Below are 72,089 nucleotides of genomic sequence, written 5' to 3'. Positions count from 1 at the left end.
CTTGGCTTTTTAGGTTGGTCAGCAAGGAAAAGAAAGCAGAACTAAAAAGATCTAGAGACTTCTGGGTGGCCTGTGTATTCCCAGAGGTCAGGGCAATCTGAGAATGAGCCCAAAAGGGTCCCAACAATGAGACAGACATGGAGAAGGAAATTCCCTCATTGTCTCCATTCCAGAGGAAGTCCCCCATCACCCCAAAACAGAGGACTGGAAGGAGAGGGAATTGGCCAGCTCTTTAGAAGAGCCACAGCATTCATGGTAAATATCTTTTGGTTGATTAAATTTTTCAGTGCAAACTGGATCTCACAGGGTTTGCGAACAGGGTGTGTGTGTTTGGTAGAAAGAGGAAAAGTGGACAATGGGGGCAGTAGGTTTAATCTAACTGACATTCCCTTTATAATTCATTCTAAATGGAATTAGATATTCATCAAAATCTATTGGACATTTGTGCCCTTCATGATTAGGCCTTTGCTCTAAAATGTAAGTATTACACTGGAGAAAAACGAGGGAATTGGGTTCCCCTTAGTCCAGATTGGGTAGGATTCCTTCTTGGTCGTTAGGATATGTGTTAACTTCTTATTTTTCTCTAGAACATTAACCTATTTCCCAAGTCTCCTAACAAACTTCCTAAACTCAGGATGGAAGAAAGGACTGAAAGAAGTAAAAAGAGGAAATATCACTTATTTACTTCTCTGAAAGTACTCTCTCCCCTCTGTCAGTTTCTCCTGTGGGTATAGAGCCATCTCTGTAGCTACCTGGCCTCTGCCACACCTCAGACCAGGTGCTTCATAAAGAATAACACACCTAGGGACAGCTCAGTTGGTTAAGTGACTGACCCTTGAATTCGGCTCAGGTCATGATCTCATAGCATGTGGGTTGGAGCTCCACATTGGGCTCTGCACTGACAGCATGGAGACTGCTTGGGATTCATTCTCTCTCTCTCTCTCTCTCTCTCTCTCTCTCTCTCTCTCTCTCTCCCACTCCTGCTCTTTCTCTCTCTCTCCTAAAAAAAATAAAAAAATCAAAAATAAAAAAAAAATGAATAACACACCTAATGGAATCAGGGAAGAAGAGTATATATCAGCTTTATTTCTCAAATGAGAATTTAGCAAGATTCACAGACTTGGCCTCTACTAGTTACCTAACAACTGCCCTCCGGTCAAGAACAATCCTACATTGTTGGGCTATGAGACTATTTTCTTTCATAAAATGCAGCAAGAGCCATGTTGGTTCCTCATTTCTTGATATTTCCCCATCTCATCCACTCCCAACAAAGTAAACTTAATCCTGTTACACCTTCTGAAAGTAGGTTTTCAAAAAAGAATTGGGTTACTATTGATTGCCAGCAGAAGAAATTCTCATTGCACACAATGAGTCTGTAAGCTGCTTCTTAATGTCCCTGCTCTGGGTGACATCCTCAGTACCTATGTTCTTTCAAGAGATGGCCACACACTGTAATATAGTGGTTGAGGTTTTTATCTTTTCCTATTAGGCAGGAATTATTTCAACACACTCTCCTTTGAAAGAAACCATGACAAGCTAAATGACAATCTGTCCTATACTGTTGTGAACCCCCAGTCACAATGACTAGAGTTTCTTTAAGCACAGACCTCCCTATAGATTAGCACATATATCTTAAGTGCCAATGTTAAAGTTAATGCAAAGGTTCAGAGGTGCAAAATAATTTAAATGTGCCCAAGTAGTAGCAATAACATCTCTAAAATCTCGGCAGTGAATTATGGATATATGGAATATTAAAAATGCAAAGCTAACTCAATTTGCATTTGCAATGCCCCCTAGCTGCTACTGGGGAGGAGGAAATTGCTTTCTGCTGAATTCAAGGGCACACTACTTAGTGCTGTATTTAAGTCAAGGAGGAAAATCACTCATTTTTATTCTACCACTTAACGTGTGCTTATGTAATCTGTCTGGCACTGGAGTCAGTTGTCTGATATTATTTTCAATCACAGAAAGAGAATATATAATTCAATCATTACACCTTTATTTTCACTTGCTTGGCGATCTCTCGAAGCCTTATTACCACCAGTAAATGCCAGACTGTCATCAATCAGTGCTCAGCACTGGGACTGTCTCTGACAAACAGCATTAGCCAAGGTATTATTATTTTTATTTTTGAGAAGGGGTATGAGTTGAGGGCAAGGTTACATTTGCCCGATCAGATGGGAGAGAATGCATTCCAGACTCTCCTCCACCTCCACCCCATCATTTGCCATCCACTCCTAGGCCATCTCTCTCCCAAGCATGTAAATTCTCGAAGGTTGGGTAGACATGTAAATTAGTAGGTAATACACTGCAAAGCAGGAATCTGCTTTCAACTTCATGTCTTCTCCCACCCTGTTCTTCCTCCTTTCCAACTAGTCCTCACCCAACTGCTCCTTTTCATTTTCCCTGCACACGCAGCTTCATCTGGTCCATTCACCTCTGGGATACCACAGGGTAGACACAGTGGGCATTCCCAACACTGCACATTGGGCCACAATGATGCTGCTGCCAGTCACCACCCTTCTGGCAAAGGGACTCACATAGAGCAGCTCTCCAGGAAGAAGGGGCAGCAGTTGACGCTTCTTAAGATGGAAATCCAGTTAGAAAAAGTGTGTGAAGGGCTGGGGTCTGTTAAAGGGGGGATCATATTCCTCTGATTTACAAATAATATGGGAGTCCCTGGTCATACTGAAAATGAGAGACCATTTGGTGAACAAGGTTGGCCATGAATCCCAGTCTAGAGAACACTACTCAATATTGGTCTGTTTCTCACTGATCTCTGTGATTGTGTTTGCCAGTCACATTGGACATAAGTTGCTTTTTTCCCCTTTTCTCCTTGTTTCCTTGTATTTACCACCTCATCAGGAGTCATTGCTTTCTTTTTTCACTTACCCTGGGTAGATGGGACATGATTGATTGTAGTGGATCTTAGACCCCACTTTACAAGTACTGTGTAGGCTGCATACCCAGGAATTCTGACTCATTAGGTGTGGGAGGAGGGTCTAAGGATCTGCATTTTTAATAAGAACCTCTCTCACACCAAGTGGTTCTGTGGGTAGTTCCAGACTATTCTTTAAATGGCTTTTTGAAAGCCACAGAAAAGAGGAAAATACTGCTGTGTGGTCTAGTGTGAATGGTCTCCTTCTCCTATCCCTGTCCTTCTCTCTCTCTCTCTCTCTCTCTCTCTCTCTCTCTCTCTCCCTCTCTCTCTCTCTCTCTCTCTCACACACACACACACACACACACACACACACATGATTTGGTCCATCTGACAAAAGGTCAGGCTGTATCTTTGTTTCTGCCTTATAAAATCAAGAATCTTTTTGGCAGACTGACATAATAGGCTATAAACATTACCTTTACTTCCACGAAGAGGCAGAAATAACTCCCCAACATCAGTGATGAGGCATAGGGATCCCCAGAGGTTGGCACATGAGAAACTGAATTACAGGTCAAGACTAGCTTCCTAAAACCAATTCTCCTATTTTTCTAACAAATAAAGCATCTTTAGATTTGGTGGTTTGGGAATTGGTAGCTCTATATAGAGCACTCAGAAAGATGAATAATTGTAATTCAGGGGGTTATTCAAAAGCCACATTATTTCCTTATATATTTATAATGTATGTGAGTTGAAACTAGGTGAGACAGACTAATTAAGAGTATCTTAGACAACAGAAAGCTCATTTGGTCCTTGGAATTGTAAGCTTGGTCTCTGGTCAGATGATATTTTAAAAATCAGAATTCAGGCTATTGTTTTTAAAAAATACATCAGATAGAAATGAGAGCAGACAAATGAGAGATTTATAATCCCCATGGTACACAGTTCATAAATTGGCTGCCCTTTTATCTCTGCAGCAGGAGAAATGGGGAAATTCTGAAAACCCCAGAAGAAATAGACAGGATGTCTAAGTTAAGAATGCAAGGGGAAAAGGACTCCCTATTAAAACAAAATACTGCCCCCTTTGCCCTGCACATATCATAACTTAGCTGTTTTATTCCATTCTAGCTGGGTTTTGCTAGGTGATTTATTAGTTAGTCTGGATTTAGCACTGGAAGGAAGGACAACTGGAAAGTGGCTCCCCACAGTGTTATTTCACAAATTTTACTTTCCTCTTGAAATTCACACATTGTGATTCCCACTGTTATCACCATCTTGTCCCAGATATAAGCAGCTTCCAATTACAATTATGTGAACCAAGTATGGCCCAAAACTCCTTGTCGATGACTTTAGCACAATTGATACCAAATAAAAGCTGACCCTCCCTTACTACAAATTTATGAAATAATAAGGGACTGCATTAGTCCTAAACTACAGACCCCTTTGAGCATGCCCTCTCAGTTCCTTCTTCTAGGTCAAATGTGCCTGTTCCAAAGCTAGTAGCCAGACACAATGAGCAATCTAATTCTTCAGATGAGAAACTGTCCTCTCTTTACAAGAAGGACTTTGTCCCCATGGGTCTAACAACTACCAATACTATAACAATACAACATCATGACATTCATACCACAGGAATTATATACATACAGTAACAGGACAGTCATTCCATCTCAAAGGAAAAGAAAGGTTTAGATTTGTGATAGATGTTGGGATGATAAATCAGAATATTGCTAAAGATAGGGCAGCATAATATGGAAGCTGGCCCAAGGGGAAACTGTTACAACATAGATAACACTGGGTTAAAGCTACAGAAAAATGAAAAGGGAGAAATCAAACTGTTTAAACATTAAACATTTGTTTAAATATTAAAGTAAAGTTAGCCTGACAGCAAAATCGATATTAAATCAGGCCTGGAAACTGTTTTACGACCTCAAACCCTGGGCTTCTTAACTGCCAGTGTCATAAATGATGTCACTTTTCAGTGTGATCGTGGCTGCTAGCAGGCAGGTCAGAAATGCCAGCTTTAATTTTAAAATGTTCATTTGTGATGTAATTTAGAGTTTACTCCCAGGGACAAATGTCACTCTCTGGGCATGAGCCCCTCAAAGTGCTGTTGTGAGCAAAATGCATTCCCTCTTGATTCCAGTCCACCCTTAACAGCATGGTTTCCATAGGGGCCTGGGAGTTCTCCTGGGTTTGAACAACATATTTGAGAACAGTAATACACAGGTTGAGATTGTTTTCCCAGTCAGTGAAGGAAGAGATTTTGAGGAAATGCTTCTGGGGTGAAAGGAAAGGAAGCTGTAGAAAGCTGTGCCTGCTGCAGAACTTTCCATGAGTAGGTTGGGATTTGAGGCAAGCCACATGGACAGAATGGGGAGTCAGCAGAGGGACAGCCTCCAGCTACCAAGTGCACAAGGTCACTTGCTAGCCGTGTGGCAAAGGATTTCCTTTACTCCCAACCTCAGCCGCTGTATTCTCAGTCCCACTGAAAACCATCCTCCCTCTCCCCAAATACTACCCCCAACCCCTAACCAGTCTGTCACAAAACCAGAAATATCTATGTTATTAACTTCTTCAGTTTGAAACACTGAAAGACCTGCTCAAATGCAAACATGTTCCGGGAAGAGACACACAAGGCTTTCCTAAGTGTGCCTCATAGAAGCTGCTGGCTTCCCTTGAGACAGGATTAGCTTGCATTGAGGGTAGCTGTTTCCAGTAAATGAGGGTGCATTTGGTTTACATTCTTCAGATATGGATTTGGAAAGAACATAGCATGGATTATTCACTTACAGTAGTCTAGCTACACCTTAGAGATTTGTAGTTTAAGGAAGCAGTCACCATTAAGGTCTTGACAGAACAAAACAAGGGAAAACTAGAGCGTGGAATATGGGACTATGGGAGTGTGGGAGTGTGTGTGTGTGTGTGTGTGTGTGTGTGTGTGTGTGTAGGAGTGGTGACAATGAGAGACTGTATCATTTTGCTAGAGCTTCCTAACAAAGTGCCACACACTAGGTGGCTTAAACAACAGGAATTTATTGTGCCACAGTTCTGAAGGCTGTAAGTCCAAGATCAAGGGCCATGCTCCCTTGGAAGTCTCTAGGGAAGAATCTGTTCCAGGCCTCTCTCCTCATTTCTGGGAGTTCTTTGGTTTACAGCAGCATAACTCAGATCTTCACATGGTGTCTCCCTGTGTCTTTGTCCAAATCTCCCCTTTTTATAAAGATACTAGTTGGGGCACCTGGGTGGCTCCTCAGTTGAGCGGCCAACTCCTAATTTTGGCTCAGGTCATGATTCCAGGGTCATGGGATTGAGCCCCGCATGGGGAACCTCACTGAGTGTGGAGCCTGCTTGAGATTTTTTTTTGTCTCTCTCTCCCTCTGCCCCTTGTCTGCTCATGGTCACTCTCTCTCTCTCTCTCTCTCTCTCTCTCTCTCTCTCAAAAAAAAAAAAAAAAAAAAAGGACACTAGTTATATTGGACTAGGGGCCCACCCTACTCCAGTATGATTTCATCTTAACTATTGCATCTGCAAAAATTCTGTCAAAAAATGGTAACCTTTTGAGGCAGTGGGGGTAGGACTTCACCATATAAATTTTGGAGGGTTATAATTCAATTCATAATAGAAAAAACAGAGGTAGGAATCAAGGAGGATCCAGATAATGAAAATCACTGAGATGGGCCCCAAGCAAGATGGGAATAAAAGGGACCCAGTAAACAGAGGGATCAAAGACAAGAACTCACTCAGCAAAGAGCACTGCTTGGAACTGAATTCAGTCTGGCCATTGCCAGCTGGTCCTGAGATACCTGTGAACACAGGTTCTTCTAATCAAATGGTGAAATGGAATGGTGTTCATTGTTCTCTTCTTAAAATCAAAGGACCATAAGAAAGAAAACACTGAGGGGCGCCTGGGTGGCTCAGTCGGTTAAGTGTCCAACTTAAGCTCAGGTCATGATCTCATGGTTCACGGGTTCCAGCCCCACGTCAGGCTCTGTGCAGACAGCTCAGAGCGTGGAGCCTGCTTCAGATTCTGTGTCTCCCTCTCTCTCTGCCCCTCCACTCACACTCTGTGTCTCTCTCAAAAATAAATAATAAACGTTAAAAATTTTTTATAAAAAAATAGAAAGAATGCAAACTAAAGCAGTTCTTATCCACCGCAGTTGCAACCATGGAAGTCAAAAGTTTATACAGTCACAGAGGTATTCCAGGTTTCTACAAAGGCTCAGAGTTGCTACATTATAATTTTTTAAATCACAAAAGTCACTTCTGTCCTAAAATTCTAGAACTAAAATTTTATTTTGCAATTTTTATCCATGTGATTTTCTACACAGTTTAGAATAAGATTCTCCTTCTTCTCCCCATAGATTTCCCTACACCTTTGAGTCTCTATAAACATATGGACATGATCTTTCCTGTAAAAGATGTGTCCCTATTAATGTTGGTTGTAATAAACTCCTCTGTTTTCTGTCTGCCCTAGTTCAGTCAAATTTGTGTTCACAAAGGGAAGTAGACAAGGAAATTATCCAAAAAAGACACAATTTCTAATTAGAACAACATAAACAAAATATAGCCTTGGTTTTGCAGGTGGAAAGCAATGTCTTCATCATGATCTATCTATCCATTCCCCTAGAGAGAATGTGCTGTTTTAATTTTCTCATCTATAATATGAAGGCCTGATGTTTTGCTTTAGGGTGGGGTCGGGAAAGTGTTGCACAGGGATTATGGGAAGGGATAGCCTCCAAAAACCTACTTAAAAAATTAAAGTTTGGAGTTTTAAAAATATATATATTCCCTGACAACTTCTAATACAACAAGGAAAGGCTGTTATATAAACAAAGGGTGATTTTGCATTCAAGTTTACAAAAGTACAAATGCTTGTAGCCAGTCCTAAGAATAGACAAGGATGGTAATCTTTTATGTCCCATCACAAGCAAAATCATCCAGGTGAATCCTATAAAGGATTTAGTATCTACTCTGTGGCAATGTTTCCTTTAAGTGGCTTAACCACTTTGGGCAACACTTAATAGATTCTATTTTTATTTGCATGGGAGTTGAAGCAAATAAGAAAATTTACTTAATCCAGAGTTGTAATGTATCAGGCTGTGCCTTTGAGGAGGTACACAGTGTTCTTTCAGCTTCCCAATCCAGGTATATATTATACCTTATTATATATATAATGTATATATAATATAAGGTATATATATAACATATATATACCTTATTATTTCACCTGGCTTTAGGATAATAACACTAACCCCAGTTTATTAGTTGGGTTACTTTAGGTTGTGAGTAACTGAAAACCCCAAACTTGTTCACAGAACAAAGAAGGTGCTACTGACATGTCCAGAGACATAGAGTGGCTTCAGATATGAATTCCTACTGAATTTAAAGCACTCCAGGGGAACCTGAGCACCCTTAGGACAGAAGCCGCACCCCAGAGAGTGTGATCATGGGGGCGTTTACAGATGGCAACTGTTGTCCAGACAATCGCCAAAGTTCCTCCTTTTCCCTTTTAGCTGGAACAGCAGAGGATTTTCTTAAAATAGCAACTGGTCCCAGTGAACCAACACAGAGCAAGTGCAGCCAGTTTCTGTTGCCTCACCAAACCTTGTTGAATCATTGTATCATTCAAGAACACTTATTTGCAGCAACATAGGTTTCCAGTTTTCAAACACCAAAGAATTTGACATAAGGAAGTAGTACCCAGCATGATAATAATGAATTGTTTAAACTACATTGCACTTAAGGTTGCCCTTGGACCGGTCAAAGGATTTCACCCAATCCTCATTCATTCAGATGAGCCTTGAGTGCTTCACAAGGTCCAAGATCATTGCTGTGCCCCATCTTGACTGCCCAGCACAACGAACTGAACACAGCCCTGCTGACAACAGTGAATAATCAGATTCATCTCAGCTGTGGCAGGGATAATTCAATGTCCACCTGAGGAGCCACAATGGCCTCTTCTGTTATTCCATCTATGAGGATTCTAGTTTCCAGTTTTACACATCAAAGGTCTTAGGTGGTTGGGAATGGAGGCAGAGTAGAGAAGGTTGCCAGGGAAGAAGATAGAACCCACACCAGGTAGCTCTCCTCTGGAAGGGCACTGAAGAAAAGGGCTGATGCCCTAAGAAGTCTGGCCTCTCAATCTCCTTAATCGCCTAAGAAGACAAGACAGGGAACATTCTTCCTCCTTTCGGCTGAGGGTTGGAGCCTGAAACTTTGCTGGACAGAGAGTCTATCTCCCCCCAGGCCACCTTATGGCTCAGGTCCCCGCCCCTAGGCGAACCCACAGAATTCTGAGTGGCTATGAAAGTCCCTTTTGCCCAGAAGCACCAGGTTTGCAGTGTACCGTCATTAAAGTGTGCTCCTGCAGCCAGACTGTCAGTTTCAAAAGAAAACTCCTTTTAATTTTAACTAGAGCCCTGGGCATCAGAAACAGTAGAGAAAGGGGATTCATTTATGAGTTTCTATGGCAGATTATGGGTTTTATTTGCTCCTTTACACCACTTTTCAGTCTGTCATTTTGGTAAGGTTAACCCCGGTGTAAAATGTTCCCGTAATTATGCTCGGAAACACTCCCAGCCTGCTGCATGCCAATAAATGCCTGGAATAACTGTCAGGCTAAATGAATCCCATTTGGACAAAATGATTATTGAAAGTTATTTTAGTTCCCTATTAAGCAGTTGCGGAACAGAGCTGTAATCAAAATGTTTATTTCAATTAGAATTATTACGCTCAATAAAAAGCTCAAGTAGAAAGTAAACTACACTTTATCAAATAAAGTAAAGGCCACAGCTAGTTAAACTTCTTGTTTCACACGGCCTCTATCTTAGAGTCTGACAAGAGGCACGATTCTCAGTCCTTTCCATAGTATATTAACAGCTTTTATAGCCCAGCTTCCATCTAGCTGATCCAGAGTCTCTTGCTCTGTGTGGACAAACCCCCCAATTCTTTCTTGATGGTTACCATGGCCAGCAGTGGGCATCAGCCCCTCTGTTTCCATAGCTACAGAGCAGGGGTGCCCCACCTCATGCTGAATGGCTGAGAAAAGGCCATGGGGGTTACAAAGTCAGAGGCAGTACTTATTCATCACCCAGCCCCCGCAAGACTAAATATACACGAGCATTCTCGTTACTATAGCAGCTATTTCTTTTCCTGGGGATGGATCCCAAAAGAAAGCCAGGAGAAAATGTTTTTTGCTAATTAGGCCAACGTAGTCATCCTCATCAGAAAACAGCTTTTGGGGTTCATTTTAATTTTTTTGGAGAGGGTGCTAAGAAAAAGAGCCTATTCCTATCCACCCTTCTATGATCTGCATCTTGAGATGAAACCTTGGGTACCCACAAGCAAATTACTCCCCCCAGCCCCCCCACCAAACACAACAGTTTAGTCCTAACCCTCTATGCCTGAAAGTATTGTTGGTTTTATAAATTATAATGCCTAGGTCACACCCAAAACCAATGAAGTCCAAACCTTTGGAGTGGGGTCCAGTATCAGGGTCATTCCCATGTGCAATTAATGGTGCAAACTCTACCATGAGTCAGAGGTTCTCAAAGTGTGGTCCCTGAACCAGCAGCATCAGCAGTACCTGGAAACTTGTTAGAAATGCAGATTCTCAGGGCCCATCCCATAAGTACTTAATCAGAACCTGGCATGGGGCTAGACATTCTGTGCTCAAGGTTGAGAACTGGAGCTAGGAGGATCTTCTTTAAAAAGAAAAATAGGGGCGCCTGGGTGGCTCAGTCGGTTGGGCGGCCGACTTCGGCTCAGGTCATGATCTCGCGGTCCGTGAGTTCGAGCCCCGCGTCGGGCTCTGTGCTGACAGCTCAGAGCCTGGAGCCTGTTTCGGATTCTGTGTCTCCCTCTCTCTGACCCTCCCCCATTCATGCTCTGTCTCTCTCTATCTCAAAAATAAAAAAAAAAGTTAAAAAAAAATAAATAAAAAGAAAAATACAGCAAAGATGTTTATTGTTAACTCACATGCTTAGAGGAGCCAGAATCAACCCCTGACTGAACAGGAGCCAGCACTAAGCCCTGGTTGAACAGTGTTCCCTGATTGCCTGAATGTTAAGACAAAAGATGTAAGAGAAGAGGTGCTAAAAGTAGCTCTTAACTCCGACCTAGGCAAGGGAAAGGGCCTCTAAGACCCATCATCATAGAAGCCAGGGCTGGCTGAATGTCGAAATGATGAATTAATCTATAATCAGAATGTTAAAGGAAGCTAAAATGGACCAAAAAATAATTAGGCAGAACTGGCTCAAAAGCAATACCTCAAGTCAGGCAGACATTTTCTTTCCCTCTTCTCTCTTCCTACATCAGCTCTCCTGACTCGCCTCATATCTGGCTTCCCAAGGTCCCCATGACTCCCAGAGACCCCTCTGAATAGACAAAGGAATTAATTCATGCTAGGATCTAAATGGCTGTTATTGCACAGTATCATCTTTTGTTATTACATTTCCTTGCATTATTTGGATTTTGAACAAAGTTCCTAAGACATCTCTGCTTAACTTGGAGACTCATCCCATACTCTTTGCATGCCAGCTCCTGGTTTAAGCCTTTTACATATATTAACTCATTCAACACCCATAACAATACTATGAAATAGGCACTAGTTTGCACCATTTCACAGGTGAGGAAATTGAGGCACAGAGATGTTGAGTAGTCCTCCCCAGGTTGTGGCTTTGCACCCAGGCTGTTTGGCTCTGAAGGATGTGTTCTTAACCAAGGCTAAATGTCCTCTCAGAACAAGTGGGCTTTCCAACATGGAGCTCCCGGGCTGAGAAGATTTAGGGAAGGGGCTCTCAGAGAGCTATTCACTCCATATCTTATAGTGCCAATTCCATCTCCATATTGGGCCGGGGGGGTCATGAATTTTCTACGTTGGTGTATTATTCCCTCTTCGAAAATGTGTAGTGTCAACCTTGTCTTTATAAACTTGTCCTGATCCTGCCATTCCCCTGAGTATTTGACTATTCCAGACAAAAATCCAGTTGAACTAATTATTTTGTGAGGATTTGCTTTTCTTAAAAAAAAAAAAAATTATGATCCAAGTCTAGTGCTTCCAAGACATATTTCTTCAAACTTCAAGCATCTCAGAAGGAACAGGTTGTGTCAGGTTCTCTGAGAGGTCCAACATTAGGACCAAACTCCAACTTTTGAACAGAGCTACCTTCACCCAGGTGGGGAGGGATCGGAACAAGGTTTAAATTTTTTGTTTTTGTTCTACATGTTTTTCCCTGAAGTCTTTGTCAGAGCCTTTTTCTACATGCAATAAAGTCTTGAATTTGATGGAGGCATCCCCTTCTGGCTTATGGCAAGTCTGTCAAAAATAGATTACACATCTCAATTTCATCCATGTCTAAAGACCATGGAATAAAGTGGCTCAGCATTAACCCATAGAGTGCTTACTAAGTATTGCATATCAGAATCTTCCTGGCAAAAGTCTTCTCGAGCTGGCTGGGGAAAGGTTGGGGTGGCAGCTCTGAATAATCTTCCATTTTTATCCCTTGACACTTTAATTAAGATAATTTAACAGCCTGTTAAGCACAATATGCAGAATTTGCCACTAGGAGCCAATGAGGAAAGTGTCTTGGGGAACTGGGAGATATGTGTGAGGTTGGAGATCCAGGCAGCATACAGTTGGATGGAGTTGTGGTTATTACTCAGCCCAATGACTGTGACTTTCCCAAGGTCACCCAGTTAATTAGTGGACTCCCTGGATCCCACACTGCATGAGAAGTTGTGGGATATTAAATGGAACTACCCAGGCATAATTGATTGTGAGTACTTTTCTTGAAAAAGCTCAGTGTCTGGCCTTCTCAGAAATTCACAATCAGCTTATGCAAAGCCTTGGGGTGGGGGAAAGGCTGAAGCAAATACCAATGATATGACTCAAGATCCTGTGGTTTTTCAGAGGGTTAGATGGGTTGCCAAATGGAGTCTGAGATCTCCTCATCTTGTCTCCTAGTGCTGCTGTGTGGCCCATGCAGCAACTGCCTACATCATGGGTACATGGACACATGTTGGGAGTCCCCATGCCTCTGTTAGGCAGTTAAGAAAAGTGCCTCCTACTCAGGCTTGTGCAATCAGAAATAACATCCGTGCCATTAATCATGTTCATCAAGAAGCACTTTCAGGCCTGACATGCAAAAGTTCTATTATTTGGCTACACTTTTTTCCAAGACCCTAAAGAATTTATTTTTTAATTCCACCTTTTGAAAATAAGAGTCTTCAGTCTGATAGGTAATATGCATTCCACCTTAAAAGTGGATGGCATTTACCCTGTTCTCCAGAAATTATATCCATTAGTATTTCCACATATGCTTGGCATTTATCAGGATTTGTTCTGATTCTTTATTACCAGCTTGATTGGCTAGATGCATACACCTATAAAAATCATGAAACATGATGGATTTCAAATCCACTTGTAATAGACTGAACTTCATAGTACAAACTCTTAGATTCTGAGTACCACTAGCACCTCCTTTCATATTTAGGAGTCAAGAAAAAAGTAAGGGGGCAGATTTAGGGTGAGAGACTAAGTTAGGTAAAGGCCAGGAGCAAGGTGAGCCGGGGGAGGCTGGTAAAGGGAAGTAGGCTGGGGAAGCGAGGGTCATGAGTTCTGACTTATTTTAGGGGAAAATGATCCACTATTCAAAAAACATTGTGACTCTATAATAATTGGGGGGAAAATAAAAGCTGAGAAGGAAGAAATGCATGTGCGTGCAAAGGCATGGAGTTGCAAAAGGGCCTATGAGTCACTGAGAAGCTCAATTAGATGAGGTTGATGGTTAGAGGTGGATGGTGGGACGAAGCAATCAGGATGTGATGGAAAAGGGACAAAGTCAGTTGAGATTGGATTGTGAGAATCCTCCCCATCCTCCTTTCACCTTCTCCCCCTGCAGCTTTCCTTGACTGCATGGGTTCAGAAACACATCTTCCTGTGAAACTTTCAGCCTGTATTATCCAAACCTTAAAGTTGAAAGAGACAAAAGAGGTCACTGATCCTTAATCATGTGACAGACTTCATTCTAGTACTTAACTCTTCATTTTGTTTATGTTTCTCCAGGTCTGTATTTCGACTATTTAAGAACATTACCAACAATTTTAGGAGTGGAATTTTTTTTTGAATATTTACTTTTGAGAGAGAGAGAGACAGAGCGTGAGCAGGGGAGGGGAATGGGCAGAGACCGAGAGGGAGACACAGAATCCGAAGCAGGCTCCAGGCTGTCAGAACAGAGCCCAATGAGGGGCTCGAACCCATAAACCATGAGATCATGACCTGAGCCAAAGTCAGCTGCTTAACCAACTGAACCACCCAGGAACCCCAGGAGAAGAACTTTTTTAGATAGTTGTAACTACAGTAGGAATATACACAGTAACTTAATTAATAACCACAGTTGTTAAGGGATTTCTACATGCCAAGAGCTTCCTATGTATTATATCTAAAACTTAAAACAATCCTATGAGGCACACATTATTATTTCCATTTTAAAAATGGGCAAGAGAGGTTAAATAAGTTGCCCAAGGTCACAGAGCTCTAAATGGAGGAACCAGGATTTGAAACCAGGTTGTCTTATTGTAGAGTTTATTTTTTTAATGCTTATTTATTTATTTGGAGAAAGAGAGAGAACATGTGCATGAGCAGGGGAGGGGCAGACAGAGAGGAAGAGAGCTTCCTAAGCAGGTACTGTGCTGTCAGCACAGATCCCAATGTGGTGCTCGATCTCACGAACTGTGAGACCATAACCTGAGCCAAAATCAATAGTCAGATGCTTAACTGACTGAGCCACCCAAGCTCCCCTAAGGTTTTTAAACAGCAATACTCTACCTGCTTCCCTAACAGGTGCTTAAGAAGTTTTTGCTGAATGAATGGGATAAGTGGATGCCAGATAAATTGCTTTTTAAAAAAATCCAAAGCCTGTTCATTGAAATACTATTAATGCATTACTTAATTATTCACCAACTAAGAAGTTTTCTTTACCAATTCACTGATAGGCTCTATATTCACAGAAGCATAAAGGTCCTATGAGTATTTCTCATCAGAGATCTATGAAGATAAAACTCTGTTTCATGGTCTTGTTAAGTACCAACTCTGTCAATGGCACTGAGTTCTTTCCTCTAATATATAGGAAACCTTTCTGAATGTTTTCCACTCCCAGGGAGTTAGGCAACTTGATATCACTCTACAGATCAGCAGCATCTCAATCATAAAAACAAGAAATGAATCCTTACAAGATCAAGAGAGGACGAGTTTGGCCATGCTACAGAGCTGACAGTTGATGGTAATAAAGAATCAATCAGTTCTCCAATTCAGAGACAGCCTGGGTGGGACCTTCATCTCTGACCACTACCCTGAAACCACTAGGAGCCAGGAAACTGGGGGAAGGATCCAGGTAAGATTTCCCTTAGAACCCTGCAGTGATGGCTGGGGGGAGCCTCTTGAACTGAACGAATGCCCACTGCTATTTCACAGCCAAATGCAGGCGCTTGGGGATTTAAATCTATCAGTACTCATCCTTGGCTGGGAAACAAGATGAACAAAAAATTAAGGTGCTGACAGTTCTGTTTTTAGAGAAGTGTCAAAGCAAAATAGAAATCATGGAAAGAATCAAAAGAATGCAAGCAATGTGGCATTCCTACATCACTTAGACCTGTGAGGAGACGTGGAGGCTTCTCTCCTGAGGAAGGAAAAGCCCTCGCTCCTAACAACATTCTGCCCAGACAAGATGCCTGCCCATACAATCCCTTTTCTGCAGAGCAGCTGTGCAGAAAAAGCACCGTCTTTTCCCATGATCCTCATGTGTTTTGACTGATGCTTGTGGGATAGTTTAAGCTCAGTAAAGCTTTCAAGGGTTGGCCAAACAAGTCTCGGACAGAAATGTCAGGCTTCAATAAACCATCAGGTCCAATGTCTCAATTTCAAATCAATGTTTAGACTGGAAGGAGAGCAGAGGAATACAGCTAACCCTTAGTTTGTACTTATATATACTCATGTTTGATCACCATGAAAATGTCCCGCTACTGCCAGATCACCAATCAATATAGGTTGCACCAGACGCATGGGGAAGATACAACTGCAAAGCTATGAGACTAAAAGACAGTAGTAGTCAGGACATAGTTAATGGTAGGAATGAAAAACGTTGCCCTTCAAGATTGCCATGGGAACTGGCCACTTATGCTAATACTACCATTCATCAAAACATAAGGATAGTTTCTGAAGCACACAAGAAGGTGTTTAATGCAATGCTGGAAAATTCAAAAACTACCCCGTCACTAACTAGCTGTGTGACCTGAAAAATTTTACTTAAGTTCCCTGATCTTCCATGTCTTCACTGGTAAAATATGGATACTCATTCCTCTGATGTCTGAGTGAAATATGTTTGTATGCAAAAACGTTAATATCTTTGATATCTAGAAAGTTCTCAGTAAATGGTGCCTATAACAATTATCGTCATCATTAACAATGACAGTAATGAATCTAGATCAGCCGTTGTTAAAGCTATGGAATCTTGAGCCTCTCTGATTCTCATCTCATTTAAGTATCAGGTATGTATTACTTCATAGGGTCATTAGTGAGATAAATGCAAATGAAAAGCATCTAATGTAGTACCAGGTACACACTATGTGCTCAATAGATACAGCTTCTTTTTAGTGACACTACATAGCATTTTTGAAGTTATTTAATCTGCAAATGGGAGAAAAGCCAGAATAAAGTATCAAATTCTAGTTTCACCGAGAAACTACTTACCTCTCTGTTTAAAACCCTATTATAGCCTATTTAAAACATAAAATAAAAATTAAATCCTGGTATAGATTAAATTTATAATTGGAAACACCACAGGTATTAAACACGTATTCTTACGGATTATATTTACGTTCAAGTTAAATAAAATACCTGCAAGTAGTAAGGTATTAGAACATAGAAGCTGATGAAATTAAAGTTATAATCATGAGAGTCCATAAAATTGCATGTTCACATTATTATATAAATGTATTCCTCTTTTATTTCTGTGATGAGGCTATAAAAGATGTTCACCACCCCCCTCCAAAAAAAAATGCAGAATCCAGGATGTCAGCTACAAAGCAGGTATGATCAGGAATTCTAGAAAGAATAAATAAGTCTGTCTTCATTAATTAAAAGCCTATATTGAATAAAGTCCCATTGTGGTTGTGACAAAGATCAAAAGATATTTGGATGTCATCTTCAAAAGCTTTTGACACTAAGTTAGTGTGAAGTTCCAAAGCACTCTTACAGTCCTCCACTCTCTGGCATGTTTTAACTCTGAACTCAGGCTAGATCCTTCAAATAAAAGCTAGAGGTAGCTACAGCAGTTATGAGAAAGGACAAAGATTGAGAACAGAATACCCAACTAGGCCTATTAATCAGTGATAATTTAAATGATACTTTTTTATGACTTTTTAATTTTGAGAGAGAGAGAGCGTAAGCTGAGTGTAAGCTGGGGAGAGGGACCAAGAGAATCCCAAGCAGCCTCCACACTCGGCACTCAATCCCACAACTCTGGGATCATGACCTGAGCCAAAATCAAGAGTTGGACGCTCAACCAAATGAGCCACCCAGGTGCCCCTTAAGTGATACTTCTTACAAGTTCTTCTATTTTGTATATATAGATACACATAAATGCCATAAAATGTTTTAATGCAGAATGAATTTTTGTATTCTATTATTTTAGGAAATCTTTGAGAATGTTCATTTCTCAGTTATTAACCAGGTTAACTCTTAGTCACTAAGCCTGCCTGTTTGGATAATTTGGCAGTTAGTCCAAATTATGGAGCACACATAGGAGGAAATAGCCTCTTGATGATTGAGCTTAGAAATTCAAACACAAAAATTGATCATCTTCAACACGGAGGACTAAGTATCAAGATCATAAAGGGCTTTTTCAAGCCACACACAAACACATACATGTTCACAGACCCACCCATCAAAGATTCTGGCCACCTATCTACATATTAGGTGATTTTCTCTGAGAAAGGGAGCATGTGGATTGGGAGGGAAAACATACACACACACAGGTGATTCTGATACATTCCTTCTTCCCACTGCTGAGACCTACTGCTAAAAATTGATGACACATGTCACAATTATTTTTTCATATTTTTCCAAAGAATCAATCTATTTGCTGTTATTGTAACAGACTCTTATTCCAGGAAAGGCTGTGGAGATACAATTGAAATGATGATAATTGACTTAGTCAGCTGAACACTCACTCTCTCAGCAGGAAAAAAAGAAAAAACAAAAAACCCTCAAAACAAGAATTTCATGCTTTTAGCCAGAGGCATCTGCAAAGCATGTGTTTGACCAAAAAAAAAAAATGGTCATTTGAAGAAATACAAGAGCAGTTAAAAGTATAATTTATAGCATGTTTCTCACTACACATGGATCTGCTGTATGGTTTTCTGACCCTATGCTCAAGTTTATAGTCCTTAGGATACCAGGGACAGTTTTAGGAGGATGTTAAGGCCACAAGCAGCAGAAAAATTTTGAATTCCTTTCATATCAACTATTTCAATATTATTTTAAAGCATTAGGGTTCACTAGCAACTTTCATGCAGAAACCTTTTCTTTTAGTTTTGATGTGCAATCTGTCAGCAACTCTTTGATTTGCTTTATTATGTCCCCCTCCTTGCTATCACTTCATTGTCTCACAGCTGTCTGCTCATTTCTGCCTTGATTAATTTCTTCCTGGGTGCCTATATGCCTGATCTGGGAAATAATGCCCCTCACTTTGAGCTGTTGGCTTTTTGTCATAATGAATTTCAATGAAATGTAATAAGAAACTACACAGCCTTAGAAACAAATGATGCTGAGAAGTACAAAGGCTGGAAAGAGATACTAGTAGTGTATAAGTCTTACTGGAAATCAGTTTATTTCTATTTTTTAGAAAACCATTGAGGAAGGAAGGAAGGAAGGAAGGAAGGAAGGAAGGAAGTCACTTAACTAAAGAATAGCTGTGGTCCACTCCAGTAGGTCCATGGCTAAGACTGAGGCAAAGTCAGTCCATTTGGACCCCTACATGCTCTCCCTCTGGTATCCCTTCTCTGCACTCTCTTTTGAGTTCGTGCTTTCTCTTTAGTATATCAGTAAGTGAAAAGACTTTATTGTACTGAGGACTATTCTATTTACATTAAACTGGCATCTGATAAAAAGCTATTGCTCAATATTAATAACAGCTTTGACCACTGGCTTCAGAAGAATTAAAGTGCCAGTATCTATAGAATATCAAAATAGATGGTTGGAGAGATACATTTCTAACTATAATTAACTCCTAACCAGTCACTTCATGAAGCTCTTAATTTATGTGAGGTTTCAGTGTGCTGTTCTACCTATTGTTATAAAATTTATTTTAACAAGGTTTGTCGAAATAATTTTCAGTTATTGGTATGTCTCCATTGCCTCCTGGCTAAAAACTGTCAACCAAACTGTCAGCCTTGCAGAACATGAAAGTTGTAATTTTGTATTCTGAAGTAGAATCAGATAGATAACAAAGGCAATCATTAAGTACAGAATGTCATACTTCAAAGACATTTCAGGCACTCAAAACAACCTCTTTTGTGCCCATGAATTTTCAAACCATTAAGAGTTTCTCAAAAACTCAACAGTAGTTTATATGGAACATAAAATGTGCTTCACAAGTGTACTTTGAATTTTTTAATGAACCGTTTGCTGTTTGCAGCAAAGGTGCTAAAGTTTTGCTGGAACTTTGGACAAGAAAAATCAACGGACTGGAGTTATAAATACAAACACATGCAGGGCTTAGACAGTCCTATCACCAAAACATCTCCACTAGAATAGGACTACATTTAAAAACCAGTTAGGAGACAAATAATGAATTGACTTTAAAATTTTTTTCTTCAATATTTACATTCGCAAAGCATGTTGCAAAGTTTTCATATACAAAACATTAGTTCATTTGTAATAAAACTTGTACATGGACAGATACTTAGGCCTGTCCATGTACAAGGAGAGGATTCAAATACACAAATTTTTAGACTCAGTTCTGCCTTTCTTGACCACACAGCACCATGGCACATTCTGGAAAATCCTGAGATTGAAAACTTCTCCTTCCTTCAAGTCTCTCCTGATCTTCAGGGTGGTTGTGCCTGTGATGCCAGTCCTTCCTGGAACAACAGTGAGAATAGTAAAAAAGTTTCTGTATAAAGTTTCCTACCCATAAAAGATGGTAGAGGAAGGTGTCATCCACAATGTTTTTATGTCCTAATGCTGTTAATTATGTTTATTGGAGTCTCTCCTGGCTATGAAATAATTATAGAATCTTCATGAAAAATACAAGGTATTTTTTTTTAATCTCATGCACTTGTAAAAAAAAAAAATGCGTGTAGGTACATTTTTTACTCCACCCATCAGGCAAGTGTTTAGAAACCAGCCAAAAATAAAGTCCCTGGGGGAATCTCACGCAAAATGTTGATGGACATAAATATGAATGTTCTTTCATCCTCACCCTCATAGTTTCTCTGAGCTGCAAATGCCAACAGAAATACATACCCTAAATCCTTCAATTAGGATGTCCAATAAATGCTAAGTAAGAAAGAAAAAGATTCCATGTGCTCAGCAATAGCTGCCATGACCACTGCTCATGGAAAGTTCTAATGGCTTATGGTTGTCAGGGATGGCTAGAAATGGGTGCTACAGATTCTTATCAGAAGATGGACTTATGCATGAGATTAATATCAGTACTATCTCTTTGTCCCTCTCCTGCTCTAGCAAATACCCACATGAGGAATCCTGGGAGCAGGAGGAGGAAGAGGGACTACATGGTTCTATTATTTGGTATCCTAACTGTCAAAGACAGACCTTTCATCTTGAAACAAACTCCAAAATCTTTGTGACAATTTAAGCATGAAATGAAGACTGCCCTCATAAACCAACTTCCCTTCTTTGACATTTCTATTATCACTAATTTTCAATAATGTACACTAGATCTTGCTTAGCAATAATAAAACTACCCGTGTTAGGAGTCTAGTTTTATATAACACTCCATATGGTGGATTCATAATAAATTTCTACTGGGAATACAATCATAAACCACTATTTTCTGCTATAAAAAACCATTAAAGCACAGACATGCACAAACAAGGTAATCTGCAATAAATTTGGAAATGTTAAAATACTACAAACGTAAATGTATTCAGCCCCATTGCAATGCATGTAATTTCCATAGCTTTATTAGAAATCTTGCCTTTGCAGTGGTTTGGCGATAGGTTATAAATATAGTAGGAATGAGTCAGCATGCAAATCCCTTCTGTGAAAAAACAATTTGAAAGGTTTTATAGCCCAAAGCTGTTTATTATATTGTAAGAATAGTAATGCAAGTTTGTGTTTGGAACCTGCTGAGAGGAGATTTCTCAGGACATCCTGTTTATAAAACAGCAAGGGAAAAAAAATTCAGCAAATTAAAAAAAAGAAAAAAGAAAATAACAACATTTGATTTATGTAAGGTCACAGAAATAGTAGGTCCCAAATAAAGCAATTTTTAATTGATGGACTTTTCTCTGCACACATTAAGGGTCATGAGAGAGATGAAAAATACACCCCACTGAGAAAAGGAGAGCAGCGTTAGCCTGGCAACTTTGAATCCTGGAGGCAGAGAGGTAACTATCTCTGGAGATGAGAGGAGATAAGGTTACAAAAGCAAAGACAGAAGAGGCAGAACGACCGAATTGTCAGGATCGGCTACAGTCCGCCGACCTGAGGAAGGGGTGTCAGCAAAGCAGACCACCAAGGGACAAAGAAGCTGAGGCCAGCACGTAAGCCGCGGAAAGGATGGAGATGTAAGAGTCCCAAGTAGGGAAAACAACTCAGGAAAGGCGGGAGCAAGAACAGATGGCTGGATTTGGGAGTCAGAGCTCACTGGAGCCTTGAGGAGACCAGCTCAGGACCCGGTGGGATACCAAAACCAGGCTGCAGGGAGGTAAGGAGTGAGTAGATGATGATGACGTGGAAACTGCAGACACACACAGTGTTCACAAGGGATGGGGGGGACTTGTTGGCTTGAGTACAGATGCATCAATAGGCAGAATCTCTTAGGATAGAAAAGAGCTGGGGGGTGGGGGGTTTGAACCAGTGAAGAGAGCAAAACCAAAGACGTAGGAGACAGAAGTGAGTCCTGATGGGAAGGAGTTCTGGCAGGGTGTCGAGGAAATGGGCTCAAGGACATGGGCCAGGGAACTAGCTCTGGAAAGAGGTAAAGCATTTAGGCAGAAAGAAAGGGCAGCATCTGTAAAGATGAAGAGATAATCTACAGAGCAGAAGAAAAGAAGCCTGGGGGGCCTGGCTGGCTCATTCAGTTTAAGCATCCATCAAACTTCAGCTCAGGTCAGGTCATGATCTCTCAGTCTGTGAGTTCGAGCCCCGAGTCGGGCTCTGTGCAGACAGCTCAGAGCCTGGAGCCTGCTTCCGATTCTGTCTCTCTCTCTCTCTCTCTCTCTCTCTCTCTCTCTCTCTCTCTGCCCTCCCCTGCTCATTCTCTGTCTCTCTGTCTCTCTCTTTCTCAAAAATAAGTAAACATTAAAAAAAAATTTTTTTTAAGGAAAAAAAAGGAAGGAAAAAGAAGTGGGTGGAACTGAGGCCCAAAGACCTTCAATGGCTTCATAAAACCAAGGGGCAAACTCAGCTTCTGATTTTTCTTAAATGTATGAATTCATTATAAAAACATATTATCGTTTCTTTGTGAGCTTCCAAAGCATCTGTGTGTATGTTATGTTGTGAGGGAGCCAAATACTATAAAAGATCCCAAACTGTCTAAACATGTGTGCTTGCAGCCTGGCAAACACGTGCGCGTGCACACACGCACATGCACAGCAGAAATGCAAGCCCATTCCCAAACCAGGTGTCATTGTTTATTACATGGCTCACAGTACCCACCTATGACTTTTTCCCAATTTCCCCCTTCCTCTTTAGAAAGGCTCTTTCTGTAAAACCCCTACCCATCTCAAGCAGAAAGGAGCTGAGTACCCCCCTCACCATCCAGAATGCATGTGAGGGCATAAACATCAGCCAGGAGTGCCTGTATGCATATCCAGGGCACATCGGCACAGGCCTGGGAATGATCCTTTTAGATAAAATGAATTATGGAAGGCCAGAAATTTTTAAAGAATTTGAGAAAAACAATGTTACAAAAGGAGGGGAGGGACAAGTCTATTTCCTGAAATGGAAGAATTCATGTTCCTGTTTGTCTGATTATGTGAAGAAAAGAGACTGTGTGAACATGGCCAGAAGGATGTGGGGGGATACTATTTCAGGATTCCGATGAAAAAAATTGACGAAGTCATTCTTTTATATGAAGAGGAAATTGGAGAGGATTGTAAGGGAATTTAAGAGAATACCAAAAGATCTTAAAAGGAAGAAAAAAATTAATAAGCAGGAAATAAAATAGTGACATGGTGGGCACAGAAAATTATTTAGGGAAGGAAAAATCAAAAGTGTGATCAAAAAAGGTAACCAGAACTCACAGAGCTATTTTGAGAGTGAAAACCAAGTGAAAAATGTCAAGTATAAGATTATTCTTATTTGACATTTTTATATAGCAGCAACTTATAAAAACATCAAACACTGACATAAGCCTTCCTCTAGCATTTTAACACATCATTATATTGTTAACAATGTCAAACGAATGTAGCCATTCATGTGACTTTTAATAGATTACTTTTATCATAAAAATGTCATTTTTAGGATAATCTGCATTCTCACATTTTTTTTATATTCAGCTGTGGTCTTAAAATGTCAAGTATAGAAGATATCTGTGTCTGCAATTCTTGGGAGTCTTACCACAGATCTTGAGAATATCAGTATAAAATAAGCCTTAATTTGATATGGCCGCTGCGCTCGATTCATCTTTTCTGCAATTTTTTTCCTTTTAAAAATAATTACAAAGCACATGCATTAGGTAAAGATAAAATTATGAGTTAAAGCCATAATAGGCAGGAAATTTATAGGGAAGTCTGCTTTGGCCCTCATGAAAGGCATCCTATAACATGTTCAATCACTCGGGGTCGCATTCCCATAGGCATGATTATAGACTAGAGATTCTGGCCTGCCTACTCAGTTAGCAATGATGCTAACCACCAATCACTTCACTTTCAGGGGCTAACATGTGCCAAATGTCCAATCAGGTTTCTTTGGCTGTTCCTCTTAAATGTGAGGAAAACAAAGCAATTAACTAATACATCAAAGATCAGGCAAGTCAGGCACAGAAGAGGAATTAGAACTCAAAGTCAATAGTCTCATGTGGGAATTAGCAAACTTTTCTTGTAAAGAGCCAAATAGTCAATATTTTAGGCAGGCCACATCGCCTCTGTCACAACTACTTGACTCTTATACCATAGTGCAAAAGCCAGCAGGCAGCACATAAAAACTGGGTCTGGCTGTGTACCAACAAAACTTTATTTACAAAAATGGGATCTGGACTGGATTCGGGCCCTCTAGCCATAGTTTGCCAACCCCTGATCTAGTGGATCAGCGCACACGATCTGTCAAAAATTACAGCTCAAACGCTAGCAAACACTAATTTTATCCAGATTGAATAATAATATCTAACAGTAGTGCAATCTTACCAGATGCCATGCACCATACTTTTATACAATTTATCTCATTTTCTATCCCACTCGGTAAGTACTGTCATATCTTCATTTTCAGATGAGGAAACTCAAGCTCAGACAGGTATGTGAGTTACTGAAGGTAACTCAGCTTAAAGTAAAGGAGACAGAAATTGAAACTAGGCTTCTGGATCAAAGCCTCTCATCTTAACCACTGCCTTGATGTTCTATGTATGTCATTTATGGATGCTAAGAAAACATGAAGCCATAAAAATCTGGGCATTTTCTTGAAAAAGTTATCTGTACTCTTTAAACTTACAGAACTAGACAGAAAACATTCCTTGTAGCTAGGCATCCCAAGCAGGTCCCATTTTGACCTATCTAATTGTGAGTGCACTGTTGCAAACCCACCATCCCCACACTGGAGAACAAGACCCACAACCTGAATTCTCCAGGCAGCTGATGCCCAGGACATTAGATGCTCACAGCTGTCACAGAGAAATGATCCTGGATTAGGGCAGCAAGAAGAAACATGGTAGATGAGTTTAAATCACGGGCTAAAAAGGAAAGAATCAACCCTGTTATGGCCACCTGCAGACAGGCTTACACCCTGGACTTCACAACCCATCCTCTGTCACTTCACAGCCCCACTGAGAATAAAAGAAAAACAAGCTTTTGACATAAATGAGAATGAAGATATGATGTTTTCTAACATCTGTTGTTTGCATGGCACATTCTCAACTCACAGCATCCTCTAAAGTAGGCAAGTATTATTTTATCTTCATCTCACAGATGAAGAGGGGTCACTGAGATGCAATAAATTGTTAAGGCCACATAATAAGGAAAGACTCAATGCCTGGTCTTCTTAGCAAGCCTTGGGGCCTCTTCCCCTCTCATCCAGGCTGTCTTTGAACCTTCTGAAATGACTCACAGAGTGATGGTTTGAAAAAGGAAGCCACTGTCAAAAGTCAAACACATTACACAAACATGGATTTTGTTGTTCAACTGAGGACACTGGAAAAGACAGCCAGGATAACCCAAATTTTAAAGGATGTCCCATATTTGGTTACTTTCACACATACTACTTATAAAAATAAATAATAGAGGGGGGATCTTTGTTAAAATTTAGCCCCAGAGGTCCAGAACTTACAGGATCTGTTCTCAACTGTCTCCACCCAGAAGTACTTCCTCAGGGAGCTTTGGCTGCCTTTGGCCATATCACATCCAAGCCAATTCTGGATGTGGATGTCACAGGAGGAGGAGGGCAGCATCCCAGCCCAGTGTCTTTTGCACCCTTTCTCACCATTGCACAATGATTGCTCTTTGCCTACCTGCCCTCTTAACTCCCTTCACTCCCAAATACAGGCAAAGAATGCAAAACATCAAAGCGAGGTCTAGGTTTTGTCAACTAGATTTGATTATTCTTTCAAACATTGAGACAAACCTCTAGTCTAAACAAACTTTGTTGGGAGCTAGGGATGAATAACTGAAGACAAAGATCATCCCCATTTATCAGAGAAAAAGTTAAAACTCTATCATTTCTCCTTAAAGCAGATACATGTGCTGTTTACACACGCACGCGCGCGCACGCACACACACACACACACACACAATTACTTTTTCTACTTTCCTTGTTGAAGAAGAAAATGTCTAATTTACATGTAGAGCCCACAAATTATAGCCATAGCAGACAAGGAAGCAGATGAAGATTGTGATTGATATTCCAAAATCTCCATCCTGATTTCCCCATCCTCAGAATTAGCCACTCTATAAATCAAACGGACATATGAACATCTGATGTTGAAACCAATAGGTCACATCTGTGAAAAACATCAGAAACATAAAGAACTGGATTCTTCTGTTTTCTCTGAAAAAAAAATCACCCCCTCCACTATCCCTATGACCATTTCCACCATCATACCTTAAAATATCCTGTCTCTTCTAAGAAAATACCAGTTTCCACATGTCTATTGATATTAACAATGGCCATTTCTTCTTTCCAGTTGGTTGTGCAGAAGATTAGAAATTGGCACTATTTTCCACAGTAACCCTGAATGAAACCTTGGCTCTTCTAAGTAAGAAGCTATTATTGAGGCATACACATATATATTGTCAGCCAGTGGCCTAGTAGAGATGGAAATTTCTCATTTGTTAAGGGTATTTCTGTGTCTGCTGATCTGGGTTAATGTATCTCAGAGTTGAAGATACAGACTAAATATTAGGAGCTGTTAAGAGTTGCCTTCTACTCTTCCTGGATCACCTTATGAGAATCACCTGTGGACTGTTGGCCTTGGGTCTTCTCTCTCCAAGAATATCCAAGCAGAAATACTCATGCTATTTCTCCTGTATGAGGCCAATACCTGTGACCCACCATCCCTGGAATATGTGTCCTGGGGTCTTTTCTAGGCATTTTGATGGGTTTATATTTATACAATGTTTAGAGCTAAAAGAACTTCATAGACGATCTCAACGAAATTCCTCATTTACAGCTAAGGAATATGAGCAGTGAAGAGCGTAAGTGACCTCTACAAGGTCACACACCTTGTGGACAAGCCAGCCCACTTCCATTCTTCGTCTCATCTTTGCTCTGTTTTAGTTGACTTCATCTATACACAAACAAGATCTCTTTGGTGACCCTGGCATACACGTGCTGAGTGACCAGTGAGGAAGGGAGCAGCTCCTGGCTACTGAAACACTTTAGTCTTCATGAAGCTAGCTGATCCCTACAGAGCTGATCCATGGCTCACCTTGCACTACTTGCACCAAATGACTAGAGCATGTTGCACATAGTATGAACTCAACTAAATATGTGTCCAGTGAATAATATAAGTTAATCAGCCCAGATGATAGAGCCACATGGTTTATTCTGTGGTTATAAGGAAGGAAATGCATTGCCATGTGGCATACTGTAGAAATGAACACACTTTTCCCCAAATAAGGAGGCTAGGAGACATGATCAACCATAGGGCAATGGTGGCCCTCACTCTTTTATCATATATCTAAAGGTTCATATGTTGTGGGAGAATTTAATAAGGTGCCTGGTGAATGGAACTGGGATCAAAGACATTAGAGAACCTTTAAGAGCATTCTCTTACTTTATACATTTGGGAATCAAAGACTCAGAGAACTGATGGAATTTGCCCAACTTGCCCCTGACCTCAGGCCCAGCTGTCGCCACCCCTCCAAGCTGCTTCCTCCATGCTGAGGGGATTTTGTTCCTGAAACTCAATCTCTACAACATGGAACCTTGTCTAGAGTTCAATGCTCTATACATAGCCCATCAAACATCTGCTTGCTAATTAATGAAGACTGGAAATTTAGCCCTTCAGTTTGCCCTACACCATTGGTAGGTTAAAAACCATGAGATTTTGCTGTTTGAATGCTGTTTGGGTCAGCTAAATCAAAGTGAAGATTCCTTCCATCTGGCTTAGATAGGCAATCTGACCCAACACCCCCTCTAAGACTAGCTTTGGATTCCTTTTCTTCCAGGTGGGCTGAATTTATACTTCCTCCTTTTCTCTGTTCTTACACTTTCTGGAGACTGAAAAATGGCACCTACTCTGTGGATAGTGAGAACACCCAGGCCATGATCACCATGGCTTGTCATCTTAAGTGTGTCGGTCACACCAGCTGTCTTCTCTATAAACTCTATACCCCACCCCTTCTCCATAAATATCTGTAGGTTAGACTGATCCTTCTGCTCAACAGCCCAGGGAAATGGGGATTCTTGTCCTCTTCATTAACAGCTGAAAAAACAAGAACTCTTTGTGTAGAAACATCCAGAAAGAGAAGGCATCCTCCAAGCCTGCTTCTCTCTTTATTGTGGGCAGGAGTCAAAAAGCCTCTGCTCATGCTCAAACCCAAATCCAAGGTACCATAGACCTGCCCATGCTCTCCAACACAGACCCACCCCCCCCTCAACCAGAGCTGCTATGTGTAAATTTAAGGCTTCTGGAAAAATGAAGGGATTTATCTATGTGCCTACTGCACGTGCAGGAAAATCCTTCCTCTGCAGACACCCCCTCAACCAGAGTTGCTATGTGCAAATTTAAGGCTTCTGGAAAAATGAAGGGATTTACCTATGTGCCTACTGCACATGCAGGAAAGTCCTTCCTCTGCAACCTTCTCAAATACCCATGTTTCCTGGTACTCTTTTTTTTTTTAAGTTTATTTATTTTGAGTGAGAGAGAGAGAGAAAAAGAGAGAGAATCCCAAACAGGCTCCACTCTGTCAGTGCAGAGCCCAACATGGGGCTCGAACCCACAAACTGTGAGATGACAACCTGAGCTGAAAGCAAGAGTCAGACACTTAACTGATGGAGCCACCCAGGTGCCCCTGGTAGTCTTACTACCTTCTTAGAAAGTTTCCACTGTTGAATCTACTTGACCTCGGTCCTCTATCCGAAAGGACCATCCTTTTTGACCCACATATAATAAGTGCTGCCCAGCCAGACCACCCCAATCAACCTGGAAATCCATGAAATGGCATGTTGCACCCAGATTGCTCTCACAATCTGTTTGTTCCACTTTTTAGCTGACTTTCTTAACTTAAAAAGAAAAATAGAAAAAACCCTAAAGAAATATAGTTAGATTTAACTGATATGTGGAATTTAAGAAACACAACAGATGAACATAGGGGAAGGGGAGGAAAAATAAAATAGAAACAGAGAGGGAGGGAATCCATAAGTGACTCTTAAATACAGAGAACAAACTGAGGGTTGCTGGAGGGGAGGTGGGTGGGGTTATGGGCTTAATGGATGATGGGCATTAAGGAGGCACTTTTTGGGATGAACACTGGATGTTATATGTAAGTGATAAATCACTGGGTTCTACTCCTGGAGCCAAGACTACACTGTATGTTAACTAACTTGAATTTAAAAAAATAAATTTTTTTTAAGTCAAAAAAGAAAAAAAGAAATATAGTCAAATAGAAAGAGGCATCCTCCTGTTTGAGAAAATGTCAGCAGTGTGGGGTCGGCAATATTGGCTGCAGTGCCAACTCTTTCGTGTAGTAATGAACAAACAACAAGGATAATAAGGAGGAAGAGGGTGATGACACATGGCTTCATTTACTGCATACTCATATAAGTCAAGCTACATGCTAAGTGCTTTCCACATATAATCTCATTTAGTAATATTTCCAGTGTAAGCAAACAGATCAGACTATTTTCTCTTTCTAAGACTGATTTTCAGATCTGTCTCGCTGAGTTAATAGCTAAATCACAAGGTTGCTGTGAAAATTAAATGCGATAACAGAGATAAGTGCAATTGTTAACCTCCGAAGTGATTTACAAATATCCCTTATTCTTCTTCTTACTGTTATGTTTCCATTCCTTCCAAGAACATTTGAATATACAGTCCCCAAGCCATAGCTCAGTCCTGACCAAGTAGAGATATCCTTGACAACAGACCCTGTAGCTTCAAACACAAAACAAGGCACCCAAGTACTATCTTTCAGAAACCAGCTGTGTCTTTCACAAAATTTGACAAAAGGCTCTAAACTAAGTGAACGCCAACATAAAGGTAAGAAAGTTGCTTTCTCCTTCCCCATCCCAGTAAGGCAGTGATATAGTTCAAATAATGTGCCTGCGTTTTGACACCCCCACCCCCCCCAAAGAGATGTTTCCAGGAAAGCCTTGCTCTCTGGAAATTTTCCCAGAATGAAGAGACCCCTGGAAACCCGCTCCCTCCCACAGGCCCCCTCAGGCAAGGAAGGGCATCTTAAAGGGGCTCCAGGCCCCCTTGGCTCTCTCTCTAGGCACTTGCTTCCAGAAAAGAATACTGTGGTAGAAACATACAGGTTTTTTAAAAAAATTATTTTAATGGGTGTCTTTTCTCTAGTTAGGGTGTTAAGTGTTTTCCTGGTATTTATGTAAAAAAATAATAATAATAATCCCCTGTCCCTTCAAGAACTGAATTGCACTTTCACATTTTCCACTTTCTTCTCTCAGCACTAACTTCCTGGGAAAATGCCAACAGGAATGGAGAAGCTCTTCTGCCCAAAGATACACTTGGCACTACGTCGTGTTCTCGAAAGGAGAATTCTTTGTCACATCTACACCTCTGCAACATGGGAGAGTACAGCTTTCTGATTTAAACTGCCTGTAGGTAAAACTACTCACTTTAAGACAGAAAGCTGTATGTTCTACTCCACTGGAGTTTTGAGAAGCTCTACCACTGCAGCCTTAAGACAGTGGCATTGCCAGCTGTGATAGAAAGCAAGGTGATGGAGGCACTGGCCAGTGAAGAAACTACCCCAGAGTGTGCTCCATAACCATCACACAACTGATGGGAAGCGGCAGCTCTTAGGGATTAAAAAAAGAGGGGGTGGTGGTGCTCACTAATTATCAGTTGTGTGACCTCACACCAGCTACTTAACCTCTCTGAGCCTAAAACCTATAAAATGGCAATAATGACAGTACCTACTACTAAACTCTCAGTACTACTTTCCTGTGGCTGGCTGTAACAAGTTCCTGAAGACTACGTAGCTTAAAGCAACAGAAATTTATTCTCTAACAGATCTAGAAAGCAGAAGCTCAACATCAAGATGTCAGCTGGGTTGCTTCCTCCTGTAGTCTCCAAGGGAAAATCCATTCTATGCCTTTCTTCTAGCTTCTGCTAGCTACTGGCAAGTCCTTGTGTCCCTTGACTTGTAGCTGCATCTCTCTCATCTCTGCCAAGGCCTCCGACATTCTCCCCTATGTGTCCTCTCTCCTTGTCATATCTTATAAGGACAATTGTCAATGGAATGAGGTATCCATCCTAGTCCAATATGATCTCATCTCAAGACCCTTAATTTAGTTATATCTTCCAAGACCCTTTTTCCAAACAAGGTCATACCTACAGATTCCTCGTGAACATGTCTTTTGGGGAGGCCATCATTCAGACTATTACACCCTCTTGCCAACTGAAAGAGTCAATTTAGGTCATGCAAGTCTCAAACTTTTTCTTCCTATGTGAAAAAAAACATGGGTCAGTTTCCCTGCTCCCCCACCCCCATAAATTTCTTCACTATTCCTGGTTAGTGGTCTCTCTGGTCAGACTCTTTGAAGCGATGGTAATACCTGTGTTCTTCCTGTCCTATGGCTCACTCGTTTGTAGATGGAACATGGGCATAAGTGATAGGAAGTACACAGTAAGGTTTTCGATGGAAGAGACATAAGATGGTCTTGCTCAGCCCCTCATGTTCTTGATGAAGTAAAAGAGATCTGAGAAGTGATGTGCCTTGCCCAGGTAGTATAGGTAACATGATGGCACAGCCTTCATCGAGTCAGGCACCTGTCCCCAGCCCTGCCTCTTTTTGCTGTCACCTCCAATTGTGTCACTCTTCCACTGAGCCTCACAGTTGTAAGGTCACCCTCAGCATTCTATAAGCCCACATGAGAGAAGTCAACATGTCTCACACCTTACTGTATGCTCTTGGTTAATTCTAAAGGTCACACAAATTTTAGTCCCTAAAATTAAGTCCAAAATTAAGATGTAAATAAGCCAAAGTTGGACCAGTCAACATGCCAATCAACCTTAGATTTGCTTTTCTACATTTCAGTGTATAAGGAGAAAGTTTGGAAAATGCTTTCCATCCTACATAAGGATAATAGAATCTTATAACTTCACTTAAAACTTTGATCATACAAATAATCTCTTATATTCTGAAGATTTGCCCAATATGCCTATTGTTTGGAACTCAAATAGTCTGTTCTCTAGGATTGATATTAACCATAACAAGTACATTGCCAGGCTAAAGCCTACAAAATAATACAATTACAACAAAAAGGAAATCAATATTAATATTAACAATATAAGCAACTAAACAAAGAAAAGTTAAACTGAATTAGAAAGTTAATTCTTTTATTAATTTGTCCAGAATTTCAGCTTAAGGAAAAATAGGTTTAATAAAAGGAAAATGGGAGGTAGAAGGGAGCTTTTAGGAAAGCTGATGGGGGCTTCTGGGTAGTTTCAAGGGCATTAAAGATCAATTACATTTAATTCCATTTTAAATTTATGGATTTTTTTCCAAATGAAATATTTTATAGCTTTTTACAATTTTCAGACTGCTTTCAACACAAAATCTCACTTGCGAGAGCAGCCAGATGAATGGAGATTTTATCAAGCAACCACACCAGATGAATTCCAGCAAGTGATAAATTAGCAATTGGGAAGTGGGTATTACTAGTCTCTTTCAAACCCCACCACTCTGGGTGTGGTCAGCATCATCAGCATCAACTGGGAACTTGTTAGAAATGCAGAATCTCATCTAGACCCCAGACCTAAAGAAATCAGAATCTGCCTTTTTTACTTAAAATTTTAGTTAGTTAACACACAGTGCAATATTGGTTTCAAGAGTAGAATTCAATGATTCATCACTTACATACAACACCCAGTGCTCATCACAAGTGCCCTCCTTAATACCCATCACCCATGTAGCCCAGATCCCATCACCTCCCTCCATCAACCCTTAGCTTGTTCTCTGTCATTAAGAGTCTCTCATGGTTTGTTTCCCTCTCTTCTCTTTCCCCCCTACTTCCCATATGTTCATCTGTTTTGTTTCTTAAATTCTACATATGAGTGAAATCACACAGTATTTGTCTTTCTCTGACTGATTTATTTTGCTTAGCATAATACACTCTAGTTCCATCCACATTGCTGCAATGGCAAGATTTCTTTCTTTTTGATGACTAATATTCCATTGTGTATATATACTATATCTTCTTTATCCACTCATCAGTTGATGGATGTTTGGGCTCTTTCCATAGTTTGTCTACTGTTGATAATGCTGCTATAAACATTGGGGTTCACATACCCCTTCGAATCTGTATTTTTTGTATCCTTTGGGTAAATACCTAACAGTGCAATTGCTGGATCATAGGGTAGTTCTATTTTTGGCTTTTTGAGGAAGCCCAATTCTGCTTTCCAGAGGGGCTTTACAAGTATGCATTCCCACAAACAGTGCAAGAGGGCTCCCCTTTCCCTGCATCTTCAACAACACCTGTTGTTTCTTGTGTTAATTTTAGCCACAGAATCTGCATTTTAACAATATCTCCAGAGGACTCCTATGCACATCCGCATCTGAAAAGCAGTGAACAGTGAACAGAAGTGTCTTTATGAAATAAAATAAAGTGGGTAAGCAAGGAAAAATATTTGTAAAGACTATACAATTGATTTTTAATTATACATTGATTTGCTAGCAATATTGCAAATTGAGTTAATATCTTCTTTCCCTTTATAAAACAGAGATACTAGATAAACTACAATAATTTAACAAGAAAAAAAAAGGCAAACTCAAAAGACAGAAAGGGAAATTTCTAGTTACCAAAAAACCCACAAAGGAACTCATAGCAAATGAACAAATGTCCCAGAATCCTGAGGGATAGCAGACTTGGCTGCAAGTACAAACATCAGGGTACTAGAGTTATAAAATCCTCATGAAAATCAGAGATGAGGCCTTGGACCCATATGAAATGTGATGCTAGGACACAGACTCATCCATAAGCCCTGCTCCCTTTATATGAGGGGAACGCGAGACTTCCCAAGGGGACTGGAGAAAAAGCAAAGAAGTATCAGTTGTGATGGGTCCCTAAGCCCCAGTCTGTGCCATATGTTGATATGGAGTCCAAATGAATAGTAAACTGACAAATTACTATGAAAATTCATCTTGGATAAGTGAAAATCTTGGGACACCCAGCCATTGACAAATATAAAACTTCTCTGTAAAGATAGTTCCACAAACCAGAGCATATAGGACTCACACAGACCAAAAATAATGCCAGCTGAGAATGAACCCACAAGCAAAAATTAACACCACATGAGAAAAGAATTCACTACAAGGGGACATTATCAGGTACCTTAAGCAATAGATTAGTATGCCTCAGAAAATAAGAAAATAGAACCATTCTAAAGAGACTACAGTTTTATTTAAACCTCAGATGGAAAGGCTAGCAGGTCGTTTACAGGTGAGGAAACTGAAATTCAGAGAGTCCAAGGCTTAAAGACTGAGAACTTCAATCCAGTCCCAGTGTTTTTTCTACCATATCACATTATCTCTGTTCTTAATAAATGCCAGCTAGTTGGATCATTTCTTTGATTCATGTAATATATAAGAGAAAGGAATGATTTTCCTAGATTGGGAAGGGAGAACTCTGATTCAGTTCATTTGATATTAAGCATTTTTTTAATGCAAACAAGGAAGGAAGTAGGTGGAGACATTTGTGTACTCAAAAATTCTTACTGAGAGTGAGTAACTGCACTACCATTCTTTTATTGCAGTTGGGAGATATATTATAAAGAATCTTTATGTGCACCGATTGAACAATAAACATGTACCTTTTCTCTAAAAAAAAAAATCTTACTGAGGATAAAAGGAAGTTACAACGTAAGAATTTTGAGGCATTTGGACAAAATGGGAGGTAATAGGTAAATATCCATTTGAATGTTCAGAAGACAAGGATTTATGCCTTGGCAGTTTTTTTTTTCCAAGTCAGGATGTCAGGTAATCGCTAGAACATGAGCCAAAATGAGCTTTTTCTTTTACTCCCAGAGCATCTTCATGATGTCCCTGAAAGGCTGTTTTAAGCAGCAGCGCTAACCTACAATTCTTACACAGGGTGCTAAGGAATTGGTGTACAGTCAGACAGAACAGCAAAGCCATAATTTCTCATCTCTTACCCCTTCACTAAATTACAATTAAATTCCATCATTCAAAACTGCCTGATCTTGGGCCAGATGCATATATCACAAGAAGGCATTAAAATCTGACCTTTTATATCCCCAATAAGAAATGCCATGAGTCCATCACAGAATCATAACTCCCTCTCAAATTAGAGCTGAGAAAGATCTGAACTTCAGAGGGAAACTCTTTGATTACAGGCAAATTTGAGGACTTTTCTAGTAACCTCTTAAAATTCCAAATTTTAAAGAAAAAAAGAGATGAATTTGTGCTTCAGAGAAAAAGAAATAACGAATGAGTACAAAGCAGGATGCAAAAAAAAAAATGCTACACACAAAAAGGAAAAAGGAGCACACTGAGACATCTCTTTGAATCCAGTTATAAGATTACTGGAAACTTGAAAATCAGTAACATTTCAGCAGAGGCCCTAAAACCCAAAACAATTATCCATTGGCTCTCTTTTGCTGGCTAAGATTTACATCTAGTGGCTTCATCAGTATAGCTACCATACAGACTCTGTAAAGAGTATTAAGGGACTTGGTGATTTCAGAGCTTGCTCTTAGAATATTTATCATTTTAGCTCAGTAAATAGCTAGACCTTTGCGGGTGAGGAGATAAACAGGCAACCTTATCAGTCTTGGTACTTTTAAAAGGTTTTCATTCTGCAACACACTATGAAGCACCTATCTTCCCTCTGATGCCCATCCATGCCTATACGAGTAGAAAGTAGGTATTTAGACCTTTGTCAAGAATAATCATTTAAATAAGAAAGAAAAAACTGAATAGTAAGAAGAGAGATAGAGACAGGAAGCAACCAGAGACAAAGATCCAAGAGCAACAGTGGCTCAGCTCTGCCATAGTTGGGAATGTGTGGGATGGCTGTGAGGCAATTCTAATTGAGGGGCATAGACCAAGGCCATACATAGACACCTCCCTCTCCATCCATGCAAAAAGTATACTTGGTGTCCAATGGGAGGCAATGCCAAAGTGGGATCACTTTCCTGACATCCATCCATATCTTCACTTAATAAATATTTATTGAGCTCTCACTGTGCATACATATGTGCCAGAGATATACCATGAGTACAAAGAGGAGAAAAGAGATAGTAAAATATATAACAGGTAGAAAACACAGGTAAAATAAAATATCACTAATTCAAAAGAAGAAGAAAATATGCCAATTGTGGGACTATGTAGCCCTATGAAGAAAATAATATTTGAGGTAAGCCTTGAAGAACAAGTATGATTTGGACATACAGATACACTATTGGCAATTACAGTATTCTTTTTTCTACCAAAAACAAGAGGCCAACTGAATTATTGGCCTAGATGTACTTCTCAACTTTCCCTGCATCTGCGTCTATGAGTCACCTGGGAAGAATTTTTCAAATATCAGTGCTGGTGCCCCAAAACCCAGGTACTTTAATTTAACTATTGTAAGGTGAGACCCAGACATGAGTAGTTTGGCTTTTTTGAGCGCTTCCCAGATGATTCTAAAGTACAGCTAGGGTTGAGAATCGTGAGCTAGAACAAGGCAGACATGGAGACTAATATTTGCCTTTGGAAGGTTGCACCAAAACTTTATAAGAATCCCAGTCCCCACTGTGTCATGACTCCTAGATTGACACAATTCCCTACAGGGAAGATAAAGAGATCAAAATAAAATATTGACTTCAACACAGTCACAGTCCTTGGGGAGCTTCCATTTATCAGATGAAGAGGCAGTGACACGGAAACTTTACGGACACTATTTGGTGCTCTGGTGGGCCCTCTGCCAGAAGAGCTCCCACTTGGAGGAGAGGGGTGAGGAACTGACTACATGGAATCATAAGCAGAAAAACACACAGAGTGTTCATAATGCTGCTTTTGGATATCGGTTTGAGAACAGAACTAGGAACACCTGATGGTCTCACCATTGTGATAGCCTCTGTGACAACTGAATTAAGCAAGCATGGGCTTTTCTCAATGCGAAGGCACCTTTCAAAGTTTAAATTTTAGAAGGTATCATGTTGCAAACTCCGGTGAGCCAAGTGTTTGCATTGCGCAGACCAGAGTCTTTTAAGGGTGAGGCTTACGATCATGTCTGAAAAGTGAAAATGGATTCACATAGCTTCAGACTGGTCTACTACTATAGATAAATAAAGTAACTTTTCTATGGCTAGACAACAAACCACTAAACAAAATGTCGTGGCTTCAAACAAGTTATTTTTCTCTCTCATAATTTTATGGGTTGCCTGACTTGGCTGGCTGGCTTTTCCTTGGTTCTTTCATGCAGTTGTGGGCAGATAGTGGCTGGAGTTGCTCAACTGGACTGGACATCCAAGATGGCACACTCACATGGCTGTTTAATATTGGCCAGTTTCTGGGAGCTCATCTAGAACTATTGACTGGAATACCTGCATGAGCCTTTTTAAGTGACTTGGGTTTCTCAAAGTATGATGACTGGGTTCCAAGACACAGAAAATAGAAGGTGCCAGTTTCTCAAAGTCTGGGTCCAGAAACTGGCAAATATCACTTTCACCGTATTCTGTTGATCAAAGCAGTCACAGAGTCTGCCCAAATTTGAGAAGAGACATAGACCCCATGTCTTGAGGGAGGAATGTTAAAAATTCATAGCCACCTTTATCTTCCACAACTTATGAACAGATTAGCCCTTCTTATTCTCAACACCATATATCTGGGCTTTAAATAGATATTTTTTCACTGTTCTTTGATAGCAACTTCCACAGCAAATAAAAAAGAGCAATACTATGTACAATACAAATACAAAAGAGTAATACTGTGCATTCTTCACTTCAAGCTTATCACCTGTAAGTCTGGGCTGTATTTTTTTCCCCAGTAGTCATGATGAGTCTATACTAAACCTCTCTTCTCTCTGCCTAGTACACTTGGTGAACAAAAGCATACATTTGCAAAGACAGGTGCAAAGACAGGACAAGAAGGATAATCAGTGGACGAGGGCACAGATCAGGGCCACACACAAGGGTCAAATCCAAAGCCTGAGCCTTACAGCAACTCTAGAATTTTTCCACAAATTGTGACTATTGGAATTCTGCCAACGTCAGCCCCACAGTCCATAATGATCCAGTGCTCAAGAGTTTCTGCATTGCTAAATGTTTGCAGGGCTCAGAAATCAATATCTAATCACACTTAGCTGAAGCCCAATATTCTGTACACTCAGCAGTGTACGTTTTGGTTGCTGGGTATATAAAAGTTAACATGGGAAGTGGAACATTTGTTGGAACGAGCTGCATTAAAAATATTACCACTGTGGTGCAAATCACCGTTAATGACATTTATCGAGTGCTCATTCTGCAAGGGTCTCACTCTACCAGAAGTCTTCAGATGATACAAAGGAAAGAGAAGACACTTTTTTTTTTTACCTCAGAAGCTAATGTTACTTTTTTTTTTCTCAGCCTTTCACTAGGAACCTAACAGCTAGATTACTTCTCAAAATCTCTGCCGGCTTTAAAATCTTGTTCAAAGTAATGGGAATATCAACTACACCTGCTTTCCTGGCAGGCCATTGCTAGTCTCTTCTCAGTCAGAGGAGCATGCTGAGAACCAACCATGCTTTTTTGTAAGCTCTTACAGAGGGCCCCAGGGATGGCCAAGTCCCAACTGTCTCTTCTCTGTCTCTAAGCTGCAAAATTCACATTGAATTCATAGTCAAAACCCTAATGAAATGTCTAGTGGCATCAGTGACATCCTTTCCCTTTTCCATAGGCGGGCTCTCATATCACTTAAGAAACAGATTTTTTTTTAATTTTTTTAAATGTTTATTTATTTTTGAGAGAGAGAGAGAGAGAGACAAAGCATGAGTTGGGGAGGGGCAGAGAGAGAGAGGGAGACACAGAATCCGAAGCAGGCTCCCAGCTGTCAGGACAGAGCCCAACAACTCCCAGCTGTCAAGACAGAGCCCAACTCGGGGCTCAAATTCACCAACTGTGAGATCTTGCCCTGAGCTGAAGTCTGACGCTTAACCTACTGAACCACCCAGGCACCCCAGAGAGAGATTTGTATTAACACTTTCTAGATGAGTGCTTCTCAAACATCAATATGCATGTAAATCTCACCCAGGGATCTTGTTATAATGCAGATCTCAATTCAGTGGGTCTCTGAGATTCTGCATTTCTAACAAACTCTCAGGTAATGTTGATGCTGCCAGACCTCAGACCTTATTTCCAGTAGCAAGGATAGAGGTTACTATAGAGAGAGCTTTACCTGTTTCAGGCAGTGTTCAAAGAAGAAAGACAGAACAAAGGTCCCAATCCCCCTATCTTTTCCAATCTCTCTCTCTGTCTCTGTCTCTCCCTGTCTCTCTCACTCTCTTTATTTCCCTCAACCTCTCACTCAAGCTCTAGAGAATATATGCCAATCAAGCCTTAAGAAAAAAGCCTTGGGAACCTCAAAATTTTCCAACTTGAATATGCAAACTAAGTTCCAAATGTGACCTCAGGTTTAAAACATCAGCTTAGATGTAGGCAAATAGAAAACACTGAAAACTGAATTTGAAAGTGTTGCATCTGACCTTATAGTCATGAATTTCACAGAATCGCTTCAAATTAGTTGTCTGACAACAAAAAAGGGAAGTACTTGCTAGCTTCCTTACATAGATCCTACAAAATTGTTTCTTGATTAGGAATATTAAGACTGAAAGTTAAGAATTAAACTTTTGTCTAAATTAGCTATGTATTAAAAGCACAGGGGCTTAAATTTTGTAATTTATTTTAGTTTGAGTTATCTAGATATTGCCCTAAGTCCTCAAATCATGACAATATGCTGTTGTTCCTTTATTTTTCCCCCCAACTCTTTGATATTCCTTACCCACATATCACCTTCCATCACCCTGTCCTTCAAGATCTATCACAATGGCTCAGCCTTCTGTTCTGTACTCTCTAGAATGCCTGCCCAAGACCTTTTTGTGTTCCTAAGAAACTTATATTCTATGGTCATTTATAGTTTGAGTTTTCTGCTTCTACTGAATTTTTGTTCTGTTTTGTACTTAGTAGCTGTTGGTATTTTTTCCTAGATTGTCCCCAACCAGCCCCTTCCCACCTTCATTTTAAGCAAGGTGCATATACAAAGATCTTGTGTTTTAAAAGGTCTTTACTGAAGGTCCTAAGTGGTAGATTATAATGCTGCACTGCAAATAAATTTAAAGTATATATTACCCATCACTATTCTTGAAAATTCCATCGGGCACTCTCCAGTATATCTCTGGACCTCCTGCCTTCTTGCTGATTATTCCTTTTCCTCCTTCCTTCCCATTTCTCTCTCTACACTGCTTCTCTCCCTCACTGCCCCTAAACAGTCCAGCTTTATGTTCACACCCAGCTTATCCAGAGCAATTTGGCTCTCTTATACTCTATTCCCAAACTATTGCCAGACTCATTTTTGTATTTCCAAAACCCATCAAAGTGTTCTCCTTGTAGAAAGAACCACTAGCAGATTGCCATTTACAGGGCTCCAATTCTTTAGAGGCATGTGGAATTTAAAACAGCATTTTCTTTTTCATTAATAAACCTGATCTCACTTGGCCTAGTAACTCTGAGATAGGAAAAGCAAGTATTAGCATTTTAGACAAAAAAAAAAAAAATCATGTAACTTATGCATAGTCCCCTAATTAGGGGCAGAACCAGGACTGAGACCCAGGCTTCCTCACATCTACTATATTCTCTCCTCTGAATCATTTTTCTTCTGGATGAGACCAAATATAACATTTTACAGAGTTAAAGAAGTCCTTAACTTTCTGGGGCCCAAATTGGATAAATCCAAATTTTATTACTTGACATAAGCTACTTGTTGATTTCCTAAAAGGCCTTTGGTTTATGGGGCACCTGGGTGGCTCAGTCTGTTGAGTGTCTGACTTTGGCTCAGGTCATGATCTCATGGTTTACGAGTTCAAGCCCTGCATCGGGCTCTGTGCTGACACCTCAGAGCCTGGAGCCTGCTTCGGATTCTGTGTCTCCCTCTCTCTCTGCCCCTCCCCTGCTCATGCTCAGTCTTTCTCTCTCGCTCTCTCAAAAATAAATAAACATTTAAAAAAAAAAAGGCCTTTGGTTTGCAAGTGATCATGGGCAAGCCCACATGCAATTGTTTCTATGCAGAGGCCACAAATCAATGTTTTGCCCCCAAATTTTTAAGGGTGACTCCAGGACTGTGGAAGACAGTCCATGAGGCAAGGAACAAGAAAAATGACTTTATTTTTGATACCTACTGCTCTTCACAATTTTAAAGCCCCTGCAGAGTCCTACAAATCATAAATAGAAGTTTCAGTTACCACCAGAGCAAATGAAACCATGAAATGACACTTTAGAATTATTTCTTCACCTTCTCAACTGTTTAAAAGTCACAAAGATCTGAGAATCCTGAGACTACAGTACTGTCTGGAGCTGGTCAGCATAGTTGGTTTAGGCAACTGCGCTAATGCAGTAAGTCCAGTCTTCAGGTGCTAATTTGTTTATTCTCATTCTAAGCTGCTTTCACCCAAAATTCACAGAGCACGCCCTATAATTGAAACAAAAAGGAGGAGAGTCTGTGTGGGAAACTGAGTGTGGTTAGTACAAGGGCTCCAGTGCTCTTAGTAAACGTATCCAAAAACACACACCACTCACTTGCATGTAATGATGTAATGTTTACACATATCCATACACTTAATTTTGAAAATTACACCCTGAAACTTTTCCCTTTCTTTTCTAAATAAATTCATACTGTGGGGTGCCTGGGTGGCTCAGTCGGTTGAGCGACTGACTTCAGCTCAGGTCGTGATCTCACGGTTTGTGAGTTCAAGCCCCGTGTCGGGCTCTGTGCTGACAGCTCAGAGCCTTGGAGCCTGCTTTGGATTCTGTGTCTCCCTCTCTCTCTGCTCCTCCCCAACTCATGCTCTGTCTCTCTGTCTCAGAAATAAATAAACATTAAAAAAAAATCATACTGAGAAAGAGAAAAGCAGCCCCTGACATCCAAGGAGCTGACCTAGTATGATTAGCTGGGCCTTGACATTGTCCTGTTGTTCATAAGCAATTTCACAGAAAATCAACATCAGACAAGGCCACTCTTTGACCAAATGGAACAAGACAGAAACATAGCCACTCAGTAATCATATCTAAACAGAGACAAAGCATGAACATTGTCCTAGCCACAAAATACCAAAAAGCCCAGCTAATCTGAGTGACTGCTGCATCTTTCCCAATTACAGCTGTAGCTTTGCTCCCATCCCAATCAGTAAGATATACTGAGAGAGCCATAGAATTGTCCTTGAGTTCAGATAGCATCCAATCCAGACCCAACCTCTGTTTCCTTGGATCCTCCCCAAGTTACCCAACCAAACTCAAGTCCTATAGTAAGTCCTTTCTAATACCCTCTTATGGAGACATTCTGTGGCTCCCCAGGGTGTACAATCTCCCTCACTGGGATGAATGATAAGCATTTGTTCAAATACAGGTGTGTTCCTGGGGGTTTTGACTACAGAGCATTGACAGGAAGCATAGATAGATTTGGAATGAAAGTGAGAAATGTGGGACCATGAATGTTTTACCTTTAGCAGAATGTGGTCCAAACAATGGTGTGGCACAGTTAGAAAAGTGGTTATGTGGCCACATTTTTCCAGGCCACCGTTTTGTGACTTCATAGAAACCTGACTACTGCCACTGATATAATCTATATGAATCCGTGTAAATATCAACTGTGGGGTTGGAATCCGCCTCCACCTTTTAAAAAGTCAGTGATCTCTCCAGTCCAAATTGGATTTTTTTCATATAATCTCCACACCTTGCATGCTAGGAGGTGCTTTTATAAACACTTCTACATTTTTCATTTTGAATACAAGATAACATGAAGACTCTCATTGGAAGATCCCAGGCCGACTAGAGCACCACCTGTTCCTGATTTTGTTTCAACCAATTAAGCATTTAAATTGTTTCTTATCTAAATTGAATTTGACTTTATTACTTTTTTCTTACCCTTTTTCTTTTCCATAGTCATCAACCATATCTAGTAAACAATTATTTAATATGCTAGGGAAACAAAAAGTGTGATTGCAAGGCAGTAGAAATGAGGGGGGATAGGATGAAGTAGAGAAGGAAAACTGTAGCCTGTAGTACATCTGGGACTTATCTTGCATAAAGTGATCTTAGGTCACCTCAACTCTCTGGATGTCAGTTTCCTCCTCCATAAAACAAGGTTAAGATGAGATCTCTAAACTTCCACCAGGCAAAATTCTAACCATACCCTCCCTGCCCAGCTTCACTTCTTCCTGACTCAGAGAAAAGAAGCCCCTTCAATCTATAGCTCTTCCTTCCCTTTGAGATCCAAGTTCACCTGCCTGGCCTCCATCAAGATGTTGTTCTTTCTCTTGAATCTTTAATCCCTTTCTCCCCCATTAACTTCTCTTTTTCTACCAAAAGCTCTACTCCCAATTCACTTTTAGGAATCACTAACTATTGACTTCTGTGGCTTCTTTGACCACAATCTAATGAGTATATTGCTCATTGATTCTACATTCCTTCCTTTGGAGCTAATCTGTTTTCAACCACCCCAATTTTCAAATGATTTGGAAAACAGGTATGAGTGATCTGGACTCAACACAGAGTCAAGAAAACATTTTGTTTTTAAAGGGGCATGTGTTGGAAATGAATTCTTATTACAATAGCATTACAAGTTATAGTAATCAATAGATAACTGTATTTAATAATTTGTTTGAAACAGACCATACTTCTATTTTTCCATGAGATTAATCAGAAGCTTTCATGGAAACCTTTATGGAACACATGATTGTGTGAATATAATTTTTTTATTTAATTGGCATTTAAGCAAACAGTCAAATTTTTTTCAACAAACTACAAATTTATTTTCCTTGACTTTTGGTTTTATTAATTTATGGTTGATTCTTTTAGGCTAGGAAAATATATGAGAAGTCAATTCTCCTCTTAAAAGGGCTAGACTGAATTTGAAGGCCTATGCCAGTAAGAGATAACAGAAAGGAGGTGCAGAGTTTTGACTCTCTTTCCCTCAGAGCAGAGGCAGGGAAACTACGTTCATCTCCTCTGCTCCCAAACCTATCAATCCTTAAAACTTCTTTCCTGACAAGCCTCAGGACTAAGGAATAGATATTAACAGAACTGGTCAAAAGTGTAGCAGCTTTCAAAGTGCTTTCAGTGAATAATCTGATTTTATCCTCATCACCCTGGGAAGTCAGAAGGGACAGATAAGCAACTCCATTTTCTTTCTCCACAGTCTCTCATATCATATAAAAGATACCTTCCTCACCTTCATTCATGTATACCAAAAACATTTATTGTTCTCTTAGTCTATGCCAGCAACAGAAAAGTTGAATTAAGGGCTGTTGTGGTTTATTTCCTTTGGGGAAAGGCAGTAAGCAATCCTCTGGAAGGGAGACAAGTGCTAGAAATATCTCTTTGTTCAACACCAGCTTCCTTAAAACACCAACAACTTCCTAGGGGGAAAAATAAAGCAACCACCCCCATATTTCTATGACTAGAGAAAGAGAGATTTGAAGAGTTTCCTTTAGTGTTCTCCATGCAGACTTTTTTTTAATGTGTATTAATTTTTGAGAGAGAGAAAGACAGAGACAGAGACAGAGACAGAGACAGAGACAGAGACGGAGACAGAGCATGGGTGGGAGAGGAGCAGAGAGAGAGGAAGACACAGAATCCGAAGCAGGCTCCAGGCTCTGAGCTGTCAGCACAGAGCCCGACGCAGGGCTCGAATCCACGAACCGTGAGATCATGACCTGAGCTACAGATGTAACTAGAATAGGGTTAATCCAATATGATGGATGTCCTTTTGAAAAGGGAGGATTTGGACACAGACACACACACACAGGGAAAACATCATGTGAACATAAAGTTAAGGATCAGGGTGATGCTACTATATGCAAGGAAACACCAAACATTGCCAGAAAACTACCAGAAGCTAGGAGAAAGGCATAGAACAGATATTCCCTCACAACCCTCAGACTGGACCAATCCTGCCAACACCTTGAGTTCAGATCTCCAGCCTCCAGAAATGTGAGACAATAAGTTTCTGTTGTTCAAGTCACCCAGTTTGTGGTACTTGTTACATCAGCCACAGCAAATGAACACAAACAGCTTTACCAAAATCTCTGCGGGGCACTGGTCACAGGTAGCACTGGTATCACTCCAATAGAGAGGACACAACGAGTCAGTGTCACCACAACTGTGCCACAAACCATAGTAAGCTCTGACATCTCATAAGCTTCCTTTCATCAGCAGTGGGGCTCAGGGTCATAACCAAAGGAAACCACAGAACTGGCTGGCACAGTGGGATGCTTGGGGGACCCAGCAGAAACCCAGAAGGGGGACATCAGAATGAAAGGAAAAGCTGAGGCTGCCATTTGTCTGGGAATACATATGAGAGCCCATAGGGCCCCCGTGATTGCATTGGGGGCCATTAGTTAGCAGGAGGCACAATTCTCCCATGAACAAGAAGAGCAAAAGTCACCAAAATAACCAGTTTAATCTGATCAACATTTTCATTAAGAAAATGACCCATAACTTTGAGTTCTCTACTGGGATTGCTCTGTTCATCCTAGAAAAGCATCATGCTCTCACTTTCCATATCATTAAGGTAGGGTTGTTAACTGGAATCATTCTGTGTCTGGAGTACACAGCAGTTTGGCAAGATTACAGAGAAAATGGAAGGAAATGGGTTCAGAAAACATTAACAACTTCATTCAGCTGTGTTGACTACCAGTCAAGTACAGCTCATACAACTATTTCAAGATGAAAAATGTAAAGTAAATTAAGGAAAGTAAAAAAAAAAACATGAAATAAGATTATGATGCAAAGATGTTCAATCAATCCTTTCCAATTTTCTATGCACCCTAAATAAAATGTATGTTTAACTGTAAAATGGGACCTTGTTTAATAATGCAAGACCTTGTTCTTTTATGGAGTCTGTTAGATCAGGGCCATGCAAAGAGGTATCAGGAAAATGCAAAGGGAAGCAATGATTGGATAATTAACTTGTCAATGCAAATAAACAATATGCATATGATTTAGGCCCCTAAACCAGTTTGTGATCAGATAGTATAATGGAGAACTGAAGAATATTAGCTACAACAGGCACAAGGAGATCTTGGTGGTGATCCTGGTTTTAAAAGGAGATAGTGTCTATAAATATTATTACAAGTACATTTCAGGGTATATATTAATTATATCATCCTTAAAGGATATTTAAAATTATGTAATTACAACTATATAATTAATATAGCCAACTTAGAAATAAATATTGTAGGTATTTTCACAATGCAAAATGACACCTATTAATAACTGTAAATTCTAGGTGGTAGAACTATCTAGGTTAATTATGTTATTCTTTGCCCTTTTCTGTTTTTAAAAATATCTCAGAGCATCCGGATAGTTCAGTGGGTTAAGCATTCGACCCTTCATCTCAGCTCAGGACTTGATCTCAGGGTTGTGAGTTTAAGCCCTGCATTGGGCTCTGTACAGGGTGTGAAGTCTAGTTAAAATAAAAAATTTTTTTTAAAATCTAAAAAAAAAAGTTTTTAAAGAACTCTTATCCAACAGCCTACTTAGCTGCAGATCTGAAATTTGCTATATTGTGAATTTAGGCAAATGTTTTACTCTCTCTGAATTGTTTCCTCATCCACCAAGTGAGTTCATAATAATAGAAGGGCATTTTCAAGAATTAGACATGATGTGTACATAGAGGTGATGGTAGACAGTAGAGACAGCCATGAGAACTTTGAGCTCTGACAAGGAAACTCTACCTTCCAGTCCAGCCTTTTATGTTTTTGAATTCCTTATTGTTAGAAAGCCCACCAAATGGTCTCCCTGTACCCGTCACCCATGGTCCTAGTGGGGGCTGCAAAGTCCTTCCGCTCAGCATTGTTTCAGTATTTTTTAAGTTAATTTATTTATTTTGAAAGAAAGCAGGGGGGAGGGGGCAGGGCAGAGACAGAGAATCCCAAGCAAGCTCTGCACTGTCAGCACAGAGCCTGTCATGGGGCTGGATACCCCACAGAGCATGAGACCATGACCTGAGTCAGGCACTCAACCGACTGAGCCACCCAGGTGCCCCTTATTTCAGTATTTTAATTCAGGTAAGGATCTTCCAATCCCCTTCATCTTCCCCCATCTTCGAAGCTTCTGTTTTCCAGGTTAAAAATATCTCAATCTCTCTATCCTCCCATATGAAACTTAATTTTGAGTTCCTGTACCATGGCAATGAGTTTCTTCCTATAGTATGCTTCCATTGACCTTTATCTCTTTAAGTTGCAATGCCTAAAGTTGAGATTGGAGCTATACTTTTCTCCCTATCCCATATCCTTGTTCTAGATCATGGATGGGCAAACATTTTCTATAAAGGGCCAGATAATAAATATTTTCAGCTTCACCAGCCATATAGCCTCCATGCAATTATCCAACTCTGTCATTGTAGCACAACAGAAGCTATAGTCAGTATGTCAAAGAAAGGACATGGCTATGCACCAATAAAAACTTTTTTTTTCAAAAACAGATGGCAGTCTATATTTGACCAATGGGTCATAATTTGCTGACCTCTGGCTTACATGATATTCTTCTGCTAAGGAAAGACTCCCACTGGACTTTTTCAATGGCTTAACCACAGTGGTGTGTCTTTTGTCATACTTGCCATTAAGCTATGTCTTAAACAATTTAAGTGCCTTTCTGAGTGCAAATAAGGATATAGATATAGGAACAGATTTTAGCCAACCCCCATCTTGGTACATGTAGCAAGGAGGAGCATGTTGGAACAAAGCAGAATAGATTCTTGTTGCCAGTTCCTGTGCTGATACAGCAGCTATCAGCTCACCACCTATCTACCCAGGTGCCACCATAACTGAGCTTAGCATGGATAAATTAATATCCCTCATGATGGAAGAATTCTACAGACAATACCGCAGAGCTGGAGTTCCCAAGGGGTGAACTGTGCCATCATCTATGTTACATATCATTTTGATAGATTCAGCTCACCTCTCCAACTAGTTGAGTACTTTTCAGATAATCATCTTATTACCTAATGTGTGGAGTCACATCTGTTCTTTCCTTTGTTTAAAAATTATTTTCTCCTTTATTCATAAGATGTTTGCATAATTAAAGTATTTACATGGTAGCAATTAATTAGCTGCTAATGAGGCACAAAAAGCCATGTAATTCCTTTCAACAGTAGTTCATAATTCATTCCAATATTTTTTTTGTTTACTCAGACTCAAGAATGCCCTTAATTAAGATTTGCTATAATTTCTTGCCTTGACAATTCAGTGTCTATAGTGTCATCAGCCTATTATTGGCATAGAAGTGAAAAGAACACTGGGTTTTGAGTCAAAACTCAAATATTAGTCCCATTTCTGTTATTTCTTAGTTTGAGCACTTGAACAGGTTAATTAAGTTCTCTTCACCCCTATCTCTTCATGCATAAAATAGAGAAAATCATACTTTCCCTGACTAGTTCATAAGGTTAATTTAATTGGCAAACACGAACATGGATTTCAAGGTTATTTTCTCCAAATATGTAATATGTTTATTATATACAAAGATTTTCACAACATACTGTTGCCAGAAAGACTAGATAACAGTTTTGCCTTATCATCTAAATTTTTCTGGAAGGAACCACACCAAAATGTCAATAGTGTTTATCTCCGTGGGATAGAAATAGAAGTGGTATTTATTTTGCTCTTTTCTATTTATGCATAGTTTCTATGTTTTCTACAATAAGCAAGTAATACTTATATAATAATAAAAGATCAAATTCTGAAATACTTGCGTATTGAATTATAAAATAATACATGCTAACTTAGAACATTTGGAAAATACAGAAAGGTAGAAAAAAAGATCACATATATTGGCATGTGCTTACTATGGTGTTACTATGACCCTTAAGAGGGGTTGTAATAAACCATCTCCAAGGTTGAGTTCCCACATTCCATGGTTCTTAGTACTTAGTACTTAGTCTAGAGTTACCCTAAAAAGCAGCTGAATAGCTATATGCACCAGGCAACATTTGGGTATATAAATCTCCATGGCAACTTAAATATGGAATTAAAATTGCTATGGCCTATCCAGTCAGAGGTGAATCATAGAAAGCTATTTTGGTTGGCACTGCTAAAACTTATGTTGTGATGCTGCTAAAACAGAGCAACAAATAAAGAGGTTGTTTGGGGAACTCAGTGTTAAATAATTGGAAACAAATAAATTTTCCCTAAAAGAATATATTGAAAAACCAAAGGAAACAAGACTTTCAATTCCTTTAAAAAGGAGTAAGTTAAAGGTGAACTTTGGAAAGGTTAGCTCTTGCGAACATGAGAATGCAATTCTTCTAAATACCTTTCAATTCTAAAGCACAAAATCTAGCTATTCCATCAGAGTGACTTCCAATCAGCTCCTACACTTGAAATATGAGGAAAACCACTAAAGCTAATGTAGAATGTTAGCAGCTTATATATGGTACAAACTTCTTCTCCCTCTTGTATTGTCACCAAGTGGGAAAGAAAAAGGAAATTTGTGACTGACTTTACACAGCAAGTGCATTTCTTCATTCTCCCTAAACCTAAAGCCACATATAAAAAGCCCCTGGTTAGGGGTGCCTGGGTGGCTCTGTGGGCTAACACCTGACTTTTGATTTCAGCTCAGGTTACGATCTCATTGTTTGTGAGATCGAGCCCTGACAGGCCTGTCAGGCTCTACACTGACAGAACGGAGCCTACTTGGGATTCTTTCTCTCCCTCTCTCTTTGCCCCTCCCCTGCTCATGCTCTCTCTCAAAATAAATAAATAAACTTAAAAAAAAAAAAAAAGCCCCTGGTTAGAACCACATGGTGATCATAAATGTAGATGGTATCCTAGGAATTTTTTTCATTCTTTTCAGAAGGCTTTTAACAGTGGCTAAACCTGTTACCCTAAATTAACCCAGAACGAAAAAAAAAAATATTTACAAATTATATATCCTATTAAAAACTTGTATCTAGGATGTATAAGAACACTTATAACTCAATAATATAAAGACAAATCATCCAATTTCAATTAGGCAAAGTATCTAAATAGACATGTCTCCAAAGAAGACATACAAATGGCCAATGGCACATGAAAAGATGCTCAGTTATCACTGGCCATCAGGGAAATGCAAATCAAAACCACAATGAGATATCACTTTACACCCACTAGGATGGTTCTAATCCAAAACAGAAAATCATGTGTTGGCAAGGATGTGGAGAAATTAGAACCTGTCTTCACTGCTGGCTGTAAAATCGTGCAGCCACTTTGGAAAATAGTCTGGCAGTTCCTCAAAAGTTTAAACATAGAGTTACCATATGACCAAGCAATTCCCCTCCTAGGTATATACCCAAGAGAAATGAAAACATACGTCGACACAAAAATTTGTACACTGTTCATAGCAACATGACTCCTAAGAGCCAGAATGTATAAACAACTCAAATGTCCATCAAGTGATGAATGGATGAATACAATGTATAGTCCTGTGATGGAATATTATTCGGCCATGATAAAGGAATGAAGTACTGACACATGTTACAACATGGATGAATCTTGGAAACATTATGCTGAGTGAAAGAAGCTAGTCACAAAAACCACATATTTTAAGATTCCATTTATATAAAATGTCCAGGATAAACTAATCTATAAAGACAGAAAATAGATTAGTGGTTGCCTAGGGCTGAGGGAGAAGGTAACTGGGGGAAAAGAGGGTGACTGCTTAAGGTTGAGATTTCTTTTTAGAGTGAAATGTTCTAAAATTGATTGTAATAATGGCTGCACAACTCTGGGAAATACTAAAAACCATTGGATTGTACACTTTAGATGGGGGAATTGTATGACGTGTGGATTATATCCCAATATAGCTAGCGTAAAAATGATAGGTAGGTAGGTAGGTGGGCAGGTAGATAGATAAAGATAGACAGACAGACCCAGGTAACAGTTGCTGAAGGCCAGTTTCCAGAACTGGTTGGGTCTCAGAATTGGATTAGTGAGAACGGCTAAGTCACTGCTAGGTACTGGTGCCTTTCCGTTCCTCTACCCCAAATCACCCAATCAATGAAAAATAAATTGTCCAAAACTTCTTCCACAACTCGACTCCTGGTGCCTTCACTAAAGTTGATTCTTTCATTAAAAATATGTATATATGTTGACTACTTATTTAAGAGAAAAACACGACACAAAAATTGTCCAACTTCCATTACTACCTTTATTCATGTTCTCTATAGCCAAAAGTTTCATCCCACATACCAACTATGGAGTCTTTAGGACTCATTCCCCAAGAAGCTGGCATTTTCTCAATCCCATTCCTGTCTGGGAGATTTAAGATAACCCCATCCCTGTCCCCAGGGAAATACTTTTTTGAAAAATAAAAATGCTATTTGGATCTAAAATTAAGTATTTCGCTTATTCAGACGCTGTGCTATAAATCCATCAATGTTAATAAAGAAGCCACAGTTATGATTTAGGAATCTCAAACAAAGACTAAGGTTAAGGTCCCAAGTGAGATTAATGAATACTCTTTTCTATCACACATGGCAGATTTTTCTGTTACATCTCCCTGTAAAGAGATTTGGATCCCCCTTATGACAAATTATTTTACTTCAGAACTTATCTTTACTCATCTGAAATATAAACCTCTGTATTTACGAGAACATTCATATCAACATTTGTGTCCACTGCTATAAATAGTGATAGCTTAGGAATTGCTATTTAGCGCTCATTTAATGTGTTACTGCACCTACTGGTTTATTATTAAAATAGTATTACTGTAGTGGCAGCAGCAGTAACAGTAGTGGCAGTGGTAATTCCCCACCTAGTCCTAAACTCCTTTTCAACTATAAAAACCACAACATGTCTTCTGGTTTTTGAGATGGTTGTTTTAGAACTGCCAGCTCCCTGCTAAAGCATTTTACTACCAGCTTGAATCAAAAGTGCTTCTGACATTTCTAAGGCTAAGACAGACATGGAGCTTTAGCTCTCCTCCTACTTCAGTGGCCTTCAGTTCCTCTTACAGCAGATCCCCATGCCCATGAACATACCCGATACTCTTTCCTCTTGTTGCTCTAAGTTAGAGGGAATTGTCCATGCTGTAAAGGAGATATTTGCTAAGAGTCTCTGGTCTTAACCGCTCTTCCCCAAAGGACTCCCTAACCCTGGAAAGCAAACACAGTGGGTTGGCCTGGACCATAAGGAGCACCCTTTTCCCATAATCTAAAAAGGCTTATATTAAAACAGGTATGAGGCCCAAACCTGTGTCTTGGATCTCTCCACATTCCTTTCTGCAAGCAGGAAAAGGACAAAGGTGTGAGTCCATGGTGCTTAACTCTTTAAGCTGTGTGGACAAGGAAGGTAGACAAAGAAAAGACGGACACCGGTCCCTTGAATAAGCCCTCGTCAGAAAACCACTTTGGCCACTTGGGTGAAGGAAGAGAGGAAGTGACATCCATCCACAAATTGACTTCACCATGAGCAAATATGGCCCAACTAATACCCTGGGAGCTGACCAAAAAGATTAGTATGTCTTCTACTTTGGGTAAAGGGAGAAACACAGGACAGAAGGGAACCTCCCCTCTCCTTGTGGCCCATGACTTGGAATACTCAACTTCTAAAATCTTAAAATCCACTAAATTATCACCCTCCTTTCACTCCTCCATTTTCACTTCAGTCATTCTTTTCTAGCATTTCTGCCTCCTTGTCTCTTCACCCGATCTACTCTGGAGCCCCCAACTGCTGGTGTCCTCACTCCCCTAACAGGCAGCTGAGCAATGCTGAAGGAGACCATAACGTATAGACCACAACAACTCAGAGGCACTCTTCACCTAATTCTTTTACGTCTTCCAAATAAACCTCCTCCACCCCACAACAGATGTTTTTCCAAATCTCCAGTACTCTTCTGATGCTTCTTCCTTCCTTTCCGCCGACCGCCCCCACCCCCCCCCCCCCATTCCCCCTGGCAGATGTGCTTGACTGTCTCTACACAGAGAAACTGTCTGTGAAGGCAGGAAGTTGAAGTTCTGGTATCTGAATCAATTCTATTTCCTTCCCTCTAGTTTCATAGAAAAAGATGTTCTTTCTCTTCAAACCATGAAGCAACATCCATGTTGTCCCTGAGTAGAATCTACTTGTGTCTTTGCGATATTGCTAGAAATCGAAGTCTTAATCTCAGTGTATACTCAATTTGCCTTTCTCTTAATATAAGGGAAGTTGAGTGTTGTTTAAATGTTTTTTGTATACATAGAATGTTCTTTGCCTGTTTTTTCCATATATCATTTTATTTCATTCTTTTTTAACATTTTCTTTACTTTTTATTTTTCTTCTTTTCTTAATTCTCTATATAGTTTACTGTGTTTTAGAGTATCTGTTCTCACCATTTCCCTTCCAATTTTGCTATCATCCCTATGATTATTTTACTACTTTCTTCCTTACGTTGCTTTTGTGAGGTTTTCCAGTTTACATTTTATCTTCTCCTACACTGTACCACCTCTTCCCTGGGCTCTCACATCTCTGTTTGAAGCTCTTGTTTCATAAGAACTACTGTTTCATTGATTATTTTTAAAATTCATGCAATGGGGGTGCCTTGGTGGCTCAGTCGGTTGAGTGTCCGACTTCACCTCAGGTCATGATCTCACAGTTCATGAGTTCGAGCCCCACGTTGGGCTCTGTGCTGACCGCTCAGAGCCTGGAGCCTGCTTGGGATTCTGTGTCTCCCTCTCTCTCTGCCCCTCCCCTGCTTAAATTTAAAAAAATTTCATGCAATGTATTTCGTTGCAATATTCATCTACTCTAAGGCAACTGTGTTTTTTCATTTCATGTCCTTTGTTTAACATTTTTTTCCTGTTCTTTCTTTCTTTTCTCTACAGCCTATATATATATATATATATATATATATACATATATATATATATATATATACATATATATATATATATATATACACATACATACATATATATATGGATTCTCACTTCTTCAACGTTTATTTATTTTTGGGACAGAGAGAGACAGAGCATGAACGGGGGAGGGGCAGAGAGAGAGGGAGACACAGAACCGGAAATAGGCTCCAGGCTCTGAGCCATCAGCCCAGAGCCTGACGCGGGGCTTGAACTCACGGACCGCGAGATCGTGACCTGGCTGAAGTCGGACGCTTAACCGACTGCGCCACCCAGGCGCCCCGGATTCTCACTTCTTGATTCCTCATTACTGAAAGACACAAATTTTTCTGGACCAACTATTTGCAGGTATATGTTGGGAAAAGGCCAGGGGCACTGAAATTTTCTCATTACAGAGTTTTCTGAGTGGTGATGACTGGCAGCAGTGGTTCTTTCTCACAATAGCAACTTTATCTTCTTCCCTGACACTGTGGAGATGGTCTATTTCCTCTGTACAGACTTCCTGCACGACTTATTTGGTTCTGCTTTCTCTGATTCTTAAGAGCAGAGTCCAGGAGCACCCCTGGCCCTATATAAGCATCCTGTTGCAATGAGCGTTTGGGGTTTTGAGCCTCAGGAGGGACTCATTTCACTTTGCTGGCTCCTTGAGATCTGTAATCTCCACATCCTCTCCCCCCACTCTTATAAACTATCCCCTCCTTCTCCATTACCATTGATTTGGGAATTTACAGTTCCTTAATTTCACTAAAACTGGAGTTTGAGGGTTTGTATTTTTGCTTCTTATGTTCATTTTTGTTTAGGGATGATTTCTAAAAAAAGCTAGAGAAAATGCCAAATTTATGTTGTAATACATCAGAAATCTGTCTCTTTCTTTGAAACCTTGCTTTGAAACCTTTGAAACTTTCTCTGAAACCTTGCTTCACATGTATTTTCAAGCTCATCTATTTTTTCCTCAAATTTGGTGGAAGAAAATAAAAAGCCTCTCTGGTACTTTATGCCCCTTACCTACCACTGTATCTCTTTTGTCATTCACCAAATATTTATTAAATGTCTACTCTGGATGTGGCCCTGACCTCAGTACCAGGGTTATAATGTTGACCAAGATCAGCATTGCCCCTCCACCCTTGGAGGTTACAGTCAAAGAGAGAGAACTGAGAATTAAATCAGCAATACAAATACTCTACGTCACCATCCTACTTGCCCACCTTCCACTGGCTTTTCAATTCTCTGCAATTAATCTCCTGCCTCTCAAATCTGCTGATCTTGTATTCAGACAAAGTCGTCAGGGAAATTTTCATTGACAAATCCAGTGACGATCTATCAGTCATCATCTTGCCTTACTTTCCCATGGCACAGTTTACTATTCCTTTCTCATTAAAATATACTGTACCCCAAATTTCTCATTTGAACTCCCCAACCTCCTCATTTGCCCTGGACCTCTCTATCCACTGAGAGACAGTTCCCCCTGCTTCTCACTGAAGGTTAGTGTTCTCTGGGGCTTTGTCCTTGGCCCTCTTCCCTTTGCATTGTATGTCCTCCCTAAATGACTTCACAGTCTCAATAGTTTAGCCACTCTTTCTATTACAAACAACTCTCAACTTAATATCTTTAACTCAGACTTCTCTCCTGAGCTCTAGATTCATATATCAGCCACCTATGGGGGACTCTGTATCTGGATGTCCCTCTTTCAATTCTAATTGGTTAGATCTAAAACTGAATTGAGACTTTAAGTTTTAAAAGTAAGTCTGCATTCCACAGGCTTGTTTAGTGGCTTTACCACATACTTTATTACCCAACACTAAAGCCAGGCATTTACCCTGAATCTTTGCCCCTTTCTGATATCATTTAATGTATTTTAAGTCTGCTCCCTTGCCTCAGTAGGCAAGCCCATCTTTACTGCCCTAATTCAAGCCCTCACCATTCCAGGCCTGCGCTAGAGTCATAGCCTCTTACCTGGTCTTCCCGCCTCATTCCCCCCTCTCTAGGCAATACTGTCACTAACGCCACAGTGAGCTTCTAAAATGTAAATTTAATCATGATGGCCTCTACTGAAAATCCTTTAATTTTTCCCCCTACTCTTGGATAAAATATAAACTCCTTACTATAATTTGAAAGACCTTTCATGATCTGGCCTGTGCCTATAACCCCAAGCTTATACCTTGCTGCTTCCCTTCCTTCCCTGTCCTATACCCTATGCTCTGCTGTACCTGTTACTCCTTCTCAAACCCTCCATGCTGGTTCAAGTCCTATAGCATCCAATATGACCCTTCTTGGAATACACTTCCTGGAACCTTCCTTTTCCATGTTTCACCTAGTGAATTCTTGCTCATTCTACAGTGTGCCTTGCCTCGCCCCACCTCCAGCTCACTCCACAACTTTATCTCCTCTGAGTCCATGTCTGATGTCCTACATGCATCTAAGAGCATCTGTCCCATCATGTTTGAATTCTGTGTTTATTAATTGGGACTTTGACTACTGAGAGCAAAGCCCCTTGAGGGCAAGGACATGGTCTTATTCATTTTTGCATCCTTAGGTACCTTTCCAAGAGCCTGGTGTTCAAATACTTGTGAATGAATGAGGGAATGAATGAATGAAGTGTGTTGAGATCATAAAGTATGGAACACTATACACTAGTCAGTGGAGAAAGGCATTTTACAGCCATGGTGGTGTTGAAAGATGGGAAATACAGTCCTTCCCTCTGGCTATTAAGTGTTTTACATCAGATCCTTTCCGAAGTGTTAAAAGTTAAATCAATTTCCAGGAAAACATGACTGCCAATGTAAAATATGTCCTGAGGGGAATATTTCCCCTCCTAATACTTTCCATGTGCATGAAAGGGAAAAGTGCACCCACCACACATGTTCGATGTTGTCATCTAGAAGCTCATGCCCTTACATTTCTCCAGGACCTTATTTGCAAGCTAGTAAATCAGTATGTTGGCCAGGGATCCATTCATGAACAAAGTTGGCAGGTTCTCTGCAGTATAACGAGCCATCTCCCTGTCGGTACCTGGTCAGGTCTGGCTGTGAGACAGAGCAGGCCAGAAGGGGCCAAAAGGGACCAGACCAATCTGGACAGACATGAGGAACAATGCTCCATCCAAGCAAGGATCACCAGTGGAGCAAGGACGGAGAGCCATGTCCACTCTAGAAGACAGATATTGGATTCATCAGAGTATCCATGATGAAGCCAAAGGCAGTATCAGCCACCATTTCAGGAATCTATAGGTGTTAAGAAATATTGATAAGATGAGCAAGCATAATGTCCTGTGATAGAAGTCCCACGTGAGCGTAGGGGCAGAGACCAAAGGCCATGGGCACAAGTCAAGGTACCCGTTGAAACTGGACCCAAGGGAGCACAAAAATAAGAGAAAGCAGTGACACGGTTTCCCTAAGGGAAAAAACCCACTCTATAACACAATGGCAATATAGTATTGATCCTGGATCAGTGGCATTCTTAGTGTATAGATAAGGACTGTGTACAGAACATTTTGGGGGTTTGTGTGCCCAGAACGACTTCCTCATATGCTTCTGGTAATAGAACCTATCTTTCCTGCAGAAAGCCCATTCCTTGTGGTTTGAGTAGACCTAACCTAATCCCCAGCTCCAGACCCGACTTCGTGTTCCTTCCCCGGGCTGCTGGGGTCCCTAAGGTAGCGTACTGTAAATCTCAGGCATCTGGCAGCCATATTGCTTACCTGCCTAAAAAATGAACAGGCAGAAACAAGTACAAGTGAGAGATGCAGAAAGGTAAGAGATTCAGAAACATCATTTGATCCCTGAAGCAAGAGGCTACCCCTGAAATTCCTTTCAAAAGAGGTCAGAATTGGGTGTCTGCAGCTGAAAGAGTCCTTTCTCTTAGAGGCCAATGTGCATAGCTCCTAGGAGCCTGCAAGGCGTGGCAGGTGCTTGAGGCTAGGTTTACAGTGTGGGCAGAACATTGGATCTTCTGAGACATTCTCACAATTCTTAATGTGACTACTAGATTTTACACTGAGATTTGTTTTTCAAAAGAGAAGGGAAGTCTATATATCCAGGCACTGCTGTTACCTTTTCTGCTCCTTTTTGTTTCTCAAGCTTTTCACACCCACACTCAACTTTCTGGATGAGGGGAGGGAAGGGGCTGGTTATACGACAACACAAGACCACTTGAAGCCACCATAGGATGGGTTAGCAGTCATCTTCTGGATACTCAGGGTCCTTCTGCTTAGTGGAGGGAAAGGCTGCCTATACCACAATTACCCATCATCTGAGAAGTCAGCATAGGCCTGACTTCCCTTGGGGTTTAGTTTCCCCATGAAACTAAAGTGGAGATAGAGCTCTACTTCATCCTACTCCCTGTGGGATCCCAAAATGGTCCTGTATAATTAGCCTGAAGACATTCCCTGCTGTTTGTTTGTCACGAAAACAAGTAGAAAGCACTAGAAAAAAAGAATAGTTATTTAGAGGTAAATAGCAAGGGAAGGTTGGAAATGTTTGATCTCATATATAGATATGGCCTTTGTGTTCCCCAAGTAATTACTTTTGGTTTACTTTCTTCTAAAAGTGCGCTGAGATTTGAAGGTTAGTAAGAATGAACAATAAAATTAGGTACTAAAAACAAACAAGGCTCTCAGGGGATGGATTCAAATAAGAGAAAGCCAAAATCTTGGCACTACACTTAGGTGCAAAAAAACCAGACCTCACAAGTTTTGTCAGCCCTTCTGTATCCATCAGACTTTCTTTACCTATAATAATTAACCTGGAGAGGGAATCTGAAAGTTTGAGTCAAAGCCTTGGGTTTTCAAATAAGAGAGCACATCAGCTTTCAGAGAAAATTCCAAATGTCCCTGCATTTCTTCATTATAAAACCCTATCCGTGATCTGTATTCTAGAAAATTTTGAATCATGTTTCCGCAAGGTGCAAATAGCCCTGATGACGATGTGTCAGGGGGTTCATTTTAAAACACTATTAAACCAAGCAGGTGGTGGCCAAATTGGAGAGGATGTTTGATCCCGTCCCAATTTTCCACTGCTGTAAAGACAGACACCAAAATAGCAAATCATTCTTTATAGTCAGTTCTCCTGTTTTTCAAGAACAAGAAATAATTTTAGAAGACCTTTTTTTTCCTTGCAAGGGCTCCATAACTTTGACACGCAGCTTGCAAAATAGAAGGAGAGAACGGAAACCACATCCAGAAATAACCATTTCCCAGTCCCTTGTAATGGATTATAAGTTAAAGGGACCATTGACAAAATTAGCGCGATGGTGTTTCATAAAAAGTTAAGTAAATCTTAAAGGGCGGTAATGCTCTTCTCATTATACTTAGGGATGAGGAGATGGTGGGACACAAGATTTGTCAACAAGCAGCAGCTTTGCTTCATTTCTTCTTATGCCACCAAATTTAACAGACAATTTGAATAGAACATTCGCCGCACATACTCACATAAACCAATCTTATTGCTAGCTGGGGCATACTGAAAAGCACGAGACTAATGGAGCCAAACTTTCCACAATTGTTTGATCAATTTGCTATCCCTTTATTTTCTAATTTTTTTCAGAAGAGCAAAGTTGCATTTTCCTCAGGCCTTACTCAACTAGTAGATGGGAGAAAGTCCTTATTATTCTTTTTAGACTTGCAAATGGGATTCTTTATCTCAGAGGCCCAATCACCATTTCAAAAGAGAAGATTTTTATTTTTAAGAGATTCTTTTTTTTTTTTTTTTTACTTGGTTACTTAGGTCTATTTTAGAAAATGTACAAACTCACTGGAGTTAACTTGATCTATATGGTTCAAAAAGGGGCAAATTCTACCAGAAGGAAAACAGCATGGACATTGGAATGCAGTTATCTGGGATAATAATACTTAACAACTTAAGTAGAGGAAGTAGTTCCCCTTTAATATCTCAGCTCAGACTTCCCTCTGCTATCACTATGCTAGTAACATTATGTTCAGAAGCAATCAGATGCATGCGACAATTGCTTTTTAAGCACCACAGAACTGGCTGCAGTAATTTGGTTGTTTTCAACCATTCTCCAAATAAAAATATTTGAGCTAAATACGGTTTAACACAAAGGCTCAGAGTTTGTAAATCGTTATTTATTATTATTATTATTGGAAACTGACCTACACATTCCCCTGCACTCTATCACCCTGCATTGAAAATATAACAGAAGTGAAGATTGAGAAGGAGCTAGAAGAACTTAAGAGCACTTTCCAACCTTTTGAAATGCCTAGAATGATAATGCAAATATAACGTATATGCAATAACCCTGCAGTAAAGAGGAAGATGTACAGAAAAGAGAATGTTGCATAAAAGCATGGGTAATTATACATTTTATTTTTCTTTTCATGTTTTTATTTTACTTTTGAGAGAAAGAGAGACCGAGTGCAAGTGGGTAAGGGGCAGAGAGAGATTGGGAGACAGAATCTGAAGCAGGCTCCAGTTCTGAGCTGTCAGCACAGAGTCCAACACGGGGCTCAAACTCACAGACTGTGAGATCGTGACTTGAGCTGAAGTCAGACGCTTAACTGACTGAGCCACCCAGGCACCCTATATGTTTTAAGTGTAAGGGGAGATGTCAAAGCAGTTAGTTATTTGTAGCACCTATTTAACTGTAGGTGAAATATTCCATATTCCACATTAGGTGAAATATTCCATATTCCACATTAGGTGAAAATCTGAGTTTGAGCAAAGTTGGCTTTTTTGTCTCTTTAATTACCCAGGCATTGTGCCCAGAGATAGGGTTGTAATTACCCAGGAAACCAAGGGTCATGGGGAACGACTGATCAGGTCAATACTGAATCCTCTCTGAACCAGGAGGAAGGCTTTCACCGGGCTGACTTGGAAAGTTGTTCTCTTGAAGTCTCTTTCCTGTAAGCAGAGTCTGCCCCCACGTGGTAAAAGTGAGGGGCTGCTCTTTCTTCCCCAGATGCCTCCTTCTTGCTCTAGGTCAGCAGGAGGGTATTTGTAGCAACCCATGCCCTTGACCACCCTCCTACCTTTGAGCTGCTTTTTACTGCTTCTCTCCCCTCTGTCCTCCTTCCCCCTTTTATTGTTGTTCTCCTTCCTTCTATCTTTCTTTTTATTCGCATCTACTTCTTCCCTCCTCCTTGCCTTCCAGAACCTTGCACAGTATTATTATTTAGCAGCCCAGCCATGAGGGCTAAAACTGATGCAGACCTTCCGCGGAGAGAATTTGGATTCTTATTTAAGGAATTTAGACAATGTTGTTTCGATAAATAAATAATAATCACCTTAAGAGGTAATACCATGACATCTAGAGAGCTTAGAAGATACTGAATGAGAAATCAGGAAACACAGGTTTCACTGGCCTTCACCCTGTCCCTGAATTATGATGATTGTAATATGTTTGTATGAAAACTAAGAAATCTGGACACAGGTACACCTTCATATAGAATCACGGGGCAGGAAGGCAATGTGGGTTTCTCTGCCCACTTCAAAGAAAAGCAGAAGGGCACCTTACCCATCATGTCCACCAGCAAATCAGCAAGCCACCCAAACACACACAACATAGGTAATTAAAAACAATGCCATTATGCAAATGTGGCTGCAAACTAAAGCTGCTCATTCTCATCATGGCCCTATTCCAACCAGCCTGTCATCCCAAGGACCTGAGCAACCAATCCATCCTGGATATTATTTTCATCAGTCCACCTCCCTACACAGAAATCTTCAAAGGTATATTTCTTCAAATATACCTTCGAAGGTATGACTTCAAAGGTATATTGCCTTCAAAGTCTAAATACCTTGTACATTCAGGATCTCTCTCTCTCTCTCTCTCTCTCTCTCTCACACACACACACACACACACACACACACACACACACAAATAATCTCAACCTACTCAAGGTCTCCACTTCCAGCCACTTTTCTCTTCCTGCGTGTCCTCAAATGCCCCTGTGTTTCTTGCCTTCATGCTTTTGCATTTTGCTGTTTCCCAGCCCAGAATGGTCTGACACGAGGCCCACAGCCTTTGTGGAGTTAATGTCAGTCTGGAAGTCCCTTTTTTATTTAACAAAACTGAAACTGCATTAGTGCACAGAGTGAGACATGTTACCCAAGGCCATATAAGCTGAGGGCACTTTCAGACCCATATGAAAGCCTCATGTTGAGATATAATACATATATTTTAATACAATGTAATTTACAAAGCTATTAATCTTCCAAGGCAGGAGGGGGGGTGGGAGTGGGGAGGGTGAAGTGTTCATAAACTAACAATGAAGAATTCAAATGGCTTATGCCATTGCCAGAATCCTGAGGTGGAATTATGGCCCCATAACTCAACGTTGGCCAGCTCTTTCCATTCTCTAATGGATGTATTTGAGGCTTGGGTTCCTGCTAACTTTCCCTATTTATTCTCTAGCTTCCACTCCCTTCCAGTCACACCAAGAAGCCCCCTAACTACTTCATAATCTGCCTCAGAGGCAGAAAGCATGACAAGTAGTTAAGCTGTATCTTTGTTGAAATGCAGAAGGAGCTCTCCACAACCCTCTCAATCCAAGGACTGGGCACAGGATTGTGGTGGGGAAGTGCCTCTTTCATAGCAGCTGTATAAGTGCCATAGAGCATCTGCCCATTGCCTCTAGATTTGGCTGGCACTGCTCCCTCCCAGGAGCAATAACACACCGTACACAAAATACCTATAGATAAGGGAAGACCTAAATACTACCCAAATATTATAACACATGTCCATTTGCATGAAAATCCTGAAGAGTACTTATCTAAGTGTAATAATCAATCCACTGAATCAGAATCGTCTAGCATGATCATTTGAAAATGCAGGTTCCTAGGCAGCATCCCAGACCTATATACTCAGAATCCCGGAGGTAGAGCCTTGGAATATAAATGTATAAGCAGAAATTGAGGCCATTCTTATCCATGCTAACATTTAAGAATCTCCCTTCCAAGTATTTACTCTGTTTTCCTTCTTTGTGCTAAATGCAGTATTCCAGGCAGGGCCTACCTTACACAAAACCATGGAATAACTAAAAGTATCAAAATCCATGTGTCGTAAACCTACTTCTTCCCCTGTACCTACCTTCCCAAAGCAGCCCTCTCCCAGCCTCAGCACTGAAGCTTCATCAGTGCACTCACACTGCCCCTGGGTCTCCCTTGAATCTCCCACCTCGACTTATCTTACTCACATGAGCACTATACGAGCATCTAGATCTTTCCCTCCACCTTCCCGTCCAACAAAATGTTATCTCATTTCTGCTTGACTTTTTGAGGATTTTGCCATTCATTAGATGAAAGCTAACCAATTTGGTCTGATCACTAGCCCGTGCTAAAGGTTTAATTAATAGGCACTTCTTGTACTTTGGCAACGCTAACGGACATTTTCTGGGACAGATGAGGAGAGCTTTGGCCTTCTAAATTACATCATTAGTCCTAACCTGTCTACCCTTTGCTGGTAGGTTTCAGAACCTACACAACTTTATCTCTAGAATGAATTAATAATTTCCATTTGCCGCCAAAGAGCAAGGCTTAAAAGCACTTTATAAACTGAAAAGTGGTATATAAACAAAATAATGTATTATGATTCATCTCAACACCAGCCCTGATTCAGAAATATGTGGCAACTGTTTTCCTGGTTTTCACTCTCCTGGTAGCAAACAAAACGTTCTGATTAAGGTTTTGCCAGCCAAGTCTGTGTCAAATACATCCTTTGATGAGCAAAAATGGGGTTCCCAGAGTTGACCCTGTCTGCAATTCATCTTCTTTGTCCTTCTCCATCCTCATGAATTTTGGCTTAGGCCTGCCACACCAGGCAAATATGGCCCAGTAAGGATTGATTAGGTAGTCCTACCCTCTCATCTTACAAAAAGGAAACTGCTCCAGACAGGTGACAGGAGGTAGTAGCGGAGGTGGAGCCCGAACCCAGGTCTTCTAACTCTCAGCCCACTGTGCCACACTGCCTTGAGGTCTCTTTGTCTGAATGTACCATAAAATGTCTCTAGGATATTTTTTATAGTCCTTAGAGATGAGCCCATCATGGCCAGTCCCATACCCTGATTTTACCCATCTCCTTATCTCCCTGCCTATAACCAGATTGCCCTCTAGACAGTTCGTCCCAGAAGGCTATGTTGTTGTTGTTGTTTTTATCTTAAAAATATCCTATAGGAGTGACACAACACATCCAAATGCTGTACGAGCAGAACAAATACCCTACACTTATCTGTGTAGACAAGCGCTGCCTGTGGAATTCGGTAGCATATTGACATGCGGCTGACTACTTACTGCCAAAAGCAGTAGGTACCACAGGAGATGGATGGGTGGTTAGACTGTTACATAGTCCGCTCTGTAATAAGCCAGGTTCTCACATGGACTGTGGGAAGAGACCGGAAGGATAGGAAGAGATCTTAAAAGTCATGACTGACCCCTCCAGACAGATGGACAAGAATCCTAACAGGATATCTTGTTACATGGAACTTTTTCAAAACCTGTGGTTCAAAAAGACTGAGTTCAATTCTTTGCCCTTTTAGGCTAGAATAGAAATAGCTCCCATGGAAGGCTTTGCACGTGAATTGCTGCATATTGGGTTTTTTAGCCCCAGAATTCCCTTGAACTGGGGGGAGTACCAATTGGAACACAACACACATGTTCTTTAGTTTGAGCCAGTGACAGAAATCTAGGGACTGGACAATACTGTCAAGTAGATATGATGCACAATAACAGCAGTGGTCGTGTATAACTAGCCTAGTGAATTTGAAAACCAAATCAGAGAGCATTTGGTGGCTTGATTAATTTGCTTTGCCTATCTGCCATCTGTTCTTGTCTCCAGGAGCCCAAGATGGGTAGCCCTGCTTGGTTCTGCCGACTTAGTCCAGCTGGAAGCCCTCCTTCTACAAGGAATGCAGGGTGAGGTCTACAAAGAATGTACATCCCTGGCCCCTGCTCTGATCTCACCCTGTGGCTGCAAAGCCAGGTTTTGTATATGCAGCTCCTCCCATACGTTTCAAAACTCCTTTTACATCCTCTGCCTCTGTTTAAAAGTTGTGTAAACTCACAGGTTCACCTGTTTTATATCTTCCCATGCTGATGACTATAAAGAAAAGTGAGGTCACCTGGTGACAATTGGGCAATTGTTTCTTCTGAGCTGAGCTGCAGAGTGTCACATTTGAATTTTGCCTTTGTTTTTCTTTTAGCTGAATTACTTCATTCTTTTCATGGCAAAGCTTTTCATCAAATGCCTCATGCACACTTGGCATACCGTGCCCTAGGTAGGCTCAGTTTTGCTTTCTGAACTGAGCAATAAAAGTAGCGCTCATCTTTGCCCTTCTCTTACCGTACCCCCCCCCCAGACCTACACTCAATTTGGCTCATTCATTCTTCAACACAAATATAATGAGTGCTTCATACGTGAGGGGCAGTGAGCTAGGTCCTGAGGGCTCAGAAGTGAAAGCACAGTCCTTGGTCCTCACTGAGCTCACAGGCTAGTGGGGGAAGATAAATAAATAAAACTATGCTACAAATATTATGATAGAGATTTACACAGCGTACTCATGGCAAAGATTTATGGCTGGTCACCAAAATTGTTTCCTTTCTTCTTCCATATAATAGAGTTTTAGCTAAGCATATAGCCAGCCACCCTGCCCTGAACTCCCTCCTGGGCAACTGAGCATGGTCCTATCTGTGACTCAGTTCTCCCCATCAGGAATACGAAGTGGAAGAGATATGTGCCACTTCTACAGCTAGGTCTTAAAACATGTGCTCAGGTACTTTCTTACCCATTCTCAACAGCTGGAACACGGATGTGCCTGCAAACTAGCTTCTATGATGTAGAGGAGGACACTGCCCTAAGAGGTGGGAAGAAACAAGGCAGAAGGGACACTAAATGATTGCACAGTGCGAATGGGCCCACCTACCCGTGCTGGGCTGCTCTTGGAATGAGAATAAAGTTCTTTGTTCCTTCAGCACTGTATTGTAGGGCTTCTTTGTTCCAAGCGATCTGCTTTCACTCTACCCAACACAACACAGTGCCCTACACTCACGGGACTGAAGCCCTGTGCAAAAAGGGAGTCAACGATTCATCGATTCATTGGAGATCACATCACACAGCAGGTCAACTCACCTCCCTAGCATCTGCCATATGCTCATATCTGCTGCTGCAGGCTGACTCCGGAGGCACTCTTCTAAGAACTGCAGCACCTTTGAGTAATGAGGGGCCAGAACCACTAGCAACATTTTTAATTGCCTAGGAAGCAATTAAAAGGTGTCATGGAAAAGGTGTGTGCAGTGGCATCAGAAAAATCTAGGTTTGAACCCTGAATCTGCTTCTTACTACCTCTGAACCTTGGGCAAGAATCTTAACATCTTTGAACATTTTCTTTTCATCTCTACATAATAACATCTGTCTGGCAGCATGGTTGAGGGGTTTGTAATAGATATAAATGCCAGGTCCAGGGCCTGGAACGCAGTAACCTTCTTTAGGTGATTATTAGTAGCAGTATTTTGCAGGTCTGGTGAAAAAAGAACTAAATGCTCTCTCACTGCAGAGACAATTCTTTCCCGTAGCCACCAAGCCCACACTGGTTCAACCAAAAAGTTTGCCTACATTGAAGAAATGTAGAATTTGATCTCCTCACCTAAAAAGCAGTCGGAAGTGTATTTTGTTCTGAATCTTCCTGTACACATCTTCAAATCTAGAATAACGCACACAAACTCACTTATACCAAGAGGACAAATACACCTATTAAAAGCAGAGAAGAGCTGACTACTGTGTAAATTTATTTTGGTGCCAAATTCTGCATCACTTTTTCTGGATGCCTGTTTCCTGGACTATAAATGTGGCAAAAGCAGGAACAGTGCATTTTTCATGCCATCTTCCTCCAACTTCAAACATTTGACACCATGGCAGGCATTCTGCATTCCGTAAATATTACATGAATCATAAAAGTTTGGAGCTATAGGGTCTTTAGAGATAATCCTAGCTTGCCCTTGTTTCAGATTAATTTATTCATCCACTCATTCAGTCAATATATATTTATCAGGAACTATAATGTACTGACAGATTGGGCTATACCAGAGATGAAGAAAGTAACATCACAATTGGTAAAATGACTTGGTCAAAGTTGAGCTATTACAAATTAGGAGTAGCGTGTAGGTGTTGTAGCCTCAGTGGTCTTCTTGCAGAGTCTTGCACACACACCAAGATCTTACCCAAAGAGCCCCTTGGCTCTTTTAGTTTGTCACTGTCCCCACATCTGTGCAAAGCTGTCTGCTCATCCTTTGGGACTCACATCAAGGAGGCTTTGCTCAATCATCCTAGTTAAAGCCTCTAAAACCTCCTTCCCACAGCTGATAAATCAGCCCCTCCAGGGCACCTGGATGGCTCAGTTGGTTAAGTGTCTGACTCTTGATTTCAGCTCAGGTAATGATCTCATGGTTCATGGGTTCAAGCCCCATGTCGTGATCTGAGCTGACAGTGCAGAACCTGCTTAGGATTCTCTCCCTCTCCCTCTCTCTCTGCCCCTCCCTCAGTCGCTCTTTCTCACACACACACACACAAAGTAAATAAATAAAACATTTTTTAAAAATGAGCCCCTCCATAATCAAACTCTTTGTTAAATATTCTAAAAGTTAAAAACTCAACAAATAAAAATATTTGTTAAATTGTTTTAATGTTTGTTCATTTTTGAGAGAGAAAGAGAGAGAGAGAGAGAGAGAGAGAGAGAAGGAGGGAGAGTGGGAGGGTGGCAGAGAGAGAGTGAGACAGAATCCAAAGCAGGCTCCAGGCTCTGAGCTGTCAGCACAGAGCCTGATGCAGGGCTCGAAATCACCAACCTGAGTTGAAATCGGACGCTTAACCACCTGAATCACCCAGGCGCCCCTGAATACAAATATCATTAATGTTTTATTCCTTAAAAATCTTCCCACTCCCCAGAAGACCAAGAATACTGTGGTCCCGGGGCGCCTGGGTGGCGCAGTCGGTTAAGCGTCCGACTTCAGCCAGGTCACGATCTTGCGGTCCGTGAGTTCGAGCCCCGCGTCGGGCTCTGGGCTGATGGCTCAGAGCCTGGAGCCTGTTTCCGATTCTGTGTCTCCCTCTCTCTCTGCCCCTCCCCCGTTCATGCTCTGTCTCTCTCTGTCCCAAAAATAAATAAACGTTGAAAAAAAAAATTTAAAAAAAAAAAAAAAAGAATACTGTGGTCCCCTTTCTTCTTAAACTATGCCTAAATCTTCCATCAGTATGAGTATCACCTTGTCAGTTATGAGTCCTCATTTCTTTTTAAACTTGATTTTGAAATAGTTTCAAACTTTTAGAAGAGCTTCAATAACAGCACAAATAATCTCCATATACTCTTGATTCAGATTCACCAAATGTTAACGCTGTAACGCATTTATCATTCTATATGTGTGCATGTAAGTGTGTGTGTACACGCGCACACGCGTGTGAGTGTGTGTCCCTTCAACTCGTTTGGGAGAAAGTTACAGACACAAATACTTGACTGTATTTCTATCAAAAAACGAAGACCTGTTGTTACATAACCACAGTACAGTTATTAAAGTCTATAAAATTAATATTGATACCTAGCTATTATGCAATATACGGATCTTATTTAATTGCCATCAATTGTCCTAATAATGTCTTTCATAGAAAAAAAATGTACTACTCAAAAATCCAGTCTAGGATCATGAGTCTCCTTGAATCTTCTTTAACACAGAATAATTCCTCAGTATGTCTTTGTCTTTCATCACCTTGACATCTGAAAGAATACAGACTAGTTATTTTGTAGTATGTCTCTCCATATGGGTTTGTGCCATGTTTCTTCAAGACTGGATTCATGGTATATATTTTTGACTAGAATGTCACATATGTTGTGCTTCTCCCATTGCATTTTTTCAGATAGCATGCAATTTCCATTTGTCCAATTCCTGGTGATGCTAACTTCTATTATTTGGTTAAGGTGCCAGCAGTGAGATAGGGGGTAAAATTGGGATACAGTTCCTCCCAAAGAGACGACTGGCGCTTCTTCATGTAAAACTCATGAAAAACTCAGACCTACTATCTTAAATATACCATTTCCACTTGACAAGGCAGACTTATTGGACACTTCCATCTTGTTTTGTTGAGTCCATTTTGACTCATCCCCAAATGGGTACACCCTAGAGTCCCTCCATCAATAAGACTTTCAGTTTCAACAAGAGCTTAGTAGCAGATTATCAGCGGCCTTAAAAAAGGTTGGGGCAGCCAGTTGGTGGCTGTCAGAAATGGTCTACTGTACTGAAAAGTACTGCCTCTCCTAGTCCTCTGGCAATCATTATACCCTTAACTAAAGCTGGGATGTCCTTTTTTCCATCTGAGTTTATATATTGTTCCTGTTGGACCAGCTAGGAGGGGCCAGTACATGTGGTAGCCCCTGAATAGGAAAATTCCCTGACATTTATGGGCATTTACAGTACAAGCATATAAAACATCATTGCCAATTATGCATTCAATAGCGGAAACCACAATAATAGTAGACTGAAGTGGCCCAGAAGTCCCACGCAGTAGGCCACTTGAGCTTCTCTTCCCCACTTTGAACTGTGCCCAAATCCCCAAAGTTGAATTCAGGCACCAAGGAGTCTGATGCACATCAGAGTCTACACAAGATACCAGATCATGCTATTTCCCAGGTGAGCAGGTGAGAAATAAAGCATGGTAGGAGAATCTGGGCTATGGTAGGATGGCAGGGGCAGCAGAAAGAGAAGTTTATTGCTAGGCTTTTCCTCCCCTTTCAATCCTTTACCCGAGGATCAGAGCCTAAGCACAGCACTACTTCCTCCCTAAGACACTTCCCGTTGTCCAGCAAGCACCAGGACCCCGGATCCCTTTTCTTTCTTCCCCAGAACACAAACCACTATGGTTCCACCATGCTTTCTGAGGACCTTTGGGGCCTTTGGTGACCCCTGTGCCTAGCGTTCCATCTTCTTACAAACCAAGTCAAGCTGTGAAGAGGGCCATGGAGATGAGCGCAGTGCCTCTGTGATATCAGGCAAGGTGTTGGGTTCGCTTTTCTTTCTGAGTGGCCTCCTGCTTATGGCTTAACCAATGCTTTCAATTCATCCAAACCAATGTTTTTGGTTCACCCAAAGTTCTATTTAAATAGCAAGGTCCTCATTACTAACACCAATCGCTTGGTCTGGGGGACTCCTGGCTCAACAGCCATAGACATAACTGCCTTTCAGCTGGGGCCATGGAGCCTGCTCGCCCGTTGTTGTGGTAATATCCCTTCCTCTGCCCGTGAAGATGAAAGAATAAGCAACAGTCAGGCACCATTTGGGTAGTTCGTTTAGTCCTACTTTTCGTTGTTCGGCTTATAAGCATTAATTCAACTTGTGTTCATTAACAGGACAGTAGGAAACCCCTCTTCCACTCACACCTTCCACACATACCCCTCCTCCCCACGACTTGGGCAAGAATACTCACTACCAGATCACAGAAAATGTTCTCATCTCTCTGAACCTGGTTCCTGAAACCTTCCTCTTCCAGAAGGTCGTGTTTCTGTGAGCATCCCAACCTGGTCTCCAGAACAGTCAAAGTTGCAATTTGACTTTACCCCACTTTTATAAGCTATGAAGTTAGCCTATTACTGTTTCATGGATGCTTGTAGAAAACCCAAGACACTTGTATCACAGACCATGGACCGGCTACTCACAGTACAATAAGCATCGTGAGCATCATGAGCTTCAGTGTGCTTACATTGGTTCCCCTTACCCCCAGGTCCCATGGGGACAACAAGGAGGACCCAGATGGAGACCTGCATATTCAGTGTGCTGCACTGTAGGAAAGAAACACTTATCTTCAAGAATCTACCAATTTTACAGCAAGCAGTAAGCAAGCCTACCTTTTGTCCCGGAGAGAGACATTACCTTAATCTTCAAAATTGCTCAGATGCAACCCTGTGAAACAGCCTGTTAAAGAGAGATCAGGCCTTACATTCTTGGCATACAAAACAAGATATGTAGAAGCATGAGAGACTTATGGAGGGGTTTTTCCCAATAACAACAAGCCCTCTGGGAAAAAGGGAAAAAGGTAGTAATTTTCAGAGGTCTGCATTGCATCATTTGCCAATTTCCTGATTTAAATACTACCTCATGGCTGACTTCAAGCCACCACTGTGACAGCACTCACGTGAAAGTTGGGAAAAGATGTGCACACACACTAGCTGGACCATCCACTGATAATTGTTGTTTGAATCAATTGTTACTATGATTGTTGCCCTTGTCTTTGAAATGCATACCTGAATCTTTTGTTAGATATGCATAGTTGCAGTTTATCTGCATGTAATACAAGAACCTCCCTCATCTGAGGATCCTAAGATAATTTCTGGTGAAGTTTGGAAGGGAAATCTTGAGTTATACTCATGGATAAAAGAGAACCCATAAAACTGAAATGTTGAGAACCAGAGTATGATAGTCCCAGCCTCTGACTGGTAGTCAATCCTCCACATTTCTTTCTGAATCTTTAGTAAACCATTAAACCCATGTTTATAAATTTCTCAGTCTATGGTCATTTTCTCTGACATTACCTGACTTTAATTTTCTTAACAGTATTTATTACTCCTTAAATTTCCTGGATCTCTCTCTCTCTCTTTTTTTTTACTTCATTAATTGTCTTACTGCCTTTAAAATGCTAAAAGAAAAATTTCATCTATCTTATTTACCCTTTTAGCCCCAGCACCTATAACACTGCCTAGCATGTGAAAGATAGTCAATAAATATAGGACATATAAATGAATTCTGGGTCCTGTTTTATTACCTATCCCATCTCATTATGTTGCCTCTGTATTCAGTCATTTTTTGGATGTGGACATAGCAAATACCAATCAAGATGGCAAACAAAAGCTGCAAATTTTTCCTCTTGTAATTAAATCTTGATTAGGTTTCAGGTCCTATGATATCCCAATGCCACCACTCATATATTCCGTATAACCCAACAAATCATTAAGCCTTTCCATGCTGCAGCTTCTCCATCTAAAGGATCTCAGGATCCTTTAAGCATCTAAGGATGCTTAAGGATCTCAGAAAGAATGGCTTCAGTTTTCATTGTCATCTGTAGACCATTCAGTACTGGGCATGTATCA

The 72,089-nt window shown here is 40.6% G+C and overlaps 1 long non-coding RNA gene across 1 annotated transcript; it reads left to right on the top strand.

The window, feature by feature from the left end:
* The first annotated feature begins 21,520 nt into the window (after positions 1-21,520).
* Positions 21,521-64,860, top strand: LOC125160635 (uncharacterized). Its single transcript, XR_007150322.1, has 4 exons — positions 21,521-21,831; positions 30,405-30,557; positions 33,465-33,573; positions 64,805-64,860. It is a non-coding gene; the product is annotated as an uncharacterized LOC125160635 (long non-coding RNA).
* The last annotated feature ends 7,229 nt before the right edge of the window (positions 64,861-72,089 follow it).

The sequence above is a fragment of the Prionailurus viverrinus genome, chromosome A2 (genome assembly GCF_022837055.1).
Source record: "Prionailurus viverrinus isolate Anna chromosome A2, UM_Priviv_1.0, whole genome shotgun sequence".
Taxonomy (NCBI): Eukaryota; Metazoa; Chordata; class Mammalia; order Carnivora; family Felidae; genus Prionailurus; species Prionailurus viverrinus.
This window is presented reverse-complemented; position numbering and strand designations above follow the sequence as displayed.